The 72089-nt window shown below is 35.0% G+C and overlaps 5 protein-coding genes across 9 annotated transcripts in view; 4 read left to right on the forward strand and 1 right to left on the reverse strand.

Annotated features, from left to right (window-relative positions):
- Positions 1–6506, forward strand: part of LOC108338810 (protein ZINC INDUCED FACILITATOR-LIKE 1) — a 6790-nt gene extending 284 nt beyond the window's left edge. For 2 of the 3 annotated variants that reach the window (XM_052877836.1, XM_017575840.2), the window contains exons 2-17: positions 21–202; positions 1017–1057; positions 1488–1548; positions 1643–1745; positions 1833–1935; positions 2059–2112; positions 2199–2261; positions 2413–2462; positions 2773–2848; positions 3065–3253; positions 3372–3459; positions 3941–4134; positions 4292–4336; positions 4440–4528; positions 5933–5976; positions 6125–6506. In XM_052877836.1, the coding sequence (XP_052733796.1) occupies positions 46–202; positions 1017–1057; positions 1488–1548; positions 1643–1745; positions 1833–1935; positions 2059–2112; positions 2199–2261; positions 2413–2462; positions 2773–2848; positions 3065–3253; positions 3372–3459; positions 3941–4134; positions 4292–4336; positions 4440–4528; positions 5933–5976; positions 6125–6231 (1464 nt within the window). In that variant the 5' untranslated portion in view covers positions 21–45 and the 3' untranslated portion in view covers positions 6232–6506. Of the gene's footprint in view, positions 203–1016; positions 1058–1487; positions 1549–1642; positions 1746–1832; positions 1936–2058; positions 2113–2198; positions 2262–2412; positions 2463–2772; positions 2849–3064; positions 3254–3371; positions 3460–3940; positions 4135–4291; positions 4337–4439; positions 4529–5932; positions 5977–6124 lie in introns of all 3 variants that reach the window. The other variant, XM_017575839.2, reaches the window with a different exon arrangement.
- A 23283-nt stretch (positions 6507–29789) lies between these two features.
- On the forward strand, positions 29790–50253 carry LOC108338991 (protein ZINC INDUCED FACILITATOR-LIKE 1). Of its 3 annotated transcripts, none has more exons than XM_017576105.2 (16): positions 29790–30147; positions 30976–31016; positions 31447–31507; positions 31602–31704; positions 31792–31894; positions 32018–32071; positions 32158–32220; positions 32372–32421; positions 32782–32857; positions 33073–33261; positions 33380–33467; positions 33951–34144; positions 34302–34346; positions 34450–34538; positions 49559–49602; positions 49749–50253. In XM_017576105.2, exons 1-16 carry the CDS (start codon positions 29955–29957, stop codon positions 49853–49855), a joined length of 1500 nt encoding a protein of 499 aa, XP_017431594.1. In that variant the 5' UTR covers positions 29790–29954; the 3' UTR covers positions 49856–50253. The 3 variants fall into 3 exon arrangements, with proteins under 3 accessions (XP_017431594.1, XP_052733428.1, XP_052733429.1); XM_052877468.1 differs by having other exon boundaries at positions 34450–34528; positions 49749–49796; XM_052877469.1 differs by lacking the exon at positions 29790–30147 and adding an exon at positions 30820–30844.
- Positions 50254–53633: 3380 nt separating this feature from the next.
- Positions 53634–55130, forward strand: LOC108339174 (uncharacterized). Its single transcript, XM_017576317.2, has 2 exons — positions 53634–54008; positions 54748–55130. The coding sequence occupies exons 1-2, from the start codon at positions 53694–53696 to the stop codon at positions 55108–55110; spliced, it is 678 nt and encodes a 225-aa protein (XP_017431806.2). The 5' UTR covers positions 53634–53693; the 3' UTR covers positions 55111–55130.
- Positions 55130–61011, forward strand: LOC128193386 (uncharacterized). The gene is made up of 5 exons (XM_052877470.1): positions 55130–55222; positions 58941–59214; positions 59464–59542; positions 59994–60091; positions 60634–61011. The coding sequence occupies exons 2-4, from the start codon at positions 58955–58957 to the stop codon at positions 60075–60077; spliced, it is 423 nt and encodes a 140-aa protein (XP_052733430.1). The 5' UTR covers positions 55130–55222; positions 58941–58954; the 3' UTR covers positions 60078–60091; positions 60634–61011.
- A 113-nt stretch (positions 61012–61124) lies between these two features.
- Positions 61125–63043, reverse strand: LOC108339776 (putative 12-oxophytodienoate reductase 11). The gene is made up of 5 exons (XM_017576982.2): positions 62903–63043; positions 62495–62635; positions 62249–62376; positions 62017–62154; positions 61125–61884 (listed from the first exon to the last, which is right to left on the reverse strand). Exons 1-5 carry the CDS (start codon positions 62971–62973, stop codon positions 61292–61294), a joined length of 1071 nt encoding a protein of 356 aa, XP_017432471.1. The 5' UTR covers positions 62974–63043; the 3' UTR covers positions 61125–61291.
- Positions 63044–72089: the final 9046 nt, after the last annotated feature.

Genomic DNA, 72089 nt, shown 5'->3' on the forward strand with positions numbered 1-72089 from the left:
GAATGGTGCATGCTAAGTAGTAGGAAAGAGGGTTGTCTCAGAAACATGGAAGAGGAAAAAGGTAAACAGCCATTGTTGGAGAGGAAGAAGTACTATGAGAACTGCCCCGGTTGCAAAGTGGATCAAGCCAAAGAGTTGAGTGAGGGACAGGGTGTGCCAATTACAAAGCTTTTTATCATGTGGATGGTGGCGTTGAGTGCTGGTATAAGCAATTCATACTACTCTTAGTTTTTTATCTTCAGCGTGAGTTTTGTTCTGGTTTTTTCTTTTTCAAACTTTTGGGTTGTTGGAAAGTCTGGTTTTGTTGATTCCTGAAGTGCAACTTGATAATTCCTGTTTGAAAAACAATTATCACTTCTAGATGCTAATGAACTGAGTTTTTATAAGTCAAAATTTGCTTTCAGTGTAAGCTTGTAGAAGCTTCTTAGACCTTAAATGTCACTTGGTTTAAAGAAGAACAGTATGTTTGGTTCTGTGTTGAAAAATGATTTTCTCAAGTTGATGAAGAAGCAATCATCTACAATGATAACTTATATATACTTTTACCAGCATTCTATGCTTTGTAGGTGAAAGTAAACATATAAGAAATGTAATCAGATGCAATTGTCACTTTTGGGTATTGCTTGGTTAGGGCAGTAGGGGTTGGCAACAAAGTTGGTGGCTGACTTGACTGAAGTTGAATACAAAATTCACATGTTACCTTGCAAATTTCAAATTTACCTTTACAGTTAAGCTTTTCAAGCTAAAACAGTAGTAGTTTTATTCAGTTTGAACATTCCTAACGTCTGTTCGTCCCTGTACACTTATAAGTAGCTCAAGTAGGGCCTCCAAATCCCATAGTAGTTGGGGAGAATTGAAGTTAAATACAAAATTGTCTGAAGGTATTTTCAATTTTATACTTTGAATGGAAAATCATTGTTTGATTGTTTTCTACCAGTTGTCATTTTTCTTTTCATTCTCAATCTGTTTAAACTACTTTTATCCTATCTGATGCCATTTTATTTTGTCTTGTTCAGCACTGCCTATATCATCTCTCTTTCCGTTCCTCTATTTCATGGTGAGTTTAACCATCAAAATGAGTACGGTAACCATTTTACTATGTACACTCTGATTTGGTCACATTGTTGGAAGTTATCTCAATGCATAATTATTTATTGAGTGCTTGAAGTTCAATTTCAGTTTTTATTTATGTATGTATTATGACAATTAGAAAACGAAGACAGGTTTACACTCCCTTCAATCTATAATTTAAAAACCATTCAAAGTCATCAACCAAAAAGATTTTCTTCAGTATATCTAGTACTCTTGCTTCCTGTTCCCTGTCAACCGTAGAATGTTGTTGTAAGACTGATAATTGGTACATGTTAGATGTGCCAAATTAAAGTTTTTGTTGCTTATTATTGTTTTTCCATCTGCTTTTGTCATTTTTAACTTTGTGTAGATGCACATAAAATACATCCTCAATGATGCAACATTATGATTTTCAGGTAAGGGATTTTAATATAGCGAAAACAGAAGCTGATATTAGTACTTATGCTGGTTATGTGGGTAAGACTAAATTTTACTATGTCCAGTTTTTGATGGCATCAAAAATTCGTGTAAGTTATTTATTATTGATGTCTGCATCATAAAAATGTGGTAGGTTCTGTATTCATGCTTGGCAGATGTTTGACATCTTTTCTGTGGGGAATCATAGCAGATCGCTTTGGTCGAAAACCTGCTATACTTATAGGGGTTACTTCAGTGTAAGTATATATGCCAATGAACTGCATACTTTCTTTTAAGTTATCATTTGAAGATTCCCATAATTATCAATGCTTACTTGATTTCAGTGTCGTTTTCAACACACTATTTGGCCTTAGCACAAGTTTTTGGATGGCTATTATCACGAGATTTCTTCTGGGAAGTTTCAATGGTTATCTAGGACCAGTGAGGGTATCATATCTTTAACTCCTAGTATTTTACACTTTCATGTGCATGTGCATTTGGATATAGCTTGCTCAATCTCTTTCAAACTTCAATTTCTACATCTTCCTGCATAACTTCTTTATTTAACAGGCATATGCAGCTGAACTTTTTAGAGAAGAACATCAAGCTATAGGATTGTCAACAGTAAGCATCACCAACTCTTTTACAATGTTAATTCTTAGAGCTGCATTTCCACACAAACAAGTCATGCTGTGATTATTTGCTTTTAGGTAAGCTCAGCTTGGGGCATAGGCTTAATAATTGGTCCATCACTGGGAGGCTATTTGGCTCAGGTGCTATTCATATTCTTAGCCATCTGGTGTATAAGATGAATCTTGCATAAAGCCTTGAATCTGTATATGTTTATAAGATGAAATGTTTTGAATTGAAAGTCTTCTGGCTTTCTGAGAAGGTTAACTGCTGAAATTGTGTATTTAATTGTAGCCAGTAGAGAAGTACCCAAATATTTTTCCAAGGGATTCCTTTTGGGATAAGTAAGTGGACTTTCATATTCAGTTTCCCTTTGGATTTTGTCCTTCCATTACTTTATCTTTTGGACCTATTTGGGTAAACTTCTTCATGAACACTTACAAAGAAAGAAAAAAATAAGGAAAAAAGAAATAAACTTCTCCTTAAGCTAAAATTAGTTTATGCTTGAATAATCTTTTAGAGAAGCTATAGTACAAGAAAACTTTTAGCAAATTAGATTAAGCATAATCTGATTCTTGCTTCTGAAGAAATTTATCCAAATAAACTCTTAATGATTTGCTGATTTTCATTTACCACACATAAATCGTTCTGCAGGTTTCCATACTTCTTGCCCAACCTCATAACATCAGCATTTGCATTTGTAGTAGCAATCGGCTGCATCTGGATTCCAGTATGTATCTTACTATGACAAATCCGTTCATTGAATGCCATTTTCTTTTATCTCCTTTATCTTTTGTGGATGTTACTTTTAAAAATTTTGATGACGACATTTCACAATGAAAAATCACTTTAGTATGATTTTCTCAGCTCAGATGTGCTCCTTCTCCACGCTTTATACTGTCTAGTTGACCTACAACATTAAAATAATTGTTTGAAATACATGCAGGAAACACTTCACAACCACAATTCCAGCAATGAATCCACAGAGTATGCTGAAGCTTTAGAAAATGGAAGTGATGCCACAGACAATGAAAAGATAACAAAAAAGAATGAAAACCTTTTCCTGAATTGGCCCTTAATGTCATCTGTCATTGCTTATTGTGTCTTCTCACTTCATGACATTGCTTATCAAGAGGTATGATACTTAATATGATGAAAATGTCCTATGCTTCTGCTTTTGTATATGACGTTTCGATCCTACTTTTTATCCACTTGTTTTTAACTGAAGAACATGCATCCATCACTTTCTTTAGATTTTCTCCTTATGGGCAGTGAGTCCTCCAAAGCTGGGGGGTTTGAACTTTACAACTAATGATGTTGGTAACATTCTTTCAGTATCAGGTAACAGATTTTCTTCCTAACAATTGACAATTTTGCACTCTTTAGATCTGACATAATAAATACATACTAGTGCAGTAAAATATATGGCTACAATTATTATCGATGTTAAACTACGGTTAATGAACGTAATTAGAAAGGATAGGTTATAGGTTAGAAATGAAAAGAGTAGGCTATAGTACATAATAGACTACAGTTCTATAAAAAAACCGTAGACAATATTTTGTTAGAAATTGCAAAAATGTTATTGCATTTTTATAGATTGTGAAAAACTGTAGTCTATATGGTGTAGTTTAATGTGATATTTGCACTAATGATAGTACCACATTAAATTTATTCTTCTAGTTGTATACTTCTGATAAAAAAAACTGTACTTTGGGTTTGACGGTGACAAAGATGTAGAATTTTGAACATTTAGTATTTTTTGTATTTCTACTGCCTAATAGAGATATTTTGTATCTTTACTGATTTTTGTAATGTTCAGGTCTTGCACTTATAATTTATCAACTTGCCTTATACCCTTCTGTGCAAAGAGCAAGTGGAGCTATTGGTAGTGCCCGCATTTCAGCTCTGTTAACCATACCTCTTCTGCAAAGCTACCCGTTCATTGCATTGTTCTCAGGCTTAGCATTATTCATAGGGTTGAGTACTGCTTCAATGCTGAAGAGTATTTTTTCTGTAAGTGCACCACTTCATTTGTTCAATCGTTTATTAGAGATTTTTGGTTGTAGAGCCGAATTATACATACTAGACCTTGGGAGATTAGTTATTTTGATTCAGAAAATTTTGTGTAAGTTACATATTTGACTGATTGTACTCTTTTTATGGGATTTAGATCACCATCGTGACTGGTTTGTTCCTTCAACAAAACCGAGTAGTGGTAAATTTTTCAGTAGTTTTTGTTGACTTTTGAATCTATACATTGATTGAGACTAGTTAGTGATGGAATTGTGACACATTTAACATGTTAATTTGGAAAACAGGAACAGCACCAAAGAGGAACTGCTAATGGCATTGCAATGACAGGCATGTCTCTATTCAAAGCTATTGGCCCTGCATCAGGTGGTGCAGTGTGAGTGTTCCTCTGATTTCTTCAGCTTTTATTTGACTTATCTCCTAGTTAAAAAAACGTGAATGTAGATGATAGAACTCTCAAGGTCTATGTTAGGAGAAAACCTAGAAAGTAAACGTAAAAGTTACTAGTAAGATGGGAAGGGGGTTAGGCAGTTAGGAGGGAGTGAATTAGACTGAATTAGATAGTTATAACCCAAGTTAGGCGGTTATAACTAACTAATGGTGGTTTTCTCTTAAGGGGGGAGCGTGTAAGGAGGGGGGGGCTAGAGGTATTTTGTTGGGTAACAGATTTTGTCTTGTGTAGAAGGGAACTTCTTCCCTTGAATGTAGTTGAATGTTTCTGTTTTTCATTCAAATAAAACACTTACAACCTTGCTGATGTAATTTCGGTGTCGTGATTCTTAATCTGAAATAAATATTTAGGTTCCTTGTCAGGAAGAAACCTAACAGTATATCTCTACAATGGATTAATATTTCAAATGATACATGCTGTAACACCTGCATATTAATCTAATTCATTAGTTCCTGAACTTCATGTCAAGAAAAAGGTTTGATATTTTGTTTATTGTTATTTGTTCTATAAACAATGATATCAGCATTTACAAATAATTACTCCTCATACTTTGATAGGTTTCTAGAAAACGCAACCTATCTTTCACACTCACGAACACACACAAAAAGAACTCAGATAGAAAAGAATGGTGTTTCTTTATTATCAAGGAACACTATACAAGAATTTTGGTCTATACGGGAGCCTAATCCCCCTCCTCACGTCAAAGCCCTGACTTTACAAAAGAATGCTAACTACTCAAACAAAATTACATGAGCTCTATTTATAACCATACTCTCCTCCTTTCCCTCCTAACTTGCTCCACTCTTCTTCCTTCTCTAGAAGACTTTCCAGCCCCTATCATAATTACAAATACCCCATCGCCTGATTTGTTTAGCTTAGTTTAGGAATATAATTATATATAATCAATTCATGATTTGCTTACTTGTTCTTAGGAGAACAAGTCATTGTGATTAAAGAGATAAAATATTTCTTGATTCAAACTTCATACTAAGTTCCTTTATTATCATATGGTTCTTTCTTAGCTATATATGTTTGTGAAATAGATTGAAAGATATATGCTATCAACATTGAGATAGCCACACCACAAAAGCTAACAATTGCAATTGGTTTTTAACACCACACCATACTTCCCATCTCCAACACCCACATGAGTTGGCTGTGCAGTAGCATTTCTGATTATTTCTTGGAGAATGGTAGAAGGTTTTGATACCAATTGATACTGACAATCCACTATGATCCATTAGCATTTAACTATTTGTTTCATTAGTGGATGATTTCAGCCACATAATTTCCATCTCCAATTTTCTCATATGATGATGGTCAATGCAGATTAACTTGGTCACAAAAGCGGATGGATTCTTCCTTCCTCCCAGGTATGATGCTCAACTAGTTTATCTGTGCTGGTGTCTATTTTATATATGAAAGATGGGAACCCTTTGTCTAAATTTATGTCAAGGACACTTTCTTTTCACATTCAACAACATGAAGTCATTTAGAGCATTTGTTCTTACCAAATTGCAGGCACACATATGGTGTTCTTTGTCTTGAACATAGCTGAAGCAGTTGGATTATTAATGATCTTCAAACCATTCCTTGGTGAGAAAAAGAAACCTGATCAATTACAGTGATAGCAATCAACAAGAAGTTTGACATCATTAATTGGAACTATTGATTATGAACAAATCTATATCGATGGCAACAATTCAATTTATAACTTTTCGTTAGAGAAAAAGGAAAAGGTATCGAAGATAAAAAGAATAAAGAAGACTGAAAAAGTGAAGAAATGTTGTACGTTCTTTTACAGTTGAAAATGACCTGTGGCCACACATTTGACCCCTTTTTCTGAAGAGATGTAACATACAATTGAATTGCATTCACCACTATGAACAAATGAGTCATTAAATTGTTTTTGTTATGAAAACATTAGTCATTTTCATTAGTTTATAACTTAAATGAAAAACTCGTGTACCATAATTTGTTTTTATTTCAATCCAAAATGTTTTTATATTTATGTACATATATATATTGATATTTGTGGTAGATTTCGTTCTCTGCATAGTAACAGAATATAGAATCTTTCAATAAAATATTATAATGTTATTTTACGATATTTTGTTAAATTATATTTATTATGTTCATCACTACAGTGATCTCTTTTACCGGATGATAACCCCTTTTGTTATAAAAGGTGAGAGGAAGAAGAAAATAATCTTTCTTTGTTTGGTTGAAGGAGATTCTTTTAAAAAAGTTATTAAACTATTTTTTATCTATTTATATTTGCCTCTTTATCTCTTCTTAATTTATAATATACTTTCAATTAATCATTTTTTAAAACATTTTATAAAAATAATAAATAAGTAAAAAGATTACCAATTTTTTATTTTAATATTTTTTATTTTTCTTCATATTTTATATTAACTTATTTATAATAATTGATATCAAATTTGTCATCTAAAGCCAAAAACTGGATTAAAAGGCATAGGTGTCCATTACTCAAAGCATTTAAAGTTGTTCTAGAGACTGGATGGGTTTATTGATGGTCTTCCGTTATCTAAGTTGTGTTGTTCGCTCTCTCTCATCCTTCTCCAAGCTGTGTGGAAGGGTATCTGCAAAAGGCACTCCAACTCTCAAATGAATGACTTTGCGTGATAATATTTAATAGAAAGTGATATTCAGAATTGACTACCTAACCTTCCTGTCAAACATATATTTATAAATATTAAAATGAGTTTACTCTTAAGCTTGACCTATTACCAATAAATGATTAATATTTTTATTAATTGTCAATAAGTTGAAACTACCTCAACGGATATCTTAACCAATTGGTTAAGAGTTGTTAATTGTTTGTTTGCCCAGTCTATTGGCTTGACAGGTATCCGTACCATACACATGCCCCCAAACCCAATCAAGCTCTTTATTGGAATAGGAGTGTAAGGATTATTATGAGCTTGAGAGAGGTCGTTCACGTGGTATTAAGGAGTCTGTGTTCACTGCTCGATTAATACTAGAAGTTCACGGAGAACTTCCTCACTACTCAGTTGATAGTTGGAGTTCATTGAGAACGTTCCCTACGTTTATTGGACGAGAATGAGTTCATTGAGAACGTTCCTCACTGCTCAGTTTAGACTAGGAGTTCACAGAGAACGTTCCTTAGGTTTCTTAGACAAGAGTGAGAGTTCACTGAGAACGTTCCTCACTGCTCGGTTTAGACTAGGAGTTTACAGAGAACGTTCCCTAGGTTTCTTGGACAAGAATGAAAGATCACTAAGAACGTTCCTCACCGCTCGGTTTAGACTAGGAGTTCACGGAGAATGTTTCCTAGGTTTCTTGGACGAGAGTGAGAGTTCACTAAGAACGTTCCTTACCGTTCAGTTTAGACTAGGAGTTCACGAAGAATGTTCCCTAAGTTTCTTGGACAAGAATGAGAGTTCATTGAGAATGTTCCTCATCGAGCGGTTGCTCAAAGTTCGCCAAGTGGCTCGTATGCAAGATCTCGTTATCCGCACTGAAGAAAAATAACAATTCGAATTTGAACTTGTTAGAAAAAGTATAGCCAATCAAGCCAACACATTTATGAGGTTAGACAATTAATATCAAAATAGCTTAGGCTATAAGGTCAGACGGCCAAGTAAGTGAGACCGTCGTCGAAGAGACTCGAGCGAGAGTTCATGGAGAACGTTCCTCACCGAGCGGTAAGCTTTCGATTGATCTAGTGGTTTGTAATTAGGGTCCTATCACTTGTACTGGAGAAAAGTAGTAATTCGATATGGAATGGTCAGAAGAAGTGTGCACAATTAAAAGTTGAGACAGTTAATATCAAACTAGCTTAGACTATAAGGTCGTATGGCCAAGCAAGCAAGACCACTCAGTCTTCAGTTGCATGTTTGAAGACCGAAAATGAGAAAACTACATTAGGGTGCTCATGGAGATGGGAATCTTCCCTGACTATTGATTGCTGCTTAAATCAAGAAACAATAATCGGTTTGCAGATTTCCAACAATCTGCAAGTTGTCCCTTTATTTGATTATCTGATAAATCCAAAGGATTTAAGACTATGCAATGAACTCAAGAACAGTCAAGGAATGGAAAGTAAATAGCCACTATGCATCTTCAACTTTTATACCAAAACTGCCAACCCGTCGGAGAGTATGCAAAAATGAAAGATTCCCTATGCGAAAAGGGATTGCTTCCAGAAAAAGAATTTGAAATATAATCTTTCATTGTCCTTCCAACACTGAGATATTGTAGCTTTTTGAGATTCCCAATTCGATATTTCTTCATCATCACAAACACACAATATGTTATACCACACATCTCTTGCTTCCCAAATGAAGACAACAAGTTGTTGAGACTTCGGCAAGTATACCAAATCGTTCAAGTAATAAAATCGGTAAGACCAGATATCGTTTTCCAAGAGACTCGTGTCACCAAACAATCGTATAATTTGGAACTAACTTAGACTAAAGAATGATTCCATATTTTTGGGTTTTTATGCATTTAAAGTAAATATGAAACATAAATGATAAAAGTGAACTTTGGTAACTCAAACATTTGGAAATGGTAAAGACTAGAAATTATATGGAATGATATTGTTGGGGGATGATTTCACCTACCTCACTCTTATGCATGGAAAATCACTTCCTCTTCATTAATGTGCCAATGTTAATCTACTAATTTACTCAAACCCAAACCCTTGGTAGAAAGAGCCTAGACTTCCTTATTAGACTCCAATCCCTTGGAAAACCTAATAATTATTTCCGCATTAATAATTGACATTCAAGACAATCAAAGGTTCTAATTCTATCCCTAGATACAATTTCCTTTAGGTGTTTAATCCAGTTATAGCTTCACACAATATTTCCCATATCAAGCAAACCCTAAAATCATACCATGGGAAGCAACTTCACAACAAGCATTAAGAGAACGAATTAAACACTAACAATCAATGAAAGAGACATATAATCATTCAAATCAACTGTAATTTACATAAGATATTCGTGGTTACATAATTCCCAACTAGAATGAAATTAGTTGTCCATTGTCATGGAGAGCTTAAGCTTACAAATGGTGAAATGGAAGAAGGAGGAAGACCCAAGGATGAAGGAGGGTTGTTCCCACAGCTCCTAGCTCGCCTCCAATTGAGAGAATTTGTGTTTGGGGTGCCAAAGATGTCAAAGCCCTTCCATTTTGGAGTTAAATAAACCCAATCTGCCAAATCAGCAATAGTCGCGCTTAAGTTCGCGCTCCAACGCACTACAGTCAACAAAATGGAGCTCCAATGCCCATATGTAAGGGGCGCCCTCACGCGGTCTAGTCCTGGTGCACTGGCGCTCCAGCGCCCATGGAAAAAAAGGCGCCTGAGCTAGCTTCAGCAAAATTCTGGTTCTTCATATTTTTGTTGTTTTTCTTGTTTTCCTTGGTTCCAGCACCTTCATTTGATGTAGAGACTTCTTCCAACTAATTTAAGTGTGTAAATAAAGGGGTTAATGATCAATTTATCTAATAAAAGCTTAAGATGAAACCACTTATTAAACTAAAAGAAAACTAGGATTTACAAGGCAAAAAGGATAAGAAAGAGTTGATATTTTCTCTAATTCAATACTGAAATCATTGTAAGATATGCCACTATCAACTCCCCCAAACTTAGAACCTTGCTTGTCCTCAAGCAAAAGGTATCTGACTCTCAAACAAAACACAGTTTTCACAAAATACAACTGGATTCATAATACAATGCTTAACTTGAAACAACTAGAAATATGTAACCGGTTAGTCTTCCACTATGGTGCTCACAACACAATCAATCAATCAAATGCCATAGTTTATAAGAGATCAATAGTCATGGAAAAATGCTTTACTAAATTATGTAGAACACATCCTCACTTAAGATAGTGTTTCACTTTAATGCGTTGGTGTATAAGGATGTGTGTCTATCACTCTACTATCACAATGTCACACAAATCAACTTTGCCATTTGTTTCAACCAATTTAAATACATTCATAAGCAAGTCAACATCACAAGGACTTTAATTGCCTTGTATTGTGGCTGGGCTAAGGAAGAAACATGGTTTTTCTAGATAACAAAGCACCTTGAGCTAAGAGATCAAACAATTCAAATCATGCACAAAAGTTTCTCTTTTGCTTCACTTAAATTACAACCAATTTTGAACTTATATCCCAACTTTCTTTCATTCAATTTTTTTTCTTTATCTTCTTCTTTCTTCCTTTTTTCTCATTTTTCTATCTTTCTATTTTTCTCAATACAACCTTACATAACAAACTCCCCCAAACTTAAACCATTCTCCTGTAGTACAAATGATTGCTCTATTTAGCTCAAGGTAGGGAAATCAGAGAATTTTCATGAGACTCGAGGTTCAAAGAGGGAAGACATCTTTCATTAAGGTTGAAAGGGTTAGTATTGGCTTATTTGACTCAGAACATGTAAAAGAGGTAGAAGAGTAAAATGGCCTTGATCATGTGTAACAAGCAAGCAAATGATTCAATTTAGAGAAACTCAAGCAAAGTCAAACGTGATCTAACATGATATAGCATTCACAAGAAAAGTCTAAGGCACAACATCTCACAAGGTTAACTCAAGGTTCCACAAACATCATTAAGCAACTACCGTAAATATTGATAGTAGTTATACATAAAGCATTCTCAAACTTTTTCATGAAGAAAGCAACCACCATTTGAACTAAATTGACCCATCTTAAGCATCATTTCATATTCAAGCATAAGCATCATGGATCAGCACAGTCTATCAAGTCAGACAACTTAAATAACTTCAAACAAACTAAAACGTAAAACTCGTATTAAATCCAAAGCTTAAACTAAAGTTCAAACAAATAAAGAAAACATAAAGGAAAAGCACAAAATAAGGATGTCCTGTAAAATTCAAACTGTGATGCCTAATCGCTCATATATGTGTCCTCATCAGCATCATCATCATCAGCATCATCGTCCTCATCATCAGTATCTGCAGTAGTAGCTCCACTTCCCCTAGTAGATTGGGGCTGGTCCCCAGGCCAGGCTACTCGAGAAGCATACTCTTCAGGTGTCATGAAGCCAAGGTGGGAGGAGGCATACACGTGCCTCATCATCTTCGCTTGATTTATACTAATTCTTTTAACTGCCTTCAATTTGGCGTCGATTAAGGCTAACTGTGTGTCAAACATCTGGTATGGATCACATAGAGGTCTAGAAGGTGGGGGACGATGATGTATCCTAGGGGATTGCGGTGGTGGAATAATGACATCTTCCTCATCAAGGAAGAATTAAGTATAGTACCCTAAATCAATTAGTTTTCGAGGCATCTCAAATGATGGAGTAGTGATGTGTACTCCAGTTATCTCACAAAGGTGTTATCAATGAAGGATGGCCTAAAGGAGCTTTAGCTTGGAGTGCATGAGCAGTGGTGATTTCATTGGCAATGAGCTTGCCCAAGTTAATTGATTGCCTCGTGAGGATGCAATAGAGCATAATGGCGTGACTTGTTGTGATGTCTGACACATGGGATGATGGTGAAATGTTTGCAAGTATTAGCGCCATCCAGAATTTACTGAGAGGAGTGAGGAGTGATCTCTTGATGTGTAGAGGTTGTTTCTGTCTATTTCTCTAAAAGGTACCTCTAGGAATGTATAAAGTCCTCTCAATTGCTTCATAATCTATTTCAGCTCCCAATAATTGCTCATAATCAGATTCCTCATCTTCTTCTTGCCACTCTATGTTAAGGAAATCATTAATAGTGTCTGCATTAAAGGGAATACGCCTACCCCGGACATAGTTGAGAAAAGGATCAACCACCTCAATGTTGGCAGGTACTGGATAAGTAGTCAAGGTGCCCTAATTCCTTAGTCTAATTTCATTGTGAAAGTTTGATATGTCATTGGGCATTAAAATGACCTTCCTCTTCATCAATAACTTGCGGTTCTACACCGAGGAGTAGTGCTTCTTATGGTCTTTGGTCAAGAAAAGATGTGAGTAAAACTTTTTTTTCCTCTTTTGTCCTCTTTCGGTGTTAGCGACAGTGGTTTTGATTCTTTTTGGGCCTGAAGATGAAGTCATTTATGCACAAAAGATTGACAACAATTGCACCAAGTGAGATTAACCTAGATGGAAGAGAAGCATTTGCAACATACATTCGTTATAATGCTCAAACATGACTTTACAGAGCATAAAACACAATGGATAAAAAATTAAAACAAGAAAAAGCGTGTTGGAACACATAAAATTGAAACTGGCACAACAGCCAAAGTTCCAGCCTGCATCAAAATTGGCTCGCGCGCACCCAAGCGCCCCTGAGCAATGGGCACTGGAGCGCGGTTTATGCAGAAATTTCTGCAATTTGGTTACCTATTTACTATCTTGAAGAATGGTTTAATACACAATCACACAGAGTCCAAATCAGATAAACTTAACCCTTAATTCACATTTGATAGCCAAATTAAGTTTTTCCATGAAAACCCTCATCAATGATAAGTAAGCACATTTACGATTACAAAAATTTTGCCATTGACCCAATGCTTGACCAACAAATGCTTGACCAACAAATGCTTAGCAATTTACTCAACAACCAAGAATAATATAATAAAAACAGAAATAGAAGATTAACGAAAGAAATTCCTACTTGAGTTATGGAGTGGAGAAGGGAAAAGAAGCAACTGGTGATGTCAAAATTATGGTGAGAAGGGACGGTTGCAGCAGTAGGAATTGGAATCCCTTGTGTGAATGAAAGCAATGGGATATAGTGAAGTCAAGGATAGAGTGGAAGAATGGAAGAATGGAAAGTGTGGGTAGTGAAATCGTCAAAAGGGAGTGAGGTTGCTAGGATTAGGGTTGGAGGCGGCTTGGGTCTAAGAGAGAGCGTGAGTGAGAGTGTTTCTGAGTTTGAATGAGAGTGAATAGGTTTAAAACCGAAAATTGGGCCAAAGCACAGTGCAACCAAGCCCAAAGAAAAATGCAGATCAGTCTGCACAAATGGCGTTGGAGCACCCTTGGTGCAAGGGCACTGGAGCGCGCGATAATCAGGGAGGCAGAAAACTGGCTTTGGGCGGATGGCGCTGGGTGCCATACCAGATTGCAGATTCTGCAAAATGTGGCAACTTAGCCTACGATTTTGGGAATTTGGCACTTCTTGGCACTCAATTCAATCCAGATTAACATGTTTTCACTCTACAAACTTGATCAAATCCATAAGGAGTGAAATTAAGTGCTAGAATGCTGAATTAGGTGCACACTTCCAAAGCTTTCTAATTCTACAACTCAAGGCTTCAATTTTTACACTTTAAACATTCATAAATTCAACATAACAATTCAAAGCATACTCAACCACACTAGTATACATCAAAACAGATTGAACAATTCTAAAACACATCAATTCAACATAATACTCAATATTGTACTAATGCAACCATTAACAACACATAAACTCTAATTCAAATTCTCATGCTCCCACAATACAAAATCACACCAAAACATATTCAAACAATCAAAACACACTCAAATAAAAAAATCACACATAGAGAAAGGGTTAGAAAGTTTGGTTGCCTCCTAGTAAGCGCTTGTTTAACGTCACTAGCTTGACAAATATGGATATTAAGTTTGATTCTTGATGTTGGTATGCTTCTTTCTTTCGTGACACCAACATCATCTCAGTAGCTTTCTTGTCACCAACTTGATATTTCTTGAATAGGGAGCCTCAATTTCAAGTACTCCATTTACCTTGATAGCTTTGACAACCCATAACTTGTTCTTGAGCTTCACTAGTTTACCAGGTTTGGGTTCATTATCTTCCACAACAAGGTGTTGGTGAACTAGTTTTTCTTCCTTCACTCCACCTTCTTCATTCATTTCTTGAGAGAAATAATTGTGGCTCCTCCTGACCAACTTGGCAGCTTGATCTAGTAGACTAGTTACTTATAAAACTTCATCTATCATTTTATGACTAGTCTGTTCTTCTTGAGTTTGTTAGAATCGCTGCAGCGAAATTATTAGCGTGGTAACAAACCAAGAGGGGGGGGTGAATTGGTTATATACTTTTATTTTGCCTTTTTAATATTTTTCTCTTAATTCTTTCTTACTAAGTAGATAATTGAATGTAAATAACAGAGTAAGGGAAAGAGAAAAATTGCACAGGTGATTTTATCCTGGTTCAGATCACTAGGATCCTACGTCCAGTCGCTTATCTCAAACAAGATAAACCTTTTTCACTATCACAAAACAGTTACAAATATTAGTCACGCAGAAAAACAATTTGTAACAGTTTAGAAATTACCACCTCTCTTGAAACCACAAGAGATGAACTTACACCTCCTTTGAATCTTCACAAAGGATGACCACCTCCTTCGAATGCTTCACGAAGGATGAATCTCTTCCAGACAATTCCTCAGACACACCAAGGATGAACCAGCTATTCCTCTGTCACCACAGTACCACTTCAGGACTTTGCAGACAAGAGTTTCCTTAGCTTCAGCAAATTCACAGAGTTCTCAGAGAATTCAGAGATCTGTGGCACAAGGGAAGAGTTATTTTTGAGATAAGGAGTGAGCCATTTTATAGACTCAGCCTAATACCCTTCCATTCTTGAAAACGGGCCATCTAACGCATTTAATCGATTAACATAAGTATTAATCGATTAAAATGAGTACAACGGCTAGTTTTTCAAATCTGAAATCCCCAACGGTCAGTGTTAATCGATTATTCTCAGGATTAATCGATTAGCTAATCGATTATTATACACTTTAATCGATTATTCCAGTGGCACTTGGGTTTTCAGGGCCAGCCTCGGTTTTAATCGATTAAAACTAGGTTTAATCGATTAAAACAGAATGAGGACGAAACTCAACAGCATTTAAATGTAAATTACAATAATCAGTCCTAATACATTTGTGAGTACTACTTCATCAACTTTGATTATTACAAAAGCTTTATAAACTACAGAGATCTTCAATCTGCCTTTATGGATCTTGACTTGTGCAAATCTGTTCATCATCAAAACTTCATCTTTGATTTTTGCTAACAGAGTTGGTTGCACATCTTCAAAGACATTAAAAGTCACCTCTTCATCTTGGTCTTTCAATGTCAATAATCCATCATCTATATGAATGACAACCTTAGTTGTGTTCATGAAAGGTCTTCCAAGAATGATAGGGACCTCTACATCTTCCCTCATTTCCATTACAACAAAATCCACTGGGAAGTTGAGTTTATCGATCTTGATCATTATGTCTTCCACTACACCATAAGGATGCTTGATGGATCTATCTGCCAGCTGCAGGATCATTCTTGTAGACTTACTTCAAGACCACCAATCTTTTTAAGCATAGATAGGGGCATCAAATTGATACTAGCCCCCAAATCAACGAGAGCTTTCCTTATATTATAGTCTCCAATGGTGCAAGGAATAGTGAAACTCCCCGGATCTTTGAATTTTGGAGGGAGATTTTTCTGCATGATGGCACTGCAATTTCCCTGTACTTCAATTGTTTTCTCATCTAAATACTTCTTCTTCTTGTTGAGGATTTGCTTAACATATTTCGCATAAGAGGGAATTTGTTGTAGTGCTCTGGTTAGGGGCATGGTAATCTCAAGCTGGATGAAAATTTCTTTAAACTGAGCCAATTGTTTCTCCTTCTCTTTATTAGAGTGGATTTTGGGATAAGGAAGGTGTTTCACAAACTCTTTCTCGTTTTGCTTTTTCTCTTTTTCTTTGCCTTTATTTTCTTCTTCTCCTCCAACAATCTCTTCTTCTACTTCTTTTGCTTCTTGATCCTCCTCTTCATTCTTTTCCTTCTCTTCTTCTTCCGGCTTTTCTTTTTCTTCTTCTTTTCTCCCAACCTCTTTTCCACTTCTCGTGAATATTACATTACATTCTTCCTTAGGGTTGACTTGAGTATTTGCAGAAAATTGTTCACCTTGTTGGTTTGCTAATTGCTTAGCTAATTGACCAACTTGCACTTCCATATTCTTTATGGATGCATTAGTATTTTTCTGGTTTTGGATGGATTACTGCATGAACATTTACAATGTTTCTTCTAGTTTTGAAGTCTGATCATTCTAAGATGGATAATGTTCAGCAGGTTGATACAAATTTCTACTGCTAGAAGCTCCTTGAGCTTGTCTCCACCCTTGATTAGAGGGATTAGGGAAAGTGTTGTTGAAGAAGTTTTGTCTTCCTTGGTTCCCCATGTAGTTGACTTCTTCGGGTTGGGAACTACTAGGAACATGACAATGACCATTGGGATGGTCATCTCCACAGAAATCACATCTCATTACCTGATGATGTGGTTGAGCATAAGCTTGCAATTGTTGAGGTGGCTTAACCATATGTTGAGTCAAGAGTTTCATTTTCTGAGCAAGAAGTTTGTTCTGTGCAAGTAGTGCATCTTGAGCACTAAGTTCATAAACTCCTCTCCTTTGTGCTTGTGTTCTCCCATGTTGGCTCCGCATGTCAGTGGAAGCCATATTTTCAATAACATCAATGGCTTCATCAGCAGTTTTGAATAGAACCAAACCACCAAAGGATGCATCTAGTATCATCTTAGTGTGAGGTTGCAACCCATTACAAAAAGTTTGCACTTGCATTTCCAAGCTGAATCCATGTCTAGGACACTTTCTCAATAATGCTTTGAATCTTTCCCAAGCTTCACACAATGGTTCATCTACTCCTTGGACGAAAGTAGCAATTGCAGCCTTTATTTTTGGGCCCTTTGATGGTGGAAAGAAGCAAGCAAGAAATTTTTGTTCCACATCCTCCCAATTAGTTAAACTTTGATCAGGATGTGACTAAAGCCAAGCCTTTTACTTTGCCATTCGAAGAAAATGGGAAGAGAATCAAGTACAACCCTTCTTCATCCTCCCCCATTACACCCACAGAGCCACACAATTCATAGAAAGTGGCCAAATGAGCAATAGGGTCTTCATTGTCCACGCCAGAAAATTGATTTGAATTGATGAGCTGGGGTAGAGCGGGCTTCATTTCTGCTAGCTTATTACTCATAGTGGGCCTTACAATGCTTGAGAAGTTTCTCGGGCTTGTGTAAGTGATTGAGTCCCCTATGTTCTCCTTGGAGGTGGTCTTGCACCATCTATCCCGTTCACTAAAGAAGAATCAAAAGATTCAATGATTTGATTGTTCAAAGAAGTTGAAGGTTCAGGGGCAGCTTGTTGAGCTAGAGCTTTTCCTTTCCTCGTGTCACTATTGTTCCTTCAAGCAGTTTTCTCGATCTTAGGGTCTACAAGGAGAGGTTTTTATGATACAGTCCTGCTTGTACGAATGTTTCCCTACATACACTAGAAAACAACAAAACTCGAGCCACAATTTAGCTTAAAAATATAAAAATAATAATTACAATAAAATAGAAAATTATGCACAAGAGAATAAAGTCTAAATCGGTTAAAAATCACACAGAAGTCTATAATAACACCGAGTCCCCAGTAACGACGCCAAAAACTTGTTGAGACTTCGGCAAGTTTACCGAATCGTTCAAGTAATAAAACCGATAAGACCAGATATCGTTTCCCAAGAGACTCGTGTCACCAAACAATCGTATAACTTGGAACTAACTTAGACTAAAGAATGATTCCATATTTTTGGGTTTTTATGCAATTAAAGTAAATATGAAACATAAATGATAAAAGTGAACTTTGATAACTCAAACACTTGAAAATGGTAAAGACTAGAAATGATATGGAATGGTATTGTTAGGAGATGATTTCACCTACTTCACTCTTATGCATGGAAAATCACTTCCTCTTCATTAATGTGCCAATGTCAATCTACTAATTTACTCAAACTCAATCCCATGGTAGAGAGAGTCTAGACTTCCTTATTAGACTCTAATCCCTTGGAAAACCTAACAATTATTTCTGCATTAAGAATTGAGATTCAAGACAACCAAAGGTCCTAGCTCTATCCCTAGATACAATTTCCTTTAGGTGTTTAATCCAATTCTAGATTCACACAATATTTCCCAATATCAAGCAAACCCTAAAATCATGCCATGGGTAGCAACTTCACAACAAGCATTAAGAGAAGGAATTAAACATTAACAATCAATGAAAGATTCATATAATCATTCAAATCAACTGTAATTTACATAAGAGATCTGTGATTACATCAATCCCCAACAAGAATGAAATTAGCTCTCCATAGTCATGGAGAGCTTAAGCTTACAAATAGTGATATGGAAGAAGGAAGAAGACCCAAGGATGAAGGAGGGTCTTTCCCACAGCTCCTAGCTCGCCTCCGAGAGCTCCAATTGAGAGAATTTGTGTCTGGGGTGCCAAAGATGTCGAAGCCCTTCCATATTGGGGTTAAATAAACCCAATCTGCCAAATCAGCAACAATCGCGCTTAAGTTCACGCTCCAGCGCACGACAGTCAGCAAAATGGTGCTCCAACGCCCATATGCAAAGGGCGCCCAAGCGCGGTCCAGTCCTGGTGCATTGGTGCTCCAAGCTAGCTTCAGCAGAATTTTGGTTCTTCATATTTTTGTTGGTTTTCTTGTTTTCCTTGGTTCCAACATCTTCATTTGATGCAGAGACTTCTTCCAACTAATTTAAGTGTGTAAACAAAGAGGTTAATGATCAATTTATCTAATTAAAACTTAAGATGAAACCACTTATTAAACTAAAAAATCTAAGATTTACAAGGCATAAGAAAGAATTGATATTTTCTGTAATTCAATACTGAAATCATAGTAAAATATATTATTATCACATAGAAAAATCCTATAAAAGCATTGTAGCCTTCGCTCGAAATAACAATATCTCATCACATGAAGAATTATTTTATCTAGAGCGGTTAGCCATTCTAATTCATTATACCATTTCAAATTCATTATACCATTTCAAGAATTAACAAATTTTTCTCCAAAATTCCAGTATCGGGCATGCTTAGAAATACATCAATTCTTAACCAAGTCAAACAAAACTGAAAAATAATGAATCGAAAGGATTTTAGCAAACCATCAAATCAAAGAGTAACGTCCAACAGAACTTGCCCAACAGAACTTGTCAACGATGCTCATTCCACAATTTCTTCTAGATGTTGCCGATGGGAAAATTATCTTTCCAAGCTAAATTCTTTTATTTATAGATGTTTCCTTGTATAGCTGTAGTATACTGATCTATGATCTATTTAATGTATTTAGTGGATATAAAGATCGTCAATTAGCTAGAAGAAATATATTATAACTATGTAATATATTTTATGTAAAACGTACTTGTTGTATACACTAAGTTATAATAAAATACCTTGCAATGAAACTAATAAACAAGATAATTACTCATGTCTATCTTACTTTTGTAAATTACTTGTATATTATTTGTATGTTATTTGTAAATTATTTGTATATTATTTCGTACTTGTATATCAACATAATACAGTGGGAGGAGGCAAAGGTCAAAGATGGTGGGTAAGAGAGATAAAGAAAGAAATTTTCTTTATGTGAAAAATTATTTTCTTTTAAAACACTAGTGAAAAATGGTGATACAGGGGAATCAATATAATTCACATTAAACCAGTTATAGAAGGAATCAGTTTAATATGTATATATATTAAATCAGTTAAAAAAATAACTAATCTAATGTGTCTTCTTTATTATCAAGTGCGAAAATTTCTTTCACTTTTCGAATTTTTTCTTTTATCTTGTGTCTTCATTATTTCTTCCACTCACCATCGTTGTTGTCGTGTGGTGCTTCAACAAACCTTTTCTTCTCTTCTAAGCTATTCCAAATATTAATTGGATTGTGTTCTCTCTTGTTCAATTCCAATTCTAATTTATTAATCTTTCTTTCTATGCTCATCAGCTTCCACGACCTCGATTTCGATTCAATAGTTTAATTATAGGATTCTGTTTCACAATTTATTTTTTCTAATTTTCTTGAATGTGATCAATTTCACACATTTATTTTTTCACTTAAGCCATTTCTTACTTTTTAATTAGGGTTCTTGTTTGTTTGTTAGAATGCTAAGGTTTTTTTTTTCTGCAGTGAGATATTAGATTTTGAAGACCTTTTATTGAATAACTATTTATGTATAGTGCTATTTTTTTTTTTGACTTAAAAGTATTAGATCAATTACAAAACCGATTAAATATGCACTATAAAATCAATATAATATACTTATTTTGCACCAATCAAAAATATATTACTTTACTTATATACTTGAATTTAATTTCTTAAAGAGATACTTAATTTTGAAAGGACTTAAATTCATTCTTAGAAAACGTTTTTTTCAATTTAATAAGTTGTTAAGTATCAATTTAAGATTAAATTTTTATCAATTAAACTAGAATTTGAAGTTTTAGAAAAAAAACACTATAAAACATGATAACAAATATGTGCTAAAATAGAAAAGAAACACGGAAGACAATAAAAAAAATACATGTGATAAAAAGACAGTTTAATTAAAAATATTTAATAATATACTATTTTAATTTTTGTAAAAATTAAAAATCAATCTAAAATATTATTTTCGTATTCTAAGTATAATTTATTATTATTAGGAAATATTGTAATTTTAATTTATGTATGATAAAAGAAGTTAGTTTTTCTTAAATGAATTTTAAATGTTATAAAACTACATATTTATGTTTTGTTTTAAACTCTAATATATTATATTTTTTATATTAATTGAACCGTATGGTCCTTCCAACCCTGTGAACCAAACGACTTTATCTAGGCTGACCAACCATCTCGACCGACCAATCATCACGCTGACCATATGTACTGTATGGTCCTTCCAACCCCGTAAATCGAACGGCTCTATCTAGGTCGACCGACCATATCGACCGATCAACCACTAGGTCGATCAGGCCGATCATTCATACCGGCCGATCGATCACCAGGTCGACCGCATGGTTAGATTATAAGTATTGATAACTCATTAACATCCTAATGCAGGTTAAGGTGTCATTGAGCTGTTATTAGGCCAGTGAAAGGTAAAAGCTCATAAGTCCATCACAACTAGTATAAATAAAGGTCTCATGTATAACTTTAGACAGGATGCACTATATACATGCATTACTTACCGCTCGATTATATTACTAACTTGAGCGTCAGAGTGCCTTTGACAGGTGCCCGACTTAGAGAAAGAGAAGGACGACCACCTGGAGTGCATGGAGAAACGTCTGATCGGTCGTCATCCTAGTGCTTGGGGCAGCGTTCGCCCGCCCTGAGCCCCGCCCGTCCGATCTTCAGTAGTCTTCAGTAATGCTTAGTCCGTCCGGTCTGCAAGGTTCATCCAATCTTCAAGATCCGTTCGACCATCAACACAACCTTAAATATTTTAAGTATAGGACGTCAACCCAATATCCAAAACATTAATTATTATAATAATTTTATTAAATCCAATTTAATTCCATACTTGAATCCGATAAGAAGAAAAGTGTTCTTACTTATTTGAACACTGTAATAAAATAATTGCACATGCTAGTCACAGGATATATATAATACACTGTAAGAATAAACATGATAACTTTATTTATTTGTCATAAATTTCAGTAAAAAAATATTATAATTCAATTCACTACGTTAATTTAATATTGACTTTTGTGCTTTTTGAAATATGCACATTTATTTTAGAGCATGAATTGTCTGCACTGTATCTAAAATAGAATGTTAGTATAAGAAAATGACGTATAAATAATGTAAAAGAAAATGTATGAAAAGTACACATTTTTTTAATGTAGGATCCTTTTCACATTTTCTAGTACATTGTGTCAGAATTACTTTTGGCGGTAACCAGTTGCATTAATGTGTGAAATTTCAAAGTTGATTCATCCATCAAGGGAGAAAAAAAAAACCCTTGAGAAAGAAAGTCAAATTTACGTACATTAGAAAGATGGGAAGAAATAGGTTTAATCATTTCAGAGGTTTCTATTTGTGTAAATTTATGTTAATTAAGTTCTTGTATTTTGAAAGAGTTCAATTGGAATTTTTTTTATGTAAAATTGAATCAATAAAATTTCTGTCGTTAAGTTAAATTATGTAGACAGCGGTAAATGTGTTGTTTGGTGCATTCTGAAGTGACATTTCATAACCACATGGCACATAAATCAGAATGAACCAGATTTTGCCAAGTGTCACACATCCTAACACACCATAATGAACCAGTTAAGTTCTGACACATCATCATCCTTGCCATGTCAACTGCCACATCTTCATCCTCTCCAAAAAAACCTAATTCCCTGATCCTTGCCGTCGTGTCGCAACTGTGTCGCCACCATCACCGTCCTACGCTGCCGCAAGGCCACCGCCTAACCCTAATTTGCGCTGCAAAGCCGCCGTAACGTCCATCCTAGCACCGCCAAACCCTATCTCCACCACCTCAACCTCATCGTCAGCCGCGAGCCTCCATGGCCACCACCATCAAAACTACAAATTGTCGTCATCTTCAACTATTACCGCAAATCCTCCATTGACACCGACAAACCTAGCATCGCCACCATCCTCACCACCAGTCCTCAACAAGCCGCTTTCGCCACTACTTGCACCAGGCTGCACCACGAGAACTACTTTGTCGTCGTCGTCGCACCATCTACAATGACGAGATCATCTTCTTCACCATCAATAACCAGAAAACCACAAATAGATCTGCAGAAAACCAAGATTCGGCCACACCCTAAATGTTGTCGCTGTTGCAGATTGCAAACATCTTCTTCCACCTCGCGCAGCTCCAATCGCGCGAATCGCCTGCAGATTAACCCAAGACCGACCCACATATCTTCGTCTTCTCCATTGACGCACCAGAAACGAAACTTGCGAGTTCTTTCGTTCGCCATTACTTGCAAATCAAACACAGAAACAATGTATCAAATCACAGGGTCAACTTCCTTCAAGCCAGAATCCTAATTGCGATCCTTCATCCTTCCTTGAAAGCAGCTCATAGCACAAAATTCTCGCTCATGACGATGAAGGAAACCTTTCCCCTTCCCTCCAATCGGAAACCCTAATTTTTGGTGGGGAAGGGGCTGACACGTGGCAAGGCCTCATTGGTCACGTTCATCTGGTCATTATGTGGACCTCTTTATGTGTCACGTTGTTACAAAATGACACATCACCATGTCACCAGAAAACACATTTAACACCGTCCACAAAATTTAACGGCACAGGCTTTATTCATTTAATTTTACATAAAAAGAGACTCAGTTGAGCTCTTTCAAACTACGGGAACCAACACAAATATGCACAAATAGAGACCAATAAATAAAAAATAAACACATCTTTCGGAGTAGTTACCATTTTTAGAATGATTTTAAACAAATCAACCCATCTTGGAAAGAAAGGACAAAATAATTAAATAATAGAAGGTAAAAACAAAATTAAATAAACAAGAACGAGTTCAAGAAAATTTCTTAGAAAATTCAAAGAAACAAATAATGATATATAGAAAAAAACTAATGTATGCATGACGTCCTTAGATTTTTGAACTAGTTTAATTATCAGGTAAATTGATTAATTCATTTTAAAATCTTTCCACAACTTTCTGAATGATAATAATTTAAAAAAAACTATTTAGAAATAATTTAAATTAAATTAGAATGTAAACCAATTTATAACATAAATGAAATAATTACTATTTTATAAACTGATTCATTATCAACATGTTTCAGAATGCAAATTGAGTTAAAATTTTATACATTATATATATATATATATATATATATATATATATATATATATATATATATATATATATATATATATATATATATATATATATCCACTTTTCAATAATATTTTAAAAATTTTAAATCAAAATTCTATTTCTAATACATTAAAAAAAGAGCTTTTTCTTAAATAAAATTTTTTATTTTTATTTCATCTTGTCTAAACTCTTTTTCTACATCTTAAAATTGTAGTTATCCACTACAAAAATAATTAATTTTAGGAGAAGTTATTTTTCGACGGTTCTAAAAACTCCAAATAATTTCCGGCGGTTTATGACTAAACTGCAGGTAGTGTTTTTTATTATTTTTTTAAACTTTCCACCCAACTCATATCCCCTCCCCCGCTCCTTCAGTCGTTCATCTAATCTAAAAATGTCTAAACCCTAACCTCCCTCCCCCGCGCCTTCGTCAAAATTTCTCCCAAATCCTTCCCCGCACCACAATCTTCTCATGCTTGTTTCATGTTCGTCTTCTCCTACTTGGCTTCGTGTTCATCTTCTCCTGCTTGGTTGAGCGTCGAGGTGGAGGCGTCGAGGCATCAAGGCATTTGCGGGTTGAGCGAGGTCGAGGTGCTTTGGTGCGCTCCCGCACTGACCAATCTTAGGTCGAGGTCGAGGTAAGACTGTGTTCGATCTTGGCTCTTTAGTTTTGGCTCTCTCGTTCGTTGTTCGATCTACTGATCCTTGTTTATCTTATTAGTGATAAATATGGAGAGATTTGAGAGGATAATACGTGGGACGCAGGGCACATTTATCGTTGCTTCGACCCTCCAAATTTTTGTTGGATTTAGTGGACTTTGACGCAATGTAGTGAGGTTGGTTCCTGTCTAGATCCTTGAATTGTTTTTCCTTCCATCTTGCAGTCACATACATTGGACTTTTTGAGATTATCCATGCAATACTTATACTTTCAGATGTTTAAAGATGTTTCTATTTTTCTTGTTTGGATAGCTAGCTCTAATTCTTTTAGAAATGTACTAATCCCTCCTTCTTTTGATAACTCCCAGTTAGTGATCATGATTAATTCCAATTACACTGATAAATAGGATTTTTACCATTCTGCAAGTTATTTTTCTGCAAATAATTTTGGTGAGTAATTTGTTTTGCTTTTATAGGTTCTTAAGCCCTCTCTCTCTCTACAGTTCCCCTGGTTGCTTTATCAGGCTTTGGACTTTATGAGTTGGGCTTTATAGTGGTACTGATATTTGCAGCAAGAACTATTTCTTATTTCTTTCCTTCATCTATGAATCTATGAATTATATAACTGGTATGATTTACACTTTCTTGATTATTTCTTCTTGAATTGTAGCTTGCAAAATGTGTGGAGATTGGGCTGCCAGATATTTGAATCATATGATTTGATATATATCAAAGATATAGTAGATATTGCTTTGATTCTAATAATATCAAAGCTCAATTGCCTGTGAAGAAAACTTTGAAAGTAAAAGCTCTATTGCCAGGAGAATTGAATGATGTTCCTTTCTGTGTCTGTAGTCTAAAATATAGATCCTAATAAAGCTCATACTTTTGTTACTCTTATCTAGGTGACTATATATATGGGGGAAGGATGGTTTTATGATTTCAAGCACACACTTTGATCGATTCTCATCCCCTGACTTCTATGCAAGAGTTTATATTCAGATGTCACAGCCAGAGTTTTCAGAGGCACATGAATCGTTTCATGTTGGGGGAAGCCTTGTTGAATGCTTCATTTTTTTGTCTTACATCATTCGTTTTTTTTTTAACTAAAGGCATAAAGTTTTCAAAATAAATTGCAGGTGAGAACTGATCATATGACTCGTGCCTTGTCCAAGACTTATAGATCACCGGTGGTGGATACGATACAATCTTTGCCACATCATCAACAGGTAACTTGAAAAATGAATGTGCTATGAACTGTACAGCTAAGGCTATAATGATAAAATGGAACTGAAAATACAATATAGTAGTTGAAACTGGACTATATTCCATTCCATTACTAGTTGAAACTAAGTATAGCAGCAAATGAAAATTAATGCATGATAGCCTATTCTAGGATGCAAAGCTGAATCAGAGATTAAAGTCTAAAACTATAATGCATATGTAAATGTAATATTAACTTCTGTGAATGCAAATTTGAGTAACATGAAAATCTAGCTACTATGTCGAAGAATAAGAACCTACTATATGCAACTAAAAGATAGTTATGACAACCTAAACTTTATAAAGAGGATGAACAAAATTCACTACTTTTCTGATTGTGGAATGAGCTTTCTGATTGTGGAAAAAAGGACTTTCAATTAAGCCAAAGATGCAAGTGTTCATAATGATTGTAAGTGTGTATAGCAGCAACTAGAAGAAGCACCAAAGCTATAAAAAGGAACAGTTTTAAGCAAAAATCTACAGGTAGGTTAGTTTTAAGCAAAAATCTGCAGGTAGTTTAAGCAAAAATTATTCTTGCTGCTATATATATATATATATATATATATATATATATATATATATATATATATATATATAGTAGCCATCATTTCTCCTTTTTGAACTTGGTACTACTATATTCTTATTTTTATACACCAAGAATATTCTTTAACTTGATTACTAGATTAACAAGTAAAGACTATGCATTAGACATGATCAAACTCTTAATTAGATGCTTAAAGAAATAGTCTCTGTTTGCATGTCTCTGATAGAGTGCAGATTCAATCTTTTGATAAAGAAAGTAACAAAGAATGTAGTGAAATATGTAGCATTTCTCTTTTTTATTAGGAACCCTTAAGTGAATAGTTTTTTTATTGGCCATCTGGTTTCTTATGTAGTTAATGAGTTTATATCAACTTATCTTTTTCAAGTTTTAACAGAGATTATTGAGAATGTTGTCTTATACAGAGATTGAGCAGTTGAAGGTTGATTTGCAGAAGCCAGAATTTGCTGTTTCTGAATACAGGGATGAGATCAACAGATTGTCCAGTGATGTGGAAAGCATCCCAAAGGTTGAGGCTGATCTTCTGGAAATGAAAAGGGAAGGGAATCAGTTAGAACAATTCTTAACTGAGAGCAATAACATGTTATAGAAAGTGATGGTATCATTCTTCCTATTGAGCCTACTTTTGATGAACAAATAGAAAAGGTGAAGTCGCTTGCTGATTATCTCAGTGAATGCCAAGATGCCAAGGTGGTTTTTGGTTCTTTTTACTACTCGAATACAACATTCTATATGTTATTAATAGTTGTTTAATATCTAAAATATGTCTTAAATATATGGATAAGCCATTTTTAGTTATTTTGCCTATGTTTTCCCGTTTTGATGGTATGGTTTTTTTATGATAAAGGTTCACGTGACGTATGTGACTTTATTGCAACATGCATTTTCCTCCAAAAAGTAATTATACATAATGCATTACATGACTATAATTATGGCCAATTTTCTATTATATTGTTCTTTAGTTTAACTGTATTTCTTTGTTGAAAGATACACAATCCACTACTGCTGTTGATGTTGATGTAATGCTATAATGCAGCAGCACTCAGCACAACTCTCAGAACATTCTTAAGCTTTAACAGTCATTTTATTTTATTTTTCTAAAATATTGATGATATTCCTGTCTTCTGAGAGCTAGCTGGCTAGTATGATTATCTCCTAAGATAATACTTTTAGAATGTTGACAATATTTAGGAAATGATTAGAAGTGACATGAGTGCATAGTTGTTAGAATGTAAAATCAGAGATGCTTTTAGGTTGAACAACATCTTCCATGTCAACTGACACGTAATATACCTTAGTTTGTGAAACTTCTTTTGCTGATGCCACTTTTATTCATTATATATAACCATATAAAATTTGAATTTATAAGTTCAAATTTTACTTTCTGATAACAAAAACTAGTATACATGAGTGAAGCTTGTTATCTATCTGACTTTCTTAGTACAAATGATTGCAAATAGTGCAGTCTATTTCGTTCAAAAGTTAAGATGCCACTCAATAATGTTTCTATTTTCATTGTTTAAATACACAAATTAATATACACTTGAATTAATGGAGTTCTTCGGCAGTTATCACTCAGTTTTATTTCAGAACCTCATTTTGAAACCTTGACAATGTATTATTTCTCTCTTACAATAAAAAGCTTGAAAACTTCTTTAGTTTGTCAAAAGATTTTTTTCTCGGCAGTACTCTTCATAAAAATGTTATGCAGTTTTAGCTTTTGCTTTTGACAGTAAAGATTTGAACATTCGACAATGAGATCAGAATTTTGTTAGTTATGTGAACACTCATGCTGTACTTTTGTTAACTATATATGCACTCCACATACGTTTTGTTTCATGAGAATATATTGACTTCGTATTGTTAATGAGTAGATAATTTCTTACTTTGTAGGGTATTAATTAGGGATCATTTACAAATATATTCATCTTTAACCTGGTATCTAGGGTTAAGAATTGCTCTTGATGTTGCCAAGTGAATTTGGGATGTTAACTAATTATTGTTTTATATTTTAGGTATTTGAAAAAGGAAGCATATCAAATGATGGAAAAAATGAAGAAGTACCAAATGACGAAGACAATGAAAAAGTATCAAATGATGAAGACAATTGAAGAAATACAAAACTATAATTATTATTCATAGCATGTTAATTTTAATTTTTAAGAAACATTAATTGTATTTCTAATGTTTACAATTTATATAATAATATTTTGGTTTATATTTAATGTTTAGATTTAATTTTGGTTTCATATTATTTAATTTTGGTTTATTAATGATAATCAAGTCATTTGAATAATAAAAAAAAAATTAAATTATTACATTTTCGGCGGTTTTGGAAAACCCTCAAAAGTACCGGCGATTTTCATAAACCCTCATAAATTACCGGCGGTTTTGCTTAACCCCGGTTATTTCCGGCGGTTTTAGTAAAACTCCCACTACTACCGGCGGTTTTTCAAAACCTCATAAATTATCGGCGGTTTTTCAAAACCCCCGCTAATTGCGGCGGTTTTTAAAAAAATCGCCGGTAATTACTTAGCGACGCAGGTTTTCCCAACGGTTTTCCTAACCGCGGGTAACATATTTTCCGGGAGTTAAAACCGCCGGAAACGGAAAAAATAACCCCCGTTAAAAATCTAATTTTTTTTGTAGTGATCCAATCATCAATCATATATACCCTTAGAAAGATATCTCTAAAAATATAGTAAAAAGAATACAATAAACTTTATATTTGTTTAATATATTATAAAAATATTTATATTCATATTTATTTAATATATTATAAAAACAAAATATCTTAAAAGAAAATAAAAATTTTTACTTTAAAAAAAGATTAAATAAATATATAAAATTTGTCTATCTGACAACATCTTTTCTATTTTGCAGTCGAAAAACAACAATGTCATTTTCAAAATGGAAAAACAACAGTATCATATGTTCTCTTCATGGTTTTGCTGTTGGGGAAATTTTCACTTTGTGACGTGTGCAATGATGCACTCTTCTGGATTTCACGTTCCTCCTATTATTATGTGTTTGTCATGTGCCTTCGTCATATAGCTCAGAGAGACACACCAGACCTTGCACTACACGTTCATCTTTTGTTTCTCAAAAGCTAGAAAGGACCACAACTCAACTCGTCTCTGGTTTTGTGCTTGAAACAACACACACCCCCATAACGGTTTTTATTAAATTCATCAACTTTTTGGGTTTGGATGGTGCATGCGAACTAGTAGGAAAGAGGGTCGTCTCAGAAACATGGAAGAGGAGAAAGGTAAACAGCCATTGTTGGAGAGGAAGAAGTACCATGAGAACTGCCCCGGTTGCAAAGTGGAGAAAACCAAAGAGTTGAGTGAGGGACAGGGTGTGCCATTTACAAAGCTTTTTATCATGTGGATGGTGGTGTTGAGTTCTGGTATAAGCAATTCACACTACTCTTAGTTTTTTGTCTTCTGCATGGGTTTTGTTCTGGTTTTTTCTTGTTCAAACTTTTGGGTTGTTGGAAAGTCTGGTTTTGTTGATTCCTGAAGTGCAACTTGATAGTTCCTGTTGGAAAAACAATTATCACTTCTAGATGATAAGGACCTGAGTTCTTGTAAGTCAAAATTTGCTTTCAGTGTAAGCTTGTAGAAGCTTCTTAGACCTTAAATGTCACTTGGTTTAAAGAAGAACAGTATGTTTGGTTCTGTGTTGAAAAATGATTTTCTCAAGTTGATGAAGAAGCAATCATCTGCAATGATAACTTATATATACTTTTACCAGCATTCTATGATTTGTAGGATAAACTAAACATATAAGAAATGTAATCAGATGCAATTGTCCACTTTGTGTATTGATTGGTGTCGGCAGTTGGGGTTGGCAACAAAGTTGGTGGCTGACTTGACTGAAGTTGAATATAAAATTCACATGTTACATTGTGAATTTCAAATTTACCTTTACAGTTAAGCTTTTCAAGTTAAAACAGGTGTACTAGTTTTATCCAATTTGACCATTCCTAACTTCTGTTCATCCTTGTAATGGTCTGAAATTGTATACCTTAAGTAGCTCAAGTAGGGCCTCCAAATCCCATAGTAGTGGGGGAGAATTGAAGTTAAATACAAAATTGTCTGAAGGTATTTTAAATTTTATACTTTGAATGGAAAATCATTGTTTGATTGTTACCAGTTGTCATTTTTCTTTTCGTTCTCAATCTGTTGAAACTACTTTTATCCAATCTGATGCCATTTTATTTTGTCTTGTTCAGCACTGCCAATATCATCTCTCTTTCCGTTCCTCTATTTCATGGTGAGTTTAACCATCAAAATGAGTACTGTAACCATTTTACTATGTACACTCTGATTTGGTCACATTGTTGGAAGTTATCTCAATGCATAATTATTTATTGAGTGCTTGAAGTTCAATTTCAGTTTTTATTTATGTATGTATTATGACAATTAGAAAACGAAGACAGGTTTACACTCCCTTCAATCTATAATTTAAAAACCATTTAAAGTCATCAACCAAAAAGATTTTCTTCAGTATATCTAGTACCCTTGCTTCCTGTTCCCTGTCAACCATAGAATGTTGTTGTAAGACTGATAATTGGTACATGTTAGATGTGCCAAATGAAAGTTTTTGTTGCTTATTATTGTTTTTCCATCTGCTTTTGTCATTTTTAACTTTGTGTAGATGCACATAAAATACATCCTCAATGATGCAACATTATGATTTTCAGGTAAGGGATTTTAATATAGCGAAAACAGAAGCTGATATTAGTACTTATGCTGGTTATGTGGGTAAGACTAAATTTTACTATGTCCAGTTTTTTATGGCATCAAAAATTCGTGTAAGTTATTTATTATTGATGTCTGCATCATAAAAATGTGGTAGGTTCTGTATTCATGCTTGGCAGATGTTTGACATCTTTTCTGTGGGGAACCATAGCAGATCTCTTTGGTCGAAAACCTGCTATACTTATAGGGGTTACTTCAGTGTAAGTATACTTGCCAATGAACTGCATACTTTCTTTTAAGTTATCCTTTGAAGATTCCCATAATTATCAATGCTTACTTGATTTCAGTGTCGTTTTCAACACACTATTTGGCCTTAGCACAAGTTTTTGGATGGCTATTATCACGAGATTTCTTCTGGGAAGTTTCAATGGTTTTCTAGGACCAGTGAAGGTATCATATCTTTAACTCGTAGTATTTTACACTTTCATGTGCATATGTATTTGGATATAGCTTCTTCAATCTCTTTCAAACTTCAATTTCTACATCTTCCTGCATAACTTCTTTATTTAACAGGCCTATGCCTCTGAACTTTTTAGAGAAGAACATCAAGCTCTAGGACTGTCAACAGTAAGCATCACGAACTCTTTTACAATGTTAATTCTTAGAACTCCATTTCCACACCAACAAGTCATGCTGTGATTATTTGCTTTTAGGTAAGCTCAGCTTGGGGCATAGGTTTAATAATTGGTCCATCACTGGGAGGCTATTTGGCTCAGGTGCTATTCATATTCTTAGCCATCTGGTGTATAAGATGAATCTTGCATAAAGCCTTGAATCTGTATATGTTTATAAGATGAAATGTTTTGAATTGATAGTCTTCTGGCTTTCTGAGAAGGTTAACTGCTGAAATTCTGTATTTAATTGTAGCCAGTAGAGAAGTACCCAAATATTTTTCCAAAGGATTCCTTTTGGGATAAGTAAGTGGACTTTCATATTCAGTTTCCCTTTAGATTTTGTCCTTCCATTACTTTATCTTTTGGACCTATTTGGGTAAACTTCTTCATGAACACTTACAAAGAAAGAAAAAAATAAGGAAAAAAGAAATAAACTTCTCCTTAACCTGAAATTAGTTTATGCTTGAATAATCTTAGAGAAGCTACAGTACAAGAAAACTTTTTGCAAATTAGATTAAGGATAATCTGATTCTTGCTTCTGAAGAAACTTATTATTTTTTTTTTCTTATTTTATCTTCCTGTAAGTACTCATGAAGAAATTTATCCAAATAAAATCTTAATGATTTTCTGATTTTCATTTACCAAACATAAATCATTCTGCAGGTTTCCATACTTCTTGCCCAGCCTCATAACATCAGCATTTGCATTTGTAGTAGCAATCGGATGCATCTGGATTCCAGTATGTATCTTACTCTGACAAATCTGTTCATTGAATGCCATTTTCTTTTATCTCCTTTATCTTTTGTGGATGTTACTTTTAAAATTTTGATGACGACATTTTACAATGAAAAATCACTATAGTATGATTTTCTCAGCTCAGATGTGCTCCTTCTCCACGCTTTATACTGTGTAGTTGACCTACAACATTAAAATAATTGTTTGAAATACGTGCAGGAAACACTTCACAACCACAATTCTAGCAATGAATCCACAGAGTATGCTGAAGCTTTAGAAAATGGAAGTGATGCCACAGACAATGAAAAGATAACAAAAAAGAATGAAAACCTTTTCCTGAATTGGCCCTTAATGTCATCTGTCATTGCTTATTGTGTCTTCTCACTTCATGACATTGCTTATCAAGAGGTATGATACTTAATATGGTGAAAATGTCCTATGCTTCTGCTTTTATATATGATGTTTCGATCCTACTTTTTATCCACTTGTTTTTAACTGAAGAACATGCATCCATCACTTTCTTTAGATTTTCTCCTTATGGGCAGTGAGTCCTCCAAAGATGGGGGGTTTGAACTTTACAACTAATGATGTTGGTAACATTCTTTCAGTATCAGGTAACAGATTTTCTTCCTAACAATTGGCAATTTTGCACTTTTTGGTTCTGACATAATAAATACATACTAGTGCAGTAAAGAAATATGGCTATGATTATTTTCGATGTTAAACTACGGTTAATAAACGTAATAAAAAAGGATAGATTATAGGTTATAGATGAAAAGCGTAGCCTATAGTACATAATAAACTACAGTTCTATAAAAAAACCGTAGACAATATCTTGTCAGAAATTGCAAAGATGTTACCGTATTTTTATAGATTATGAAAAATTGTAGTCTATATGGTGTAGTTTAAAGTGATATTTGCACTAATGATAGTACCACATTAAATTTATTCCTCTAATTGTATACTTCTGATAAAAAAAAATTGTACTTTGGGTTTGACGGTGACAAAAAGGTAGAAGTTTGAACATTTAGTATTTTTTGTATTTCTACTGCCTAATAGAGATATTTTGTATCTTTACTGATTTTTGTACTGTTCAGGTCTTGCACTTATAATTTACCAACTTGCCTTATACCCTTTTGTGCAAAGAGCAAGTGGAGCTATTGGTAGTGCCCGCATTTCAGCTCTGTTAACCATACCTCTTTTGCAAAGCTACCCCTTCATTGCATTGTTCTCAGGCTTAGCACTATTCATAGGGTTGAGTACTGCTTCAAGTCTGAAGAGCATTCTGTCTGTAAGTGCACCACTTCATTTGTTCAATCGTTTATTAGAGATTTTTGGTTGTAGAGCTGAATTATACATACTAGACCTTGGGAGATTAGTTATTTTGATTCAGAAAATTTTCTGTAAGTTACATATTTGACTGATTGTACTCTTTTTATGGGATTTAGATCACCATCGTGACTGGTTTGTTCCTTCAACTAAACCGAGTAGTGGTAAATTTTTCAGTAGTTTTTGTTGACTTTTGAATCTATACATTGATTGAGACTAGTTAGTGATGGAATTGTGACACATTTAACTTGTTAATTTGGAAAACAGGAACAACACCAAAGAGGAGCTGCTAATGGTATTGCAATGACATGCATGTCTCTATTCAAAGCTATTGGCCCTGCATCAGGTGGTGCATTGTGAGTGTTCCTCTTATTTCTTCAGCTTTTATTTCACTTATCTCCTAGTTCAAAAAACGTGAATGTAGATGATAGAACTCTCAAGGTCTATTTTAGGAGAAAACCTAGAAAGTGATAGGTATTGCAGACCTATACAAAACAACCTTGAGAACTGTATATCATTGTTCCAACAATACACTAGGTTTCCTCCAAATGGAGAAACTAAAACATACATACAACTTGTGGTTATTCGAGAAAACTAGACTCTCCACTTCCCTTAGAAAACTTCCAAAAACAAGATAGAAACTACTACAAACTGTCCATTCTGACTTTATAGAAGTCAGATGCAACTAACTACACATAAATAACTACCTTACAACTGCTTAAAACTACTTAAAATTGTCTATCATACAATAAACTAAATCATCCCCGTTTTTCTTTTGTTGTAAACCTTCCCTTTGTACCTGTGAATAATGGAGAAGATTGGGAGAAATTTCCCTTGTGTATTTTGCATACACATAGAGTAGTTTATTTATAATGTAAGATATGGGCCAAGGCCCTTAATACAGAATGAGACGAGCCCAATTAACATAAACACACATCTTAACATCTAACACTCCCCCTCAAGTTGGAGCATATAAAGCATATATTCCAAGCTTGTTACAAAGATAGTCAATTCTAGGTCCTCGTAAGGACTTAGTTAATATGTCTACCAACTGGTTACTTGAGTTAACGAACTCAGTCTTGATATCTCCAGATATGATATTTTCTTGAATAAAATGACAATCAACTTCAATGTGCTTGGTTCTCTCATGGAAGACAGGGTTAGAGCTAATATGGAGAGCAGCTTGATTATCACATATAAGTGTCATGTGAGTGACATCTCCAAATTTCAATTCACTAAGTAATTGTTTAAGCCACACAAGCTCGCAAGTAGCTGATGCCATAGCTCTATATTCTGCTTCTACGCTGGACCTTGCCACAACACTTTGCTTCTTACTTTCCAAGATATCAGGTTGCCACCAATAGAGACACAATATCAAGAATTAGATCTCCTATCAAAAGGGGAACCAGCCCAATCAGCATCTGAAAAGCAAACGATTTTTGTATCGTTGTTAGGACCATATAGCAAACCTTTTCCAGGTGATCCTTTAATATACTTCAGTATGCAAACAACTGCATCCCAATGGTCTTCACATGGGGAGTTTAGGAATTGACTCACCATGCTAACTGCGAAGGAAATGTCAGGACGCGTAACAGTAAGATAATTTAATTTACCAACTAATCTTCTGTACTGTTCAGGATCTGAGAAAGGCTCCCCCTGATTTGATAGGAGTTTGATGTTAGGATCCATAGGTGTCTCAACAGATTTAGAGTTCATTAACCCTGTTTCCTCCAAGATGTCTAACGCATACTTCCTCTGAGATATGACAATACCAGTGTTGGATTGTGCTAATTCAATACCCAAAAAGTACTGGAGTTTTCCAAGATCTTTGGTTTGAAAATGGTGACAAAGGTGCTATTTCATCTAAGAGATGCCAAGATAGTCGCTTCCTGTGAGAACAATGTCATCGACATACACTATTAAGTAGATACATCCAGCACTTGAGTGGCGATAGAACACTAAATGATCCGCTTCACTGCGAGACATACCAAATTGTTGAACAACACAATTGAATTTACCAAACCATGCCCGAGGAGACTATTTTACGCCATATAAGGATTTGTGAAGACGACATTCCAATCCAGATGACTCCCCCTAAGCAACAAAGCCGAGCGGTTGCTCCATATAAATTTCTTCATCCAAATCACCATTAAGGAAAGCATTTTTGACATCAAGTTGGTAAAGAGGCCATTGTCGAAGAGTGGTCATGGCAATGAATAGGCGAACAAAGGTCATTTTTGCCACTGGAGTAAAAGTATCACCATAATCCAAACCAAAAATATGTGTGTAGCCTTTGACAACCAGTCGAGCTTTCAGACAATCAATTGTACCATCAGGGCCAACCTTGATAGCATACACCCACCTGCAACCAACAACAGACTTTCCAGATGGTAATTGGACAAGCTCCTAAGTTCCACTTTTCTGTAGTGCACTTAATTCATCCAGCATGGCTTGACGCCAGCCAGGATGAGTTAAGGCATCACCCACAGACTTGGGAATTGACACAAAAGAAATGGATGAGAGACATGCGTAAAAAGATAGAGATAATTTGTGGTAACTAAGAACAGTATAATGGGGGGAAGAGTTACGGGTAGAGCGTATACCTTTACGGAGGACAATAGGTAGGTCAGACTCATTTGCTGGAGTCGGAGGAGACACAGGAGGAGGCACTAGAAGTGAGTCATGAGGGAGACGATTGCAGCAACTATAAACCTGAAGGGGTGGTGGTGAAGGACGATCCTGTGGTGAATAAGAGTCTAAAGAAGGAGGAGGCAAAATGGGTGGAGCATCACGAGGAGGACCACAGAAAATAGGAATATCAACAGTAGCAGGTGGAGGTACAGAACTAGAAGATAAATGTGAAAAGTAAAAAGAAGATTCATCAAAAGTGACATCAGCAGAGATAAAATGACGATTGAGGGAAGAGGAAAAACACTTATAGCGCTTTTGTGACCGTGGAAATCCTAAGAAGACACATTTGTGAGATCTAGGAGATAATTTATCAAGACCAGGACTAAAATCATGTGCAAAACATGTAGACCCAAAAACTCTAAGAGGTAATGGATGTAGAGGGTCTTGAGGAAATAAGATAGAATGAGGGATTTTGTTATCTAGGACTGAAGATGGCATGCGGTGAGAACTGCATTACCCCAAAAACGCGAGGGTACTTGACCATGAATTAGAAGTGTACGAGTTGTTTCAATAAGGTGTCTATTCTTGCGCTCAGCTACCCCATTTTGTTGAGGGGTATAAGCACATGAGGTCTGGTGAAGAATGCCATGAGAAGCCATAAAATGTTTAAACGGTTGAGAAAGGTATTCCCGGCCATTATCACTGCGTAAAGTTCGAATAGAAACCCCAAAATGTGTTTTTATTTCATTGAAAAATGATTAGAAAATAGTAAACAACTCACGACGATTCTTCATTAAAAGCAACCAAGTACATCTGGAATAGTCATCAATAAAGGTAACAAAATACTGAAAATCTAAAGTAGACTTTACACGAATAGGTCCCCAAATATCAGTATGAACCAATGAAAAGGGGGACGACGCTTGTTGTGAGACACTACGAGGAAAGGAACTACGAATATGCTTTCCTAACTAACAAGACTCATACGATAAACTTGATAATTTCGACAAACTCGGAACAAGTTGTTGCAGTTTGGCAAGACTAGGATGACCTAATTGAGCATGAAGAAGGGATGGTGACTCCATGATTACGCCAACATGTGGAGAAGGGCCGAGATGATATAGGCCATGAGACTCGCAACCTTTTCCAATCATGTGTTTCGAACTCCGGTCCTACAACCAAACAGAATCTATGGTAAATGAAATAACACAATTAAGGGCATGAGTTAGACGACTTATGGACAATAAGTTGAAGGGAGACCCAGGGACATAAAGTACATGATCAATGGATATGGACGGAAAAATATGAATAGTACCAACACCATGAGATGAGACTCTAGACCCATCACCCATTGTTACCGATGGTAAATTATCCGGACATGACAAGGACTTGTTGCTAGTGAAAAGTGAGTCAAGGACCCAAGGTCCGAGGGAGTGAAAGTGAGTCAGACCAACAAAAGGTGTACCTGTACGTGCAACAAATGCATATATAGTAGAACTAGAGTGCTGACGATCCTCATACCATCTGAGAAATATGTGAAAGATTACAGGGTTTTCTACGGTATTAGATGAAGTAGGATGGTCTGCAGACGGTGATCGGGGAGGTGGATCAAAATTAGCCATTGCTACAGGTCAAGGAGGACATCCATGAAGCGCATAACATCTATCAATTTTGTGGCCTAACTTTCCATAGTGGTCATATTTTGGACGTCCTTTACTTGACTTGCGAGACCGACTTCGATCATCACGTTGGGCAGCCATAACTGAGGAATCATCAGTATGAGGAATCATCAGTATACGCAAAAGAGCAGAACAAGTAGAAGTAAAGTTGAGTATGACAGGAGAACCCAAAATCTGATCACGGACATGAGAGAAATCATCAGAAAGTCCGTATAATGCAAACAACATGAAGAACTTTGATCGTTGTTCCAGTTCTTCAGCAGGAGTGGAAGCAAGATGTAATAGCTCATTAAAATCATGAAGGAGGGCATGAACCTTACCCAAATATTCTGCCATGGGACCAGGACTGCGCGGACCAATAACAGTGAATAGGTTTTGACAAACTCCATAAAGACACTGAGTGTCATTTGTGTATAACAACTTCGCTTGTCCCCATACTTTTGAACATGTTTCATATGATTGAAACATTTGTTTCAATGAGGAGTGAATGATGAACTTTATAACAATGCATAAATGGGCATCAATTTTCATCCAGCGGCAAGTGTTATCTGTGGTAGCAGTAGTCACATTTTGAGTAAGGTGATCTACGTAGTCAACCAAAGTTTGATGTCGGACGTCCATGTTGCATAATTTGTGCCATTTAACTTGTCAATGGACAAGTGTAAATTCACATAATTGGTGTATATTGAGGGATCAGATGATGAGCCACCAACAGAGGTGTTTGTAGATGAGGAAGACGCCATGGAGGAATGCATTTTTGACATCCATTTGATGTAATGGCCAAGATTTGGATGCAGCAAGAGCAATGATAGTGCGCACAGTGGTCATCTTGGCAACTGAAGCAAAAGTCTTGTCATAGTCTAGGCCATACTCTTGCTTATTTCCAAGCACAACCAGTCGCGCCTTGTAACGGTCTATGGATCCATCCAAACGCAACTTTATAGAGAACATAAACTTGCTGCCTAAGGGTTTAACAGATGGAGGACATGGCATTATATCCCATGTCTGATTTTCTTCCAAGGCGAGAAGTTCACTTTCAATAGCTTTTTGCCAACATTCATTCTTCATTGCCTGTTTATAAGAAGAAGGAATAGGAATAGATGATAATGTTGCTGTCATGGAACAAATATACCTTTCTGGGGGCTTACCAATGCGTGAACTGCTTCGTAAAGGAGCTGGTTTTGGTTATGGAGCTTGTACTAGATCAGCATCCAAGGAATTATCTTGAAGGGGCCCATGGGATTGTCCTAGGTGATGTTGAGTGGCAGTATTTCGCCTTTGATAGGTCAATAGAGGTCTAAATGATGATTGACTTGCAGAAGAATTAGAAAACAATGGCAAAACAGGAATTGGAGAAGAGAACGAGTCATGATGGTTTACAGAAAAATATACACTTTTTAAAAAAATGACATTTCGAGAGACCTGAATCCAATGAAGGTTAGGATCATAACACAGAAAGCCCTTTTGATGAGAAGAATAGCCACGAAAAGCACATTCAATAGATTATGCAATGAGCTTGGTGCGTTCGTGTGGAGGAAGATGGACATAACATGCACAACCAAAAATACGAAGAGTGGAGTAATTAGGTGGGTGACCAAATAATCGAGTGAAAGGAGATGATTACTTATGGAAGGAGACGACAATCTGTTTATAAGATGAACTGCAGTGGAAAGGTCTTCACACCAAAATCGTGATGGCACATGCGACTCCAACAAAAGAGTGCAGACATCTAGTAAATGGCGATTTTTCCGTTCAACTACCTTGTTTTGTTGGGGGTTGATGGGCATGATCTTTGAGATAAAATGCCATTGGATTGCAAGAATTCCTGAAATAAGTGTGATATGTATTCCTCCCATTATCGGAGCGAAGAATCTTGATTTTGGAGGAGAATTGGGCCTGAACATAAGCATAAAAGAATTTGAAACTAGAAAAGACTTCATCCTTTGAGCGCAAAAAATAGACCCAAGTGAAACGACTATAATAATCAATAAAAGTTACAAAATATTTGTAATGAGCATGAGACGTAACTAGTGCCACCCCCTAAACATCACTATGGATGATATCAAATGGTTGTTTCATGTGACTGATGTGTTGGAAAAGGTAGAATTTAACTTTTTGCCAAGCTTACAAGGAATGCAATCAAAATGAATATTATTAAGAGATGGGGTGTGTTTATTTCCAAGAAAACCAGATTTGAGCATGTCATGGAGTACATTTGAGTTGGGATGCCCAAGGCGCTTATGCCACACTTGGTGATCAACAATAGTAGAATTACAAGAGACTAAAGGCAAAGAAAGACTTGGAGACAAGGAGAAATGAATGGGAAAAAGACGTCCAACTTTAGGCCCCATTGTGATTATCTTCCTGAGTGTTGATCATGCACAAGACAACCAGACTGTGAGAATTGAACTCGACAATTATTGTCGACTAATTGACCAACAGAAATAAGATTACTGGTGAGACAGGAGCGGCAAAGACATTTTTTTAGGAATGAAGAAATATCACCAGTTTTTGTTATAGGCAATTGATTTCCACCAGCAGTATGTATCTTGAGATTCCCCAAATATTTTTGTATATTAGTAAGGAATTGAGTATTTTTGGTCATGTGGTTGGAAGCCCCGGAATCAAAGTACCATGGTGAAAAGGAGTTACCTGAGAAACCCAAAGCAGAAAAAGATGAAACGATCATTTGTTGAACCATTTCAGGGGTCAAAGTTGGAACATCAGTAGTAGCATTTTGATGGACAGGTGCTGGATTGGAAGAACTGTTGGGAATAGAAGAATCAGTTGTTGTGGTAAAAGCTATTGCAGGTCGTCGTGGTGGCCTTATTGGGCATTCCTTAATAATATGACCATTCTTTTTGTAGTAGTTGCAGAATCTTTTTGGATAGGTTGAAGCATAGGGGCCAAATCGCTTGCAACTAAAACATTAAATAGTACTCATGTCATTGCGGCGTGACTTTCCTTGTGCCACGTATGCTACTAGAACAGTAGACAATTTTTGTTCTTCAATGATGGACTGTGTAAGGAGACATTGTTCTTCACGTAATAAATCATTGAGACATGCATCCAATGATGGGACAAGATCTTTATGCATGAGATTGGACCGGATACCTTCAAAGTCAGATCGCAATTTCATAAGAAATTGGTCCCGTTTAGTAATATCATGAATTGTTTGTACAGAACTTAGACCTTCAAAAGGCAAGTTTGCATAAACTATATCAGTGTATTCAACCCAAAGATTCATGAATTGAGAGTAAAAATCAAAGATGGAGAGACTATCCTGTTTAAATATAGCGATGTGCTCAAGCTGGAATTGGCGAGCTACATTATTTTGACTACAAATTTTCTTTAGGTAAGACCACATTGCGGTTGGAGTCTTGTAAGGGCGAAGATTCAAGACAATGTTCGAATCAACAAAACCAAGGATCTAGGCCATGACTTGAGCATCTTTGACTGGCCACTTGGCATGAGCAACCATATCTTGGTCTTTGTTAGGGGCAGGAGTGCTGCCATCGACATGACCCCACAAATATTTTTCGGTGACAAAGATCTGGAATTGGAATGCCCAAGCTGAGTAGTTTTTTTCATTAAGGCGAACGAATAAGACATCATATTTTTCGGAAGTCATGGAGCGAGGGAAAAAGGAAACAAGATAAAAACCAAGAAGAATCGTGAAGTAGGATCGTGAATCTAGGACGAGGCTGAAAAACACAAATTAGGTTTTGGGATCGTAACCTAATCTGATAGCATGTTAAACTCAAAGAAGATTGAGCCAAAAACTGTCTCTCCTCTTGCTGGAGAATTTTCATATAAATAAAAATGATTACAATTTGTCAAGCTGATTTTCAGCCCACTAAATAAGCTAAATTGCAATATATACATTTACCGCAGCTAATTATCCTAATTAAGAGAATAACTGTTACAAATAAATAGACAATTGCATATCTTTTTTCATTCATTATGTTGACACCTGGTCTATATAAGGACCATAAAATATGGGTCGAAGCTTTTCGTTAGGTATGTTAGCCAGCTATTTGAGACGATAGGATTGCAACTTTAAGATACACCCAATCACCCACTTGGAACTCCACCTCCCTTCGATGTTTATTAGCCTACACCTTGTACTAGTCCTGGGCTTTGCATAAATTTTCCTTCAGCTCCCTCAATATCTCATCCCGTTCTTGCTGTAATTGATTCAAACTTTGCACTTTTGATGGGATAGTACAATCTTTGAGCAGCAAAGAGGAGTCATGGCCATAGAGGGCCATAAAAGGGGACATCTTAGTAGAAGTAGTGTAATTAGTATTAAACCAGAATTTTGCCCAAGATAACCATTGAGGCCACTTCTTAGGATGTGCATCAGTCATGCAACGTATCGGATTGAGAATGATATGCAATGCTGAACCTGAGTTTTGTACTAGCTTGTTTAAAGAATTCTTTTCAAAAATTGCTTAAGAAAATATTGTCTCTATCGGAGACAAAGGGAAACCCATGAAGTCTTACTATTTCTTTAATGAACAATTGAGCTACTTCTACTGCTGTAAAGCGGTGAGCAAGTGCCAAAAAGTGAGCATACTTCGTGAGTCTATCCACCACCACGAGTATTGTATCTTTCCCTTGGACTTTAGGCAACCCCCCAATGAAATCCATAGAGATGTCAGACCAGACTTGAGTGAGAATGGGTAGAGGTTGTAATAAGCCTAATGGAGCAAGTGTTTCAGCTTTGTTCCGTTGACAAACTTCACATTGTTGGACCCACTCTTTAATATCTTTTTTCATACCCTTCCAATAAATAACACCAAAAATGCGGTTAAAAGTGCAGAAATAGCCACTATGACTAGCTGTTGGGGACTCATGCATGTCCTTAAAAATGGCAGGTATGCTAGAAGACCCCTTAGGTAGCACCAATTTGCCTTTATAAAACAAACGGCCATTGTGAAGTTCATATCCTACATGAGAACTAGGATTGATCATCAAATCTTGTATCAAAGAAACCATACCTTCATCTTTGTGGGATTCCTCCTCCCATGAGTCTCATTGGGTGGGCTATAAAACTGAAATAGGCATAAAATAAGACTTGTGGGAGAGAGCGTCAACCACTGGATTGTCTTTACCAAGGCAGAAACGAATCTCAAAGTCAAAACCAATAAGTTTGGAGGCCCATTTGAATTGTTCTTCAGTCAATAATCTCTTATTTATGAGAAACTTCAAACTTCTATGATCTGTGAGAATGATAAAATGAATTCCCATGAGATAATGTTTCCATTTTCGAATAGCTTGCACCAAAGCCATGAGTTCCCCCGCTCATAAACAGTTGAAAATAAGACTTATTTTATTATTCTCAATCATGAAAAATACATTCTCATACCCTCTATTTATAATAATCTAGTTCTCCTAAAAAGAGAAATAGAGAAACTAGAAAAATTAGAAAAAATAAATAAAATAAAAGATTATGTATCTATTTCCTCTGATTAGGAAGATTCTAAAGATATTATCTCAAATTACAACACTCCCCCTCAAGTTGGTAAATGAATATCAATCATTCCCAACTTGCCTACAAGATCTTGAAATCTATCCAGAGGAAGCCCTTTTGTAAAAATATCTACTATTTGAAGTTCTGTAGAAACATGAGTTGTAATCACAAAGCCTCTGTCAAGATTATCTTTGATGAAATGTCTGTCAATTTCAATATGTTTGGTTTTGTCATGCTGTACTAGATTATGGGCTATGCTCGTAGCAGACTTATTGTCACAGTGTAGTTGCACCGGGTGCTCCACTTTGACTTTAAGATCATCCAAAATGGTTTTCATCCAGAGTCCTTCACACATTCCTTGAGTAAGGGCTCGAAATTCAGTTTCTGCACTAGAACGGGATACTCTATCTTGCTTTTAGCTTCTCCATGTTACTAGACTATCTCCAAGAAATACACAATACCCAAAAGTATATTTTTTGTCAATAATAGAACCTGCATAGTCAGCATCAGTATATATCTTCATAGTCAGTGTGTCTTCCCTTTTGAATAATAGCCCCTTTTCCTGGACTTGACATCAAGTATTGGAGAATTTTGTCAACTGCTTGCATGTCTCTCTCTCTTGGATCATGCATAAATTGGCTCACTACACTAACTGCATAAGCAATGTCTGGTCTTGTGTGTGATAGATAAATCAATTTTCCCACCAATATCTGATATTGGGCCTTCTCTACAGGAGCACTTTCTTCACTTCCAATTTTGTGATTTTATTCTATAGGAACTGTTGAGGTTCTACATCCCAGCTTTCCTATTTCTTTGAGGAGATCAAGTACATATTTCCTTTGGGAGATGAAAATTCCGTTTTTGGAGTAGGCAACCTCTATTCCAAGAAAATATTTGAGTTTTCCTAGGTCTTTCATTTCAAATTGAGTTGCCAATTTTTCTTTTAATGCCAATTTTTCTGTTTCATCATCTCCTGCAATAATCATATCATCCACATAGACAAGCAATAGAGTGAGTTTACCTGTAGAAGAGTGCTTTATGAATAAAGTATGATCTCCTTGGCTTTGACTATATCCCAAGGAAACCATTGCTTTTGTAAATCTTCCAAAACCATGCTCTAGGGGATTGCTTAAGACCATACAATGCTTACTTCAGGAGGCATACCTTGTTTCTTTCATTTTTCACTTCAAAACCTAGGGGAATCTCCATGTACACTTCCTCATCTAGATTTCCATGAAGAAAGGCATTCTTCACATCTAGCTAGTGTAAGTCCCATCCAAAATGGGCAGCCAAAGCGAGAATAACTCGAACTGTATTCATCTTTGCCACTAGGGCAAATGTCTCCTCATAATCAATCCCATATGTTTTTTTTTAAATAAGACTTATTTTATTATTCCCAATCATGAAAAATACATTCTCATACCCTCTATTTGTAATAATCTAGTTCTCCTAAAAAGGGAAATAGGAAAACTAGAAAAACTAGGAAAAATAAAATAAAATAAAAGATTATGTATCTATTTCCTCTAATTAGGAAGATTCTAAAGATATTATCTCAAATTACAACGTAAACAGACTTATTTTGAGCCCTGTGTCATAAAGCTTGATTCCAAAAAGCCAAAGGTAGGCCTGCCTATAATAAAACAACACCTAATCCTTTACTAGAAGCATTTGTCTCAAGAGTAAAAGTTTTGAAAAATCTAGAACGCCTAAAACAGGTAAGTGGGCAATGACCTTCTTGAACTCCTCAAAAGCCGCCCTAGCCTCCTCCGTCCAATGAAACCCATCCTTGGATAATAACTGTGTCAAAGGCTTAGCAACTTTCCCACACCCTTGAACAAAATGTCTGTAATAGCCCGTAAGACCTAAAAATCCACGCAATTCCTTAGGAGTCTTGTCTAAAGGCCAATTTTGCATTGCCTCAACCTTCTTAGGATCCGCTGTTACTCCCTATTGAGAGATTATGTGACCCAAATATTCTAACTGTTGCTGCCCAAAAGCACATTTCTTCTAGTTGAGTTTTAATGCATTCTGATGCAAAACAGTTAAAACTTTAGACAAATGTTGAAGATGGGCATCTAAAGTGGAAATGTAAACTATGATATCATAAAAAAATACCCAATACAAACTTCTGTAAAAAAGGCTGGAGGATGTTGTTCATTAAGGCCTGGAAGGTAGCAAGGGCATTAGACTAAAAGGCATCACCAAAAATTCATACCTTCATCGGTGCGAAACGTTGTTTTCTCAATATCCTGGGATCGCGAATTTGGTGATAACCTGATTTAAATCTAGTTTGGAAAACATGGTAACTCCATCCAATTCATCCAACAATTCTTCAATAACCGGAATAGGAAATTTATTAGGAATGATGACCTTATTTAGAGCCTTGTAGTCCATACAAAAATGCCATCCTCCATCCTTCTTCTTAACTAAGATGATTGAACTAGAATAAAGGCTTATATTTGGGCGGATAATTTCCCCTTGCAACGTTTCCTGAACAATCTCTCAATTTCATTTTTTTGTTGGCGAGAATATTTGTAAGGCCCTAAATTAGGAATAGAAGCATCAGGCTATAAATGAATAGAATGATCAAATGTACTTGGAGTGGTAGTCCTTCCAAATCTTTGAACGTCTTGATGGGCAGAAAGTACATCCAAAATCTTAGGTAGAACAAGATCAACCTGTGGTTCCTTAATTTCAGTCCATTTAAGACATAACAAAATGCTTGCTTCTTAAAATCATACCATAACGTCTTTAGATTGGATTCAGACTTTGACAAGGTAGGATCACCTTGTAAAACATGTTCCGCTGGACCTTTGCTTATTGATAGTTTGAGATTACCAAAATCAGCTCTAACTTCTCCCAGAGTGGCTAACCATTCCAACCCTAACATCACATCAGCCCCACATAAAGAAAACAGAAAAAAATCTTGTTGGATCTATACTCCCTGAACTTCCAAAGTTAATCCTTGACACTTGCCTTGACAACGCATTTTATGCCCATCCCCCAACTTCCACCATATAGGGAAGAGTTGGCTGTATTGGCAATCCACACCGGACAATTAAATCCTGGGAAATAAAATTGAGGGAAGAACCACAATCAATCAAAACCACCACCTTTTTCATGGCCAAGGGTCCCCCACAACTTCCAAGACCTCTTGGTAGTTAGCCCAGCCATAGTGCATTGAGATAACTATAATTTGGGGCCATCCATTTCTGGTTGTTCTACCGATACAATTGGAGTTTCCAGCCCATCTCCCCACTTTGGTATTTTTTTCCTCAGAAATAAGCAACATGTGAAACTTTTATTCCGACAGATGTGATTTGGGCCAAATTTCTCATCACAACAGAAGCATAAACCTTTATGCAACTTGTCTTGAAGCTCTTCCTGAGTAAGCTTCTTATATGGGGGCCCTCTCCATTGAGAACTGAAGCAAAATTAGTGATAGGAGAAACAGAAGCATTGCTTTCTCCAACACTAGGAATAAAATTAGGAAAAATCCCTGAACTGCCCCCAGCCTTAGAATAAGTTTCAGAACTCCCCCATCCTTAGAGTAAGTCCTAGTGGAAGGCAATGGGCAGAAAGAAGGAATGGAACGAGTGCCCAATAAATATCCTCCTTTGGTCGTAACCAAAAGCTTGTATTCAACCATTTGCGCCTTCATCATCAACTTTGCAAGAATTTGGGGATCATATAATTTAACCTCTGCCTTAGAATAAGTTTCAGAACCTCCCCATCCTTAGAGTAAGTCCTAGTGGAAGGCAATGGGCAGAAAAAAGGAATAGAATGAGGGCCTGATAAATATCCTCCTTTGGTAGTAACCAAAAGCTTGTATTCAACCATCTGCGCCTTCATCATCAACTTTGCAAGAATTTTGGGATCATATAATTTAACCTTTGCCTTTATCTCATCCCTCAATTCATTCAAGAAAATTCCTACTAAGTAATCTTGTTGAATCCCTTTCATGAACCCAGCATATTGTTCAAATTGCTCAATATATTGCCCTATAGGTCTTGTTTGACGCAAGCCAATCAAAACTTCAAATAGGTTCTGCAACATTGTTGGCTGAAATCTTCTAATCACTACATCTTTGAAGGCTTCCCATGTTGGATGCGAATGGCAGGTTTCCCACCATTGAAACAAATTCAAAGCTTTCCCTTCCAATGTCACCATAACAGAATGTCACCATAACAGCCTTCATTCGCTCTTCTTCACTAACCCCTTTCAAACGGAAATACCACTCTAATCTATGGGTCTAGCCATAAGCCTCGTCCCCTGCAAACACATGAATGTCCAACTTCCTCCATGTGGCAGAAATCCCAAAAGAACTTCCTCCTTCATTATCCCCACTATCCTCATGGCCATCCATGGCAACAAAATCTTGGGCCTCTTGATGCTTATTAGAGGATGTTAGGCGTTCAACCACCCTTGTCAGTCCTTGAAGTATCTCTTATAACCGCTGGAAGCGACGGTTATTCTCGTGTTCTTGTTTGTGGACGATCTTTTCCAACCCATTCCATCCCATCTTGCCTCCATTCTTGTGTTGACCATAACCTTCAGTATGCCCCCACTTCACCAGGAATGAGGCTCTGAATACCAAATGATAGGTACTGCATACCTATACAAAACAACCTTGAGAATTGTATATCTTTATTCCAACAATACACTAGGTTTCCTCCAAATGGAGAAATTGAAACATACATACAACTTGTGGTTATTCGAGAGAACCAGACTCTCCGCTTCCCTAGATTTACATAACTTCCAAAAACAAGATAGAAACTTCTAAAAAATGTCCATTCTGACTTTATAGAAGTCAGATGCAACTAACTACACATAACTACCTTACAACTGCTTAAAATTGTCTGTCATACAATAAACTAAATCATCGTCGTTTTTCTTCTGTTGTAAACCTTCCCTTTGTACCTATCAGAAAGTAAACGTAAAATTTACTAGTAAGATGGGAAGGGGGTTAGGCAGTTAGGAGGGACTGAATTAGATAGTTATAACACAAGTTAGGCGGTTATAACTATCTAAGGGTAGTTTTCTCTTAAGGGGGAGCATGTAAGGAGGGGGGTTAGAGAGTGTTTTGTTGGGTAAAAGATTTTGTCTTGTGTAGAAGGGAAACCCCACAAAACTGGCTTGTAGGATAAGGTTTGCACCCACTTATAAAGTATGAATTGGCCTTATCTCTAGTCGATGTGAGACTTCCAACAGAGATAAAATATTTCTTGATTCAAACCTCATACTAAGTTCCTTTATTATCCTATGGTTCTTTCTTAGCTATATATGTTTTTGAACTAGATTGAAAGATATATGATATCAACATTGAAATAGCCACACCACAAATGCTAACAATTGCAATTGGTTTTTAACACCACACCATACTTCCCAGCTCCAACACCCACATGAGTTGGCTGTGCAGTAGCATTTCTGATTATTTCTGAGAGAATAGTAGAAGGTTTTGATACCAATTGATACAATTGATACTGACAATCCACTATGATCCATTATCATTTAACTATTTGTTTCATTAGTGGATGTTTTCAACCACATACTTTCCATCTCCAATTTTCTCATATGATGATGGTCAATGCAGATTAACTTGGTCACAAAAGCGGATTGATTCTTCCTTCCTCCCAGGTATGATGCTCAACTAGTTTATCTGTGCTGGTTTCTATTTTATGTATAACAGATGGGAATCCTTTGTCTAAATTTATATGTCAAGAACTCTTTTCAAATTCAACAACATAAAGTCATTTAGAGCATTTGTTCTTACCAAATTGCAGGCACACATGTGGTGTTCTTTGTGTTGAACATAGTTGAAGCATTTGGATTATTAATGATGTTCAAACCATTCCTTGGTGAGAAAAAGAAACCTGATCAATTACAGTGATAGCAATCAACAAGAAGTTTGACATCATTGATTGGAACTATTGATTATGAACAAATCTATATCGATGGCAACAATTCAATTTGTAACTTCTCGTTAGAGAAAAAGGAAAAGGCATCCAAGATAGAAAGAATAAAGGAGACTGAAAAAGTGAAGAAATGCTGTATGTTCTTTTCTTTTACAGTTGAAAATGACCTGTGGCCACACATTTGACCCCATTTTCTGCAGAGATGTAACATACAATTGAATTGCATTCACCACGATGAACAAATGAGTCATTAAATTGTTTTTGTTATGAAAACATTAGTCATTTTCATTAGTTTATAACTTAAATGAAAAACTCATGTACCATAATTTGTTTTTATTTCAATCCAAAATGTTTTTATATTTATGTACTTATATATTGATGTTTGTGGTAGATTTCATTCTCTGCATAGTAACAGAATACAGAATCTTTCAATAAAATATTATAATGTTATTTTACGATATTTTCTTAAATTATATTTATTATGTTCATCATTTTTTACCGGATGTATAACCCCTTTTTTTATAAAAGGTGAGAGGAAGAAGAAAATAAACTTTCTTTGTGTGGTTGAAAGAGATTGTTTTTAAAAAGTTATTAAACTATAATGATATTTTTTGTAAAATAAGTTTCTTTTTCTTTTTCTTAAGTTGTTTTTTCAGAAGTTTTATATGTAAATATTTTAGGGTAAAGATGAATTTTTGTTGGTATAAGATATATAAATTTGTTCATATTATTATTATTATAATATTTTGTGTATATGTTTATTTTTATTGTGAAAGTAGTAGAGTTGGAACCTAAATTTGGTCAAATAAGTCTTAATAGGTAAGTAAAGTTAGTTAAGTTTTAATAAATTTTTAGTATAAATGACGTAGATGTGAATTTTATGTGATCATAATATTTGATTTTAAATAGATTATTTTACCTTATCACATAACTAGAATAAGTTTTTATTGTATAGTTTTGATGACAATTTAGTTAAGATAGTATGACAAGTATAAATCTTTAAGCTTTATTTGACGTCAGTTTTTTCAGAAGTAGAATCAAGTGTTTGTGATGTATAATTTCAATAACTAATGAGATAAAAGGTAGTTAATGGAGTAAAAGTTAAACCCTTAATTATGATGAAGGTTTAATGAATGAATTAAAATTATATCCTTTAGAGTATTTAAATGAGAGATGATTATAATATGTGTATCATTAAAATATAATGATCACTTAGTGGAAATAATGGATTTTATAAAGACTTATTATGAAAAGTGAAATTTGTGTGTCAAAGTAAGTCGAGTGGTGATATTTTCATAATAAAAATAATATTAATGATGAGAGATAAAAAGGAGCATGTCATAATAAGTGGATGTAGTGACAAATTAAAATTTTGATCAAAACTTATTGGTTTAATTGCTTCCTTAGTCCTCAGTTTGGTTGAATTGTGTCAAATTCATCCTCATTTTTAAAAAAGTTTCATTTTCGTCCTCACGTGGTGTAAAAGTGTCAATTGAATCTAAACATAGGAAAAATTTGTGTCAATGTAGTCATCTCCGTTAAATACAGACTAACTGTGTTAAGTGGTTGATTATTTGGCACTAGAGAATTAAAACGTGGCAAATGAGTGACAGTAGTGGTAATGACGTGTCAATGAAATTAAAATTAGGCTACATGGAAATAGGTTATTGAATTGGGGAAATTAAAATCAGAATTCATTTAGGGTATTTGTGAACGAAAACTAATTAGGGCATTTGAGATATTTGAGATAGAGTGTTTCTGAGTTGAGGAAGGGTGAAAAATCGCAATTGGGGCTTTTGAAAGCAGAACGCGTCTGGTGATTTGGAAGCGTTTTTCGCATTGTTCGTGGGGTATTTGGAAGTGCGAAGTGGGTTCCATTCGAAGGTCCAGTGATAACTTTGTGGAGGCAGAGGCTAAGGGAGAGGATGTTGGGGCTGTTTTGGGGGAGGGTGTAGAGGCTGACAGTGATAACTTTGTGGATGCAGAGGCTGAGGGAGAGGATGTTGGGGCTGTTTTAGGAGAGGGTGTAGAGGCTGACAGTGATAATTTTGTGGAGGCAGAGGCTGAGAGAGAGGATGGGGGACATGATGAACCAATCCTTTGGATGAAACGGCACGACAGCTCCCCCATGAGCAAGACGAACAACACTGATGATTCAATGACATTGCCACTTCCTAAGCCAACGAAAAAACGACACAACCTCACAACCAAGCTTTCTCACCCAACCCCAATCCACACAGTACCAACACTTCTTCAACCAACTCCAAACCGAAGAACAACCATTTCTCAACAAACACCCAAAGAGGGAGGAAGAAGTAGAGGGAGGAAGAACAATAAACTCACCAAGCTACTGCCAACACAAAACAGCAAACCCTAACGAAGAAGAAGACAGCCAACACCATCAACTCCCACCACGCATCTGTCACTTATAACCTCATTGAGGTACTTCCCACTTAGGGCATCCACGTAAATCTCTCTTTTGCCACGTTTTAATTCTCTAGTGCCAAATAATCAGCTACTTAACACCGTTAGTGTGTATTTAACGGAGATGACTACATTGACACAAATTTTTTCTATGTTTGGATTCAATTGACACTTTTACACCACGTGAGGACGACAATGAAACTTTTTTAAAAATGAGCATGAATTTGACACAATTCAACCAAACTGGGGACAAAGGAAGCAATTAAACCAAACTTATTATAATAAGTTTAGAAAAGACTTGGCATAGTAAGTTTTTACTATGACTCTTAGTTATAGTAAGTTTTTACTATGACTATTAGTTCATCATCACCAAGAAAAATGGCAGAAACTCAACTTATATGAATGAAAAAACCAATCAGTCCAAATTGAAGAGCTCATTGCAAAAAAAATCAATTCTACAGTCTCCCTTCTTCAATTAAACGAGTAAAGAATAATAACACTTACAAAGAAACTAAAAAACTGACTTATAGAAATTATATGATTTAAAATAATAAAAATCGTTACAACTATATATATTAAAACCTTTTAATATTCAAATAATCAAATCTCACAATTTTTAAATATTATCACTTCTAAAAATGTTATTTTCTATATCTTTAGAATATTGTTAGCTGAGAAAAGACTAAATGAAAACATAATCTAAATTAATATTAAATTAAGGTTTTATATTCCTCTTTATTGATATTAAATTTTATTTATATTTAGTATTAAAACACATGACTTGTTACTTTATTTTTGTTTTCATTTTTACTACAAAATTAACTTCCAACCTTATTTTGTTTCCATCATAGTAACACTTGTCATAAATATATTAAATATTAAATAAAAATAACACTTTTAATCTAATTTTGGATATAATCTAACAAAACTGAACTCTTTTTGTCTAATTACTCAATCCCACCATAATCCCACCACGACTTCTTTACTATTAAAAAGAACTAAATATGTTTTTAGTTTTAAATTAACATGTGAATTTGAAATTTATTTATATGTTAAACTTTGATGTTTTAAAAACAAATAAACATATAATTTCAATTCATAATTTTTTTCTTTTTTAAAGGATATTTTTGATTGACCTTAAAATGAAAATATGTTAAATGAAAATACTAATGAAGTTTGACATGAAAAGATTGATATAATTAAATTAAAATAACTGTATGCATCTTTTAAATTTGAAAAAAACAAAAATATATGAGAAAATGACACAGGATGAGAATCTAAAATCATATTTAAATATTAGAAAAAATAAAATGAATTAGTCCTCGTAATTCCAAATAGAAGGCAGAGGAGATGGCACTTCGGATTCTTTGAAGGCGACAGAAAGCGTTGATGGCGAAAGAAAACGATTACACGATGGAATTCAGAAGCTACAGGGACGATGCGTGGTACACGGCGCGCGTTTCATTCGAGGGAGGGATGCTGAGAGTGTGGTGCTTCGACTTCCCTGGAGAGTGCTACGATGCGTTTGAAGCGTCCCAATTTGGGGAATGTGAGCACCTCCATGATTTTCAGCATCGCTTCAGACCTCTGTCTAAACAGCTTCAAGACAGCGAGTGTGGTTCAGTCGTGACAGGAACCAGGGTCTGCGCGTGTCAGCGCTTCGGCGACGGTGACATTCGCTTCTACGACGCCGTCGTGGATGGGGTCAGTCTCCACTCACCCACCACTCCTACGTGTGTTTTACCTCTTGTGAAATACAGGGTTTGTTTGGTTTAAGCTCGTATATTATAATATGATATAAGCGCTTTTACGGGATGGAACTGGCTAGTTTGTTTAAATAATATGAGCAATTTTTTTAAATTTAAATGTTTTTTATATATTTTTTTTAAAAAACATTTATTACAGAAGCTGAATCAGAATTTGCTTACTTAAATTATCTGATAAAAAGTTAAAAATATGTTTTATTTTTATTTGGTTCAGTAATTTTTCTATCCAATATCGATCTATTATTATAGATTTGGTTGCACTTTTTCGGAAGATATTTTTTAGAAGTGTTAAGTCTCTTGTAACGGGGTTAAACTGATTTTATTAATGAGTTAAGAAATACACAAAATATGTATTTATTCTTGCATTTCTCTTATTGTTTGGTAAGAATAATTTCCTACGAGCACTATATGACATGCTCTTAAAGGTTCCCTTTTTAAAACAGTATGTTGGGATTTCCATACGGAAAAGACTCATCATTGCTCATTTGAGCAAATAGTAATGTATGATTCTTTCCACGTTTATGAGAAGGGTGTAGTAGTTGAAATGAAAATTAAGTGAGTCCTAGATAGTAAATTCAATGAAATAGAAAGGTGATGGTTTCTTAGTTTGGGGAGAATAATGCAGGCAACTTTTACATTCTTATTAAATTAAATTGTTTCCTCTGTATCCTTCTTAGGTGAAAAGAAGAAAGCATTCTTTGACAGCAAAAGAGAAATCATGCGTGTGCACCTTCATACTTTTCTGGTTGAATGGGCCAAAAGAGGGAAATCTAACAGCTACAACAATTGAGGATATCTGCATAATTCAATCTGAAGGAGAGCTAGATCCTGTATTGGTTTCGTTTCTGGAGATGGCAAAGGGGAAAATAGATTTGTTTTCCACTCGTTCTGTTTCAGCATCAAAGGGGGTTTCTAGCATGGAAATGGCCGCTGAAGGGGACAGAGGCTCAGGCACTACCTATGGAATTGGTTATTTTGAGCGAATAGAAAAGGCAAATACTAAATGTTTTTATTTTTATTTTTTATGTACCCATGAATAATTTCTGCTAACTTGCTGAATGTATTTTCAATGCCTAAATATCTTACATTATATTACTCGACAGGAAAAACGACATGCTAAGCCGTCTGTTGCCAAAGTATTTTCACCTGAAGGTTTGTTTGTGTGAAACAGTAGAGTTTAACATTAGAACTAGGTTCGACTCACCGGGTTTTTCTTCAAAATCCATTTCATGTTTTCCAGATATTTTTATAGGTCTCTTATTATGATTGTCCATCTAGTTCTGTCAGGACTAAGTCATAAACTGTCAAAATTACAGGTCAACATTTAGGATCGTATGATTTTACTTACTAGGCGTGTAAAATTGTGTCAAATTCTACATGACTGATTACTTGTAAGACTGTGTTTAAGTAAATTTGACATTGTCGCTTTGCCATTGTAAAATTGTTAGAATTACAATACAACTCATAATGTGGTTGAAAAATGAGCTCTCGGCCTATTGATTTTATGGTTAGACTGTACACAATTTAAATGGAATGACTGTTATTGGCTTTGAAATGAAAAATATGATCTATCTATTCTTGACAACTTGTGTTTTTGTTCATTTAGGTTGTTTGTGTATTTGATCTTCTTCACTTTCTTTAATTTAAATTTGCTTTGTTCTTTACTTTTGCACTTTCTTAGGTCTTTGTCAAAGACTTTGCTAGAATTCTCAACCTGATGAATTTCTGTATACAAGTGGAACATTGTTTCTTTTTTTCTCTTTTCTCACGTTACATCTGCAGTGATCTATATCCATTGCTACGGTAATGAATTATGAACAATATGGAATTCCTAGATTTGTGTTTATCTGTCTCTTCCTACTTAGCTTCCTACTTAAAATGTAAGCCATGTTTGTTTTTTCTGACAAGTTAAAGTACTTCTTGTGAATCCATATGTTAATTTTCTGTACCTCTCTCTCGAGATACTTCTTATAATTGTTTGGGACCTTACTGTCCTGCCTTAAATTTTATGGTCATATGATTCAAATCCTTGGGAGACCTTGTTTGACATTGTTAAACGCTTATTCAATATTCTTATGTTTTAATTTTTCTCTACCATTATACATGTTCGTATGTATAAAGAGATTGGAAACTTCTTCATTAGCCTATATGCTTTACACCCATATATAGCATTCATCAGGCTTGGCTTTTATTTAGTGTTGATCATACTCAGATCTTGAGCGTGGACTTTGCAGATAGTTGGCAAGATCTTAACAGGGTTCTTGATTGCTCCTTCTATTTGAAGAGGGCCTCCTCGTTGGTGAGAGGGGAAGATTCACTTGCAAAGACTCTTTGACGCTCAAGTCAGTAAGAGAGTTAGGATTTATTATGTGAGAGAGATCATGAAGTATGAAGTGTTAAGTGAGTATCGTTGGGGATACTAGTTGTATTTATAGGAGTAGCATGGGCTATGGGCCTGTGCTCTTATCATAATAATATTTACCTGGAGAGAATAATAACAATATAATAAATAGTAAAAGATTGTAAGTAATAACCAACATATCAAACTATTGAGATTTAGTTATATTACATGAATTTGACCCAAATAGGTGTAAATTGGGCTACTCCATAATGAAGAGACTTAAAGAGCCGAATTGGGCCATGCTCTTTAATATGCCTATTGGGTCAGGTAGGATCAAGTGTGGTTCTTCTTATATATTTTATAATGATTTCCTATAATATGCATCTTTTATGTTGCAAATTCAAAACAGTGAGCATAAAACCACTACTATTGATTAACTGTTATAGCCAATATATAGCCTTACACAGAAGACACAAAAAATTGCAACCCATGTTTTACAACCTACTAACATGGAGAATAAACTAGGAAAGCATTATCTGAATCTGATAGGTAGTGGAGAAGAAGAAAGACACTGAACGGCTGAAGGCGGTGAGGGCTCGAGCCGAACGGTTGAAAAGTTAATATCCTAACTGTTCTAGCAGTTAGGATGGGAGGGAAATGAATTGTATAAATATGTAGAGGGAGATTTTTGGACATTAGTTGTATAGATAGGTTTTTTTTGATCCTGTGAGGGAGGTTATGCTCCCAACCATTCTTTGTACAGTGACTTCTATTGCGGTTAATAATAGAATTCATTCTTTCACCTCTATTACTTGTGGTTAGTGCGTGTTCTTGTTTGGGTTTCATACTGGGAAACCTAACAGAATCCCTAAAAGATAGGATTATTCAAAGCACTAACTAACAGACTTGAAATATTCAAAGCACTAACAGACTTGAAATCTAATTTAAATCTACAATAAGACTCAAATTAAAGACTTAACAAACTTCAACATCCTTCCTTAAACTGAAAACTATGTATTCAGTTTACATTTGAATCAAAACAAACTCCTAATAGACCTTGAAGCTTCACAAATTGATAAAGCTTTAATGAAAGCCTCTGATTTTCAGCCAAAAAATACACCCACATTCTACGACAAAAGTCATCAATAAAGCTAATCATGAACCTTTTGTTGTTGGATATAAGGTTGATGGGTCCATATATATCAGCATGTACCAATTCAAGAATTTGAGAGTCTCTCCAATGCTTAATAAATTGTTTCTTAATTCTGGAATATAGAATACACTGGTAATGTAGTACCATTTACTAGCATTCAAACACTACCCTTTCACATCACAGTCATGCTTGAATTGTCTCCCAATGTCACCTTTGTCCTAAAGCTTTCATCAAAATCAACAAAAGACTCTCGATTGCCACACATGTGATTGCTGCATCCAGAGTCTAGAAACCACAATTCTTCCTTGCTAACTTCTTCATCCTTCGCATATGCCATTAACAACATCTCTTCATCACCTGCAACGTAATTTGGTGAATTTAATTCCTTCATTGGGCATTCATACGGAAAGTGTCCAAGTTTATGGCAATGATAACACACTCAATGGCAGATTTATCAAAACTACCAGCCTCCACTTCTTCCCCATCCTCAAATTCCACCACGGCCTTGTCCTCCTCCTGAAGATTCACCAAAGGTAACCTTTAAAGCTTTCTCTTCTATTTCATGAGGTTTCATCCGCTGCTCATGGGTGTCATTGATCTCAATATCTTTTCAATGACTTCAACATCATCCATCTTCGCCTTATTGACCTGTAACTTGTTGACTATGGTAAGAGTGCGTGCAAAATAGTCATTGACAAATTCTCCATCTTTCATGCTGAGCATCTCAAACTCCTAGAGCACTTGTCGTTGTGCACGTTGCACTTTTGCAATCCCTTGACAATTTTCGCCTTTGCATCATCAATGACTTTGCTTTGTGCTTCACTATGTTGAACTCCTTCTGCTGTAGCAGGGATCCCATCTTCTATGAGACTCCAATATTATTTTGATCACAAGAAATTTTCCATGAGTATACTTCAATGATCATAATGCCCATCGAATTTTGGAATCGCAGGTTTCACAAAGCCACTCTCAGCTGTCATATTTGCTCACTGGTTTCTACAAGATCAGGCCCCTAATGGAGCTCTAATATCACTTGTTGCAAATTTCAAAACAGTGAGCAGATAACCACTACTATTGATTAACTGATATGGCCAGTATATAGCCTTACACAAAATACACAAAAAACTATAACCCACGTTTTACAACCTACTAACACGGAGAATAACTAGGAAAACATCATCTAAATCCCTAAAAGATAGGGATTATTCAAAGCACTAACTAACAGACTTTAAATATTCAAAGCATTAACTAACAGACTTGAAATCTTATTTAAATCTACAATAAGACTCAAATTAAAGACTTAACAAACTTCAACATTTTAACTTTTTCTCAGATTTCCATTTGGTTACTGATTTCTTCTTTTATTTGGTTTATAGTCACTTGTGATGACATGAAAGATCGGGATCTTGAAGGCACAAAAAATGTGTGTATGATATTGATTGCAAATATCGATGGAGAATTATGTCCATCTACAGTTACACAGTTCTTGCAGAGGCATACTTTAGTATCAGCTAGAGTCTTATTTTTTCCAAATTTGTCATCGGATGTATATACCAGGGGAGCCATTATATTGGATTCTGAAAAAGAGCTCCAAAAGATGTGTGGCTTTCTAAATGATCCCAACTGCATCATAACGTCTTCAACTGGCAGGTATTCCGTATGTATACTTCTTAAATATGATGTTTGCAGCTATAAACAATCTACTTTCATTGTTGGTTCAATTGTGAAAAGTAAACGTCTGTGTCAATCCACTAAATGTTGAAACAGGGCTTGTTAATTCTTTTTGAAGTAATTATTTTAATAATTTAACTACAATGCCTACAAAATTCTGAATATATTTAAATATTTTGTATTTACTTTTACTATTTTAGAATTAATCTCTTCACTATCTTTTCCCAGGCCATGGGTGATACTTGAAAAGCTAGTGGGGCTAAAAGAAATTAAATCATCAATAGGAACATTTGGGCATACATCAGAGGTATCTTTCGTACACAAATTTCTTTACTCCTTTTTTGCCACCATTTCCCGGCTTAGTAGTCACGAGCATGGAAATTGTTCAAGACTATATGATTACCAAATGGTCAAATTTGGACACCAGAAAAATCGTTAAATTTATGATAAAGTAATAGGGGCACCTAGTCCAATCGAGAAACCGTATGCAGTGAGGGTAATCATCATCTTAAAAGTTGGATTTTTAAAATTTAGAATAGATTCACTTGTTAAGAAGATATTAGAGTTTTTCTTAGGAAGATTTGTAGGATATACTGGGTCATCTATTATCATGCTATTAGTGGATCACTTATAAATATATATTTCCACAAGATATTCAATCCTCCGCATTAAAAATATTACATCGATTAGAAATATAATTAAATCTATTGCATATAAATAAGTATACATTAGTTGTGCCACCAATTTTCCTTCTGTAGGTTCAGAAGATGACTGCCGAAGTTGTTGAGGGTAATGACGATTGTATTCACTCTTCTATTGTGATTAGGATGACAAAAGCTTAATCCAACTTATTTTGGTACGACCCCTCAATAGCCATCTGAACTGGGATGACATGTTTCAACAAAATGAGCCAAAATTTGTAACCTCTTAAAGGATTGACTGATGGGCTGACACTATTTTTTTTTATTTTTATCTTTTAATTTTTCTTAAATATATATATATATATATATATATATATATATATATATATTTATTCATATAAATATTTTTTAAACTTTTAATTAATTAATATTTTTAATTGGGTAAATTAAAATAATTATTATATTTATATATTAAATTATTTTTATAACTAATAATTTGAATTTTATAAATACTAATATTTAAGTTACAATCTTATTAAATATTTACCTTTTAAAAAAAATATAATATAAAAAAGTTAATTTTTTAAATTATTATTTATTTTAATTTTAATTTAGAAAAAGACAACTCTTTAATTTAACGGATTAGACAGACTGATCATAACATATAGATGGACGAAAATGTTCTATCTTAATAGTAACCCATGGCAGTTCTCGACATGCTTCCTAACTTGTTGGATTAATGATTCTATGTTCGCAGAGTATATCACGAAAAGGAAAGAGTGGAACAAGCACCGATTTGAAGGTTCTGTGCCCAGGTACTCAAGAATTCAAGAGAGCTAGTGATATGAGGAATTTGCTTTTTGAATTTATTAGTCATCAAGAGCGACTACATAAGAGACTTGCACTTGAGGAGAGAAGGATATTTGCTGATGAACAACCTACATGTTCGGATTAAGGGATATATAAAAGAAACAAGAAAGGACTGGAAAAAGTTTTTCTACTGATTTTGTACGTAATTGAGAAGTAATGTAATTTTATAAAATATATTTCTTTCTGTATAAGGTTTGACTGACACATGAACTCAATTGATTATTTTGTCTGCAGTTGTCAAACTAAATATCGTTATTGCTTCCTACACCCCCTACAGTTATTAACTGTATATATATTTTCTATTCAAATGAAAAGTTTATACTTCACCAATTATTTATTAAACTCTATACCTACCTTGTGACAAATAAGACAACCACATCAGCATTCACTTTTCTTATTGATAATATTATTATGCTATTTTAAAGGTATTCTGTTACAATTTATTATTGGGTGAAAACTGCTGCAAATACAGATTAAACAACAACATTTGAACATAAATTATTGAACCACAAAGTAAACCCTAATTTATATTTGATGTGATATCCTTAAGTGGTGGTTTCAAGATAAGGGTAGTCAGTGTAACCAACAATCGGATCATGAGTGTAAAAGGTGTCTCTGTTGTACATGTTGAGTGGTGCATCAACCTCAAATCTCTTAGGCAAATCTGGATTAGCCAAAAACAAACGACCATAAGCAACAAGATTTGTCTTGTTCTCAGCCACAGCTTTGTTCCCTTCTTCTCTGTCATAGCCTCCAGCAACAATGAAAGTGCCATCAAAGGCCTTCTTCATTGGTTCAAGAGTGTAAGGGCTTTCCACATTCTCCCCAGAAATGTTCCATCTTGGCTCAACCATGTGCAAGTACACCACACCATGTTTGTTGAGAGATTTGGCCATGTAGAGACCCAGTTCTTGAGGGTTGGAGTCAATACATTCATTGTAATCTGAAAAAGGTGATAGTCTCATTCCAACTCTATCTGCTCCTATTTCTTCAACAACAGCTTCAACAACTTCTAATGCAAACCGACAACGATTCTCCAATGATCCACCATACTTGTCTCTTCTGTCGTTAACTTGGTCTTTCAAAAACTGGTCTATCAGAAAACCATGTGCTCCATGAATCTCAATTCCATCAAACCCTGTACCAGTACTACTTGTGGTTACAAACTTATGAAGATCTTCATGATTATAGTATTTATAAAGACTCATTAACATTATGACTTTTTAGTGTATGAAGTGAAAATTCATGTGTTATGTATACTCATTTTTACCTGCTTCCATAGCATTTCTTGCGGCAATTCTGAAGTCATTGATAATAGAAGGAACTTCATCTGTCTGTAACGCTCTTGGTTGCATGCCATTACCAGATTTTAATGGCTTGTTGGTTGATGAAATTGGAGCTTCCCCATCTGGGTGTGCATAAAAAATTAATGAATATCTGATTGATATTATATTCTATAAAGTTCACCAAGAAATTGTAATTTAAAAGCACAAATTATATACCTTCCTCTGAAACCCTTCCAACATGAACAATCTGACAGAAGAATATTCCACCTTTGGCATGAACAGCATCCACAATGGGTTTCCATGCTTCAATTTGCTCTCTTGACCATATACCAGGTGAGTTTGGGCTATATACAAATGAGAAGTATCATCAAATGAGATGAATTTTGAATACAACAGAAAATAGTAACTATATGTTGAATATCAGACTTATCAGATATGTGAGTATGTTTGTAAATTACGTACTATTTAGAAGAGGGTGAAATACTGGTAGCTTCAGAAATGAGAAGACCACCCTTGGTAGCTCTTTGAGAGTAATATAGGATAGCATGTGGCTGAGGAACATTATTGTAAGCTCTTGCTCTATATAACGGTGCCAAAACGATTCTGAAAATGCAAAAAGCAACACAGTTACATAAACTTTAAACCAAGAAAGTAGGTGCATGCATGTGCATGTTCTTAATTATATCTTTGACAGAACAGTTTCTCAAGTTAAATAAGACAGATGAAAATTAAAGAATCTAATTATTGACACACACACATATATAATATGAAGAGAATTGATCTAAAAAAGCTTAACATATATTTAGCTAATGAATTGAAGTTTAAGAGTAACTTAAATGTGAATGTATTTGCATGTTTTTATGAAAGTACCTGTGGGAAATGTTGAATTTCCCCATCCTGTAAGGTGTAAGAAGAGGGATGACATGATTAATTTCACCCATTTTTGTGCAAACTTATTTGTCTGATACTTTTGCTTTCTCTGGTTGCCCTTTTGTTTTGCTTCACTTATATGGTGTTAATTCAGATTGAGTTGTGTATTTATAGATGTCGGGTGAAAGGAACAAAGTCACAATTGTCGATGTTCAATGATATGATGTAAGAGAGTGCGTTGGATGTTATTAACAAATATATCTTTGGTCCAATCAATAATTCACTTTATAAGTGGTCAACATACAAGGATAACACGTAAGTGTGGACGTACGCTTTGAATTGTATTTGGACTTTATGAGACGTGTTCTTTTTTTAAACTGATCGATCAATTCGGTAAACTATAGTGTTTTCCGGTAAAAACTTGTATAGGTTTAATAAATATTTTTATTCTATTAATATTTTCAATTTTTTCAAAATAGTTTTTGCACTATAAAACAAACTAGAATTACCCGCTAATGTATCCCATTGATAACATCCAATTTTTGTTGGTAATTGAAGTTTTCTGATGGGTTACCGATAGACTTCAATTTGCTGAAGGGGGGAATTGTTTTTATTTCTTCTATCTTGTGCACAGGTTTAGGAGGTGGGGCCCAACACTTTGATTGACCGATGAGAGATTATACATTTGCTATTTTATGGAGAATGAAAGAGGAAGTTCCTCTCTAGTTATTATCTTTTTTTCAAAAACAATAATTTGACACGGTTTTGAATGTTGACATTCGTTTGAGACGTTGTGGACCCTATTTTTTCTGAATGTCATTAAGGGTACTTTTGGAAGTTTGTTTAAGCAGTGAGTATAACGGCTTCACAAATCATTTCTATCAATGCAGTGTCTGAGGCAAACATGAACCTACTCCACAAGCTCCTTTCTCTCCACGCACTGGATTCATTAAAGCAAACACTTATTGCAATGGTTTAGGAAAGCAACACCCTATCTCTCTCTTGCTCGACAAACCCTAAATCAGACACAAAATCCCCTTCTTTGTGGTGCACTAGAAACCCTAAATCGAACACAAATTCTGTGCAAAATTGGTGTTTACATTGTGTTCACAAAAGCGAGAAGCTGAATAGGATTGTGTTGTCGTGAAATTTGAGTAGTGTTCATTGTATTAATGTGAGTGTGATGAATCCCTTTTCTTCTATCACGTTATGTTGTTTAATCTAGTTATACCGTGTATTGAATCTTTTAGATTGATCTGAATGAGCTTTGTTCTATGATTGGTTGATGATATTGCAGGATTACAATTTATTTATATTGTGTAATGATAACGAAGGAAAATAATAGGGTAACCAGAGGGGAGAATTTGAGGTTGAGACAACAGAAGTGTGATTGTAGGGCAGAGATGGTTGGGATGAATTCTGTGAGATCTGGTAGGAGCTACCTTAGACCATGTAGATGAGTAGAAATTGTTGAGTTTCGTAGAGGAGAACCAAGAACTAATCCTTGTTAGGAATGTATGATTTTACCTTGTGATGTTCGATGATGTTGTCGATGCGATATGGTAGCTTCACTCTCTGATTTAAACTTCGTCGTATCTTGTATATATTATGTATGCCATATTTGGGAAAGTTTGGCACGAATTGTTGTCGTAGATATGCTTGTTGTTGACTTGTTGTATATGGTATAAGCTTGAGTTTGGATGTCAACATTAATTGAACTTCACATCTTAGATAAAGTGAGAGTATGTTAATTGTTTAAATTTTTACCCATGTTATACTGAACATCCAAGGGAAAATAAAGGAATTAAATGAAAGATACTACTTTTTTGTTGTGTGAAGATTTGACCATACCGCTTTGTTTCTAAATGGAAATAAAATCCATGCCATGATTCTCGATTTTTCTTTTCTTATTAGTTATTTTACATTACTTTTTAATATATGATTGTACCGTGGGAATCTTTTACCAAAAGTTGCATATTGCAACCTAAGTGAGTTTTGGAGTGTACCTAAATATGTGGTTGATCAGCATGAGAGTGAATGATAGGTCTACTAGTTGTACTTAGTAAATCTCAGTTCTATCTGCGAATAAGTGCTTCCTTTTGCCTTGTGTGCATAGGAAGGGTTGTTCGGGTATTGAACCTTCCTTGGGTGGGGGTGATGGTGTCTTCCTTCTCCTTGTGTAGCAATATTACATGTTCCTTAGCTGGATTGCGGGACTAATTGAGCATATCTAAAGGGGAAGCTACATATTAGTCTATAGGAGCACTTCAGTCGGGTGAGATAGGATATATGAGTGAGACTCACTCTTTCCACTATGGTGATCATGGTATGATGATGCTCATGATGTTCTTCATGACTGTGATAGTTGTAACGTCCCAAATTCAGAAGTCACTTAAGCACATCAAAGTCCAAGAATTCGCAAAGATAAAGTTTAAAAATTTCAAAGGAATTTAATTTATTATAAATTTAAAATATTCTTGTCCATACTCTCAAAGTAAGGACAAACATTAATTACAACTATTGATAGGGGAGCTATACTCACCTATATATCTAATGTTTTTAATGATGAACAAGAATGATTTTATGATTTTTAATTGCGTGCTGTTTCAATACAATCTTTTATTGAAACAATCTTGAAGAATCAAAGATCAAATTTGGGTTTATCATCAAGATTCTTTCAAGAAATCTAAGCTGAAGCATTTTGATCTATTATGCATTGTTGGTGTACTATTGTGAAGATCAAGTTCCTCATTTTCAATCAGTAGATTGAGTTCCTGTGCAATTGTGCCAGGGGGAGAACTGTGATTGTTCTCATTGATAGTTGAGATTGCTCTCAAGGTGTTTAGAGAACTGATATTGTTCCTGTGCGGTTGTGCCAGGGGGAGAACTGTGATTGTTCTCATTGATAGTTGAGATTGCTCTTAAGAAGTTTAGAGAGCTGGTATTGTTCTCTGTATTGGTAAGATTGTGAGGGTGTTCGCATCTTGTTACTATAAGTGATTGAGTGTGGTGAGAAGTACATTGAGAGAGTATATCTCCGTATTCTTGTAATTCAGTCATTATAGTGGAATCCCTTCAATTAAGGCCGTTGAAGGAAGACTAAATGTAGGCTTGGCAAACTAGTATATATCGTTGTGTTAATCTTTCTCTCTTTTCTCTTTTATTGGTTTTTCATCATACTTGTTTTATTGATTTCAAGAAACACAAAGAACTCATCAAGTTTTTGAAAGGATATATTTTTAAAGGGCTAACCAATTCACCTCCCTCTTGGTTGAGATATAAAACATCACCTTTTCTAACAATTGACACCAAAGCTAGGAGAATTTTAATCAGTTAAGTTTTCTATGTAATCGATTAAAAGTTCTTGATGGCTAGTATATCTCAAATTATGAGAATAATGGTTTCTTAAATTCAATAGGCAAAGATGTATGGGATTTTGTGATTAACAATTCTCATGAGCCTATCCAGACAGGAATATCAAGGAGATCAAATCAAATGTAGAGAGGATTCACCAACATCTTGAAACCTGTAGAAAGCACAAAAAATGAAGAAACATATATGATGGCAAAAAGGTTCTCAAAGTTCTTCACATGCAAAAGGAGAACGGACTTGAATCTTGTAGAAAATTAAAAGCACTCTAGAGAGCAAGATTTGCAACAAGAAAATGAAGGCAGGAAAGATGTAAGCAAGCACCCTAAACAACAAATAGATTTAAGCATGATGGTCAGATCTACACAGGCTGGAAACAGTGAAGAAAAATATAAGAGAGAGGCTATGTGGTATCTTGACAGCGGATGTTCTAGACACTTGACTGGAGATCCTACAAGGTTCAACAACCTATCATACAAAATAAGTGGTCATGTCACATATGGAGACAACAATAAGGGTAAAATTGTTGGTATTGGTAAAATACAAACACTCTCCTCATATATCATTGAAAATGTCTTACTTGTTGATGGGTTGAAACATAACCTATTTAGCATTAGCCAATTATGTCATAAGGGATTAAAAGTTACTTTGGAACCAAATCACTGTTTAATTTGTCATGCTTCTTCAAATGAACTTGTGTTAATTGGAAATAGATATAACAATATAATTTATATTGATTTTAAGAAGACTTCTTTTAAATCTGTGATATGCTTGCTGTCTGAGGAAGATGAACCTTGGTTGTGGCACAAAAGACTTTCACACATTCACATGCCTCATTTAAATAAACTCGCATCTAGAGGTCTTGTACTAGGGTTGCCAGACATAAAGTTTGAATCTGATAGACTTTGTGACATTTGTCAAAAAGGGAAACAAAGTAGATAATCTTTTAAATCCAAAAGGATGATATCTACTTTTAGACCACTTGAACTATTACATATGGATTTGTTTGGCCCTTCAAGAATCAAAAGTATAGGAGGAAATCTTTACGGTCTGGTCATAGTAGATGATTATTCTAGGTTCACTTGGACTTTCTTTCTTGCATTTAAGAGTGATACCTTTAAAACTTTTAAGAGATTTGCCTCTGTCATTCAAAATGAAAAGGATCTTAGAATAAAGGCTATTAGAAGTGATCATGGGAGAGAGTTTCAAAATGAAAACTGAGAAATTTTGTGATGAACAAGGCATATCACATAATTTCTCTGCACCTAGATCTCAAAGGTCGGAGGGAGAACTTTGATTGTTCTCATTGAGAGTTGGATTACTCTCAAGGTGTTTAGAGAGTTAGTATTGTTCTTTGTACTAGTAAGATTGTGAGGGTGTTCACATCTTGTTACTATAAGTGATTTTTAGTGTGGTGAGAAGTACATTGGGTATATCTCTATATTCTTGTAATTCAATCATTATAGTGGAATTCCTTTAACTAAGGTTATTGAAGAAAGACTGGATGTAGGCTTGGCCGAACTAGTATATATCGTTGTGTTGATCTTTCTCTCCTTTCTCTTTTATTGTTGTTTCATCATACTTGTTTTTTCTTATTTCAAGAAACAGAAAGAACTCATCAAGTTTTTGAAAGGATATATTTTTAAGGGGATAACCAATTCACCCCTTCTTGGTTGAGATATAAGGCATCACCTTTTCTAACAAATTATAAATTTATTCCCATGAAAAAAATTCTTGTAAAAACTCCCATTGTAGATCCCTTCTCTCGTCGATTTGCGACTCCAGAGTCATTTGTATTCCTATCTACTCTCGTACAACACACATGTCATCCAATCATCGCAGTAAATAAACACACAACAACAACAAAAAGGTATGGGTGAGCTTACAATGTCAATGTAAAGAAGCATAAAGATTTTAATGGTATAGATTATTTAGGTTTCTCCTTTCCTTACTTTTCTACACTTCTAAGATAACTAAGGTTACATTGCCCGAATAGAATGATTGAGTAGTCCTTTCGCACTAAGCTAGAACCAATTCCCCTTACTTTCTCAAACCTAACGAGTAAAAACTCCGGTGCAACTCACCAAATATTGTACTCAGCCTCATAATTGATATATAGGGGCAAAAAATGTTTATTGCCACACAAGCTGGAGAATAAAGTACTCATACCTACTCTTACTACTTCATACAATCTGAAGAGTGTTCTTTCACAACACAGAGAAGAAAGAAATGTTAATCACAAGTGTTTAGATATACTAAATCACAGTGGTTCTTAACTACATCTATAACTATATCACATCGGTTTGTCTAGTTTTACCTCACATCCACTCATACTAAGAATTTCTATAATACTTTATAACAAAATATCACTTCTAATATGCATAATACATTCACATTTAAAGAGTTACTTTCTTAAAAATATTTTCTATAAATACAATGCCTATTTATTCATATTTTAACTTTATAGCCAAACTCTACTAATCCAGTGAAAACTAATACATTAATCTAACAACGTCAATCTCACTCCCTTAATTTTATACACTAAAAATTACATACATATTACTACCATAACTGTTAACATTTAAAGTAATATAATAATCTAAAGTAATATAATAATCTAAAGTAATATAACATATCCTATTGAAACGTCATGTTCAGGCAAAAGTTTCTTAGATTAATGTGCCGAAGTATTAAATATAACAAGCACATAGGTAGGGATGACAATGGGTTGAGTCGGGCACAGATAGTGCGATATCTGAACCCGACCCGCATGAAAAAAGTGTATCCGTTATCTATCCTACTACTCGTCGGGTACCCGTATAAAAAAAATCCGCAGATTTTTTCTAATCCGTGGATATTCGTTGGATACCCGTTAACAGTGTGTATTATTATCCAAGCCCAAATTCTGATCGAAACTCTATTTTCCTTTCTTTTTCAAAACTTATAAACCCTAGATCTTCACTTCAAAACTCAGATCTACACCAAAACATTTCAGATTTGCACAAAAAACATCTCAGATCTACACTTAAAGATCTCAGATCTACACCAAAGCATATCAAATTTGCACTAAAGGATCTCAGATCTGCACCAAAGCATCTCAGATCAGCCTCTCGTTGTCGTCTCCTCATGTTGTCGACCACTCCCGATGCGGTATAGTCTCTCAAGCTCTGCGAACGGGATCACCCGCTATTGGCTGGCTCCACCACTGGCCGCGGGTGGAGCCGTGAATGGTGGAAGAGGTAGTTGCAAACACTACGACAACGACAACGTGAGGTACTTGTGGATGGTATTCTTGTTGTTGGTAGGTGGTGAAAAGAAGAAGGGAAAGGAAGTTTGAGAGAGAAGAAGAAAAAAGAAGGGAAGGAAGTTTGAGAGAGAAGAAGAAAGAAGAAGGGAAGGAAGTTTGAGAGAGAAGAAGAAAGAAGAAGACGGGAGACCTTTGGACACCGTAACAGAGGCAAAATTAAAATATTTTAATTTATTTTCTAATTTCATAAAAAAGTAATGGGTAAATTAGAATTTCGTTTTTTAAACGGGTAACAGATACCTACGGGTACCGATAGTGTCATATTCGAACCCGACCCGTTAACGAGCGGGTATAAATTACCCGCTACCCGGGGGTACCTCTTGCCCGCGAATACTAAATACTTGCTACGGATGTTGCCCGCGGATACCCGCAGGTACGAGTTTTATTGCCATTCCTACACTTAGGTCTAGTACAATGGAACATTACTTTTCAGCCAAATTTTGTAAATTACTAGGCCAATGTATAGTTATTAGCAACCGAAATTTAATTCTTTAATCTTTATCATCCTATTATAGCTATAATAAGTTCCAGATTTAACATTCATCACCTAGTTTCAATATTATTTTCTATTCAAATTTGATTTTAAATTTCTAAACTAAGGTAAACATACCTTGAAACAAAATTCGTGAGCATACTTTTTCTGCACTATATGTTAGCATAAGTTAACGAGTTCACCTCCACTCAAGTAACCCATACATTTCCTTTTTACCCATTCAAATGGTACCAATGCACCATAATTCAATCAGACATATGCAATTTGTATCTATAGTCAAAACCAAAAGTAATAAAATATACTATCTCACTCTAAACAGTACATTTCATTTCATATGCTTTAGGAATGAAACAACCATTCAAAGTTTCTAACACCTTCATTCACTTACTCTAATACAATATAGTGATGATGGTTTTTCACCAATACAGGGATTATATCAATTCTACTTTTAATTGTATTACAGTGGCCTATCACCCTGTAAGAGACTTATTTCAGCTTAAGCCACTCCAACGTCCGACCATGTTACTGATAACTTTTTGGCAAGTATACCAAATCGTTCAAGTAATACAGTTAATTAAGTCAAGAATATCGTTCTCCCAAGGGAATTTGAGTTATGTTATTCAATTAAAATTATTCATCAAGATCAATTATTGCTGATAACATTTGTGATTTCAATTTGGAATTTAGCATGAAATTAACAACGTAAAAAAAATTAAGATTGAAAAATGCGATAAAAGATCACTGGAATTGGTCTCTGACTAACATTACAGTAAAATCTTGGACAACATATATTCTCTGTTCAAGCATTCACATAATAGTATCTTGGTTTAATTCCTTAAAACAAGTTCTAAAATTATCTATTGAATTATTAATTCCTTAATTAATTCATCAGATAATTTTGCATTAAATTCAGATGTTGAGAATGACCAAAAACACAGAAGTTATTCCTAGCATAGTTACTTTTAGTTTCTTTTCTTACGTTTCTCGTTCTAAAAATACTTCTCAGTACAAAAGAACTTTTAAAGAGAATAATACTTCTGTATAATCAAAAGCAAGTCAAGAAAAGAACAAGAAAAGAAACATATATTGCATAGGAAATTTACATTAATGTGTCGTCATACAACCAATTCCAATGAACAGAAAATTTAGCCTATCCTAGACATCTCAAACGTACTCTTTACAGCAATTCCTTGCAGAATGTCTGGAAAGGTCTCCTGAGTTCTCCAGTATTTTTCTCTTTATTTCGTGTGTCAGAAGATCATTTCCGCCTTTCTGTCATGTCCTTTAACTGCTGCACTTCAACTGTTGTTATTCGCTCAACGCACAACTATTGGTGCGCTATGCGAATTTCCTTTTTCTAGCTGTGCGAATTTTGGCTTGCGCTCTGCGAGAATTGACGGACAGACTCCAAATTATACACCCTTTCCAATACAATAATTTCCATAACAATTTACTTCATATTACAACTTTTCACTGAGTAATAACATGAATAATTATAAGATTGATATCATTTATAAGTGTAAAAACAACTCTTTTTCACACTTATTAGTTACTCAAGTTTAGTTTGTTTATAATTATTTTATACTTAACATACCAACACAATAATGGTGATGTTCATTGTCATCAATCATGCAGACTCACATTCTCCTTATAGTTCTAACTATATTCACAATTTCTATAAGAAGGTACACAACATTTATCCAAACAAGTCCTAAAAATTAACATCTCCTCGAGACCCATAGCAACTGAATTCCACCAAACCCAACCAATACATACCACAATATCTATCAATATTACTTAGTAAAAATGCCAAAATTTAAGCTAATCAGTTTTCTTCACAATATGCCATCTTCAAGCATTAGTCAAACATCAATCAACCAAGACAATGAACAAATTATCATATCATCAACAAACCTCTATAAATTCATTCAATGCTTTAATCCCATTTAACATACCATTTCTTATTATTGTTCTAAACATACCTAGACTATGGTTTATCAGCTAGATGAAAGAGATAA

The sequence above is a fragment of the Vigna angularis genome, chromosome 5 (assembly GCF_016808095.1).
Source record: "Vigna angularis cultivar LongXiaoDou No.4 chromosome 5, ASM1680809v1, whole genome shotgun sequence".
NCBI classification, from domain to species: Eukaryota; Viridiplantae; Streptophyta; class Magnoliopsida; order Fabales; family Fabaceae; genus Vigna; species Vigna angularis.

Coding starts and splice junctions, on each gene's coding strand:
- LOC108339174 (XM_017576317.2), top strand. CDS start 53,694: ATGGCGAAAGAAAACGATTACACGATGGAATTCAGAAGCTACAGGGAC. Junction 54,009..54,747: donor ACGACGCCGTCGTGGATGGG/GTCAGTCTCCAC, acceptor TATCCTTCTTAG/GTGAAAAGAAGAAAGCATTC.
- LOC108338991 (XM_017576105.2), top strand. CDS start 29,955: ATGCGAACTAGTAGGAAAGAGGGTCGTCTCAGAAACATGGAAGAGGAG. Junction 31,017..31,446: donor TTCCGTTCCTCTATTTCATG/GTGAGTTTAACC, acceptor TATGATTTTCAG/GTAAGGGATTTTAATATAGC. Junction 32,858..33,072: donor TCGGATGCATCTGGATTCCA/GTATGTATCTTA, acceptor AAATACGTGCAG/GAAACACTTCACAACCACAA.
- LOC128193386 (XM_052877470.1), top strand. CDS start 58,955: ATGAAAGATCGGGATCTTGAAGGCACAAAAAATGTGTGTATGATATTG. Junction 59,215..59,463: donor ATAACGTCTTCAACTGGCAG/GTATTCCGTATG, acceptor ATCTTTTCCCAG/GCCATGGGTGATACTTGAAA. Junction 59,543..59,993: donor CATTTGGGCATACATCAGAG/GTATCTTTCGTA, acceptor TTCCTTCTGTAG/GTTCAGAAGATGACTGCCGA.
- LOC108339776 (XM_017576982.2), bottom strand. CDS start 62,973: ATGGGTGAAATTAATCATGTCATCCCTCTTCTTACACCTTACAGGATG. Junction 62,155..62,248: donor TGGAAGGGTTTCAGAGGAAG/GTATATAATTTG, acceptor ATGCACACCCAG/ATGGGGAAGCTCCAATTTCA. Junction 61,885..62,016: donor AAGAAATGCTATGGAAGCAG/GTAAAAATGAGT, acceptor GTACTGGTACAG/GGTTTGATGGAATTGAGATT.